General features: G+C 46.0%; 2 protein-coding genes across 2 annotated transcripts; both read left to right on the forward strand.

Annotated features, from left to right (window-relative positions):
• Positions 1–21,737: 21,737 nt before the first annotated feature.
• On the forward strand, positions 21,738–32,793 carry LOC135468889 (alpha-L-fucosidase-like). Its single transcript, XM_064747351.1, has 8 exons — positions 21,738–22,125; positions 23,827–23,933; positions 26,093–26,223; positions 27,035–27,168; positions 27,590–27,687; positions 29,927–30,059; positions 31,279–31,449; positions 32,398–32,793. Exons 1-8 carry the CDS (start codon positions 21,788–21,790, stop codon positions 32,651–32,653), a joined length of 1,368 nt encoding a protein of 455 aa, XP_064603421.1. The 5' UTR covers positions 21,738–21,787; the 3' UTR covers positions 32,654–32,793.
• Positions 32,794–58,320: 25,527 nt separating this feature from the next.
• LOC135466615 (alpha-L-fucosidase-like) lies at positions 58,321–68,441 on the forward strand. The gene is made up of 8 exons (XM_064744194.1): positions 58,321–58,729; positions 60,440–60,546; positions 63,205–63,335; positions 64,146–64,279; positions 64,650–64,747; positions 65,572–65,704; positions 66,923–67,093; positions 68,046–68,441. Exons 1-8 carry the CDS (start codon positions 58,392–58,394, stop codon positions 68,299–68,301), a joined length of 1,368 nt encoding a protein of 455 aa, XP_064600264.1. The 5' UTR covers positions 58,321–58,391; the 3' UTR covers positions 68,302–68,441.
• The last annotated feature ends 3,648 nt before the right edge of the window (positions 68,442–72,089 follow it).

Below are 72,089 nucleotides of genomic sequence, written 5' to 3' on the forward strand. Positions count from 1 at the left end.
GCGTCAAATCAATTACCTATAAGCCGCAATCGGTAGAGCCATCATGAAGGAGAGTATTGTCTTAAATATCCCATAAAAAATGTATATCACAACCCAAAACAGCTTACCCTGATGATTTCAGTGCACATGTTCCCTGTACAATAGATTTTGGACCTTTGAGTTTCCAGAATATCAGGTAAAGAGACAAGCCATAACTGATATAGAATTTGGCTTTTTACTTCATAGACATTTACCGATTCGGCGCCTTAGAATATAGGTGGAAAAAATGTTATTTGTAGTATATTCATCAGAATGCAGTCGAGATTAACCTGAAAAAAGTAAGGAAGTTTATAATAGCATATAATGTGGTAGTATCATTGTGCTATTGGTATAATTTGTAAACAATATAGAGGAAATCATAAGTATAAAGCACTAGAGGTTACTCCCCTATATAATCGGTTCCACATCGAAGGCAGTTCATCGAGGTCCAAGTATATCTGACCACATGGATCAATGCTGCTAAGCTGTAGGTCCCTGCACTTCAAGGCCAACCTTCAGCCTAACCGATTAGTTGGGATTAGTAAATTTCGGGTGCTGTCATGTATATGGGCACCAAAGGCTATTCATTGGCCAGAAAGTTTGTTGTCACGATAACGACGGAACAGTAAGATGAGCGGACATTAGTGGACTGTCGGTGCAGTCATTCGTAACTTAATTATCTTGTTTGGAGTTATACACATTGCATTCCGTTTTGTGATTGAGTGTCTTTAAAATTATACCGAATGTATTTTTTATAAAAATACATAACGTTCATCCTGGGCTTTTCCAGTAAGCTTGCAAAATTGAAAGCAGTAGGTCTCCAACTAGCTTATACCGTTTTAACTTCAAAACTTGCTGTTAGCCATTTTCTCAGGTGCCACCTAACCTAGCTTGTTAATGATGAAATAATGATGTATTCCCGGACATTGATCATAATAGCTCAAATGAGGAACGTTTTTCGAAAATGTGTATACAGCAACCGCGTAAACAAAGATACCTTGACATAATTTGGTTTAGCCGGAGATATTTTTCGAAGGCATCGACGTAAGCCTTTAGACCCTCTCAAAGCCACCTCACAAATGGGCCTTTCAGAGGTCCAAGATGTCGAAGAAGAATTAAGCGGGTTGGAATTAATGTGAGGGAACTGACAGTAAATTTGGTCTCTCCGGGATACAGCTTTATTTGTGTGTCAGTGATGTGCTGTTGTCCCTTGCCTTCACCATAGTGACAGTTAAATTGAAATGACCATTAAGCATTGAACTGAACGGAAAGCCGTTGTACAAAACTCCCATCAACCATCAAGCTTCCTTAATCGGACTGAAAAGGCCTTTATTTGCGCAGAAATTGGTCAGATTCAATGGAGGTTGAAAGGAATGATTGCTGGGTGTTGTGTTTGTCATCCATGGCCAGCCAGTTGCGTCTCGTCTATGGGAATTTGGTATGGAAGGAAACACTGGGTAAGACTGGGTCTGCGTAAGCGCCTCTTAAGTGTGATGACCCGGGTATTAAGCGGAACATTAATTCTCAGAAATACCTCTCCAGTCATTAGTGAGTCGTGTATTTTTAACATCACCTATACTTCCATTAGCTAAGCGCCAAACCGCTTCCGAATCCTTGGACAGCATCCTTTGAGGAATAAGTACGAATTTAACAATGAAAGCAATTTGATCCAACTTTTGGTTTTGTTTTAACGATCGAGAAAAGCAGCTTGAAGGAGATGGAGGAATGAAAAATAATGTTTTCTATTCCTTAAAAATAATGATGTCTGCTTTCATCCAACTGTCTGCTCTCATCCAACACTTTGGTGACCTATAGGTAATCAATGGCGTAGCCTTTTATACACTGTTTACCGTGGGGGGTTATAATATGTACTGTATGCATGTATTTTAATATAAATATGGCAATTCACAGATATTATTGATAATATAAAGGACGAAAACTCCTTTTACGGGCATTTTTGTTACATATTGCGTTATAACAAATTGCATTCCAGACTTTAACTCAAATTTGTAATAAAAAGCATGTTGTAGTGATTATTACAAAAAGTCACTCCGAGAGTGTAATAAACCCTCGCAAAAAAAGCCATAAACCCTTGCAGTAACATCTAAAACCCAAACGGTAAACATCATCAATCCTCTCCGTAATAAACTTAAACCGTGGCAGTAGACATCACAAATCCCCTTTGTTAACATAACATACCCTCGCAGTAACCATCATAAAGTCTTACAGATGCCATCAAAAAACCCCAGGGCATAAGACATCCTCACAATAAACATCACGAATCCGTATCGTAATTGATCGCAATTATAAAATTTTCACAAATTGTGTTGGGCAAAGTCACAAATATGGTCTTAAACAAAATTTTCGTCATGCAGTATTCACATTCATATCTGCCAGGCTGGGCTTGGTCATCTTTAGATGAAATTTTTCAGTGACTTTTTGAATCGAATAATTGATTACAAAAACCCACTCTGGGAGATGCAATTTGTAATAATGTATTACTAAAAGCCACACTGGGAGACTACAAAAGTCTTAAGCCTACATCTGATTGAAATATTTTCAGTCGTACAATTAAACAACATATTGAGCTCAACACTGGGTGTATATCAACCTTTCCATTGCAACAAGCACACTTCACTAGTAAATGAATATATGATGACAAGTATGAAGGTTTATTGCGTTAAGTACACGGTTGTGACAAGTGACAGATGGGGAAGTGGGACAGCGTGTAAACATGGAGAGTGCTTCACCTTGACGATCGGTAAAATCTCCGGTATTTTCTCGCCTAGTTCAACACAGGGCGACAATACAGCATTTTAAGTAATTCTAGACTAGTGAAGTCCCATAAATTGCAAGTTATACCGATGCATTTTCCCCTCATTCTGCTTAACCCATGTTGCTAGGGGTAGTAAATTAACAAGAGGCGGTATTTCATAGGTTAGTACACTCACTCACTCACTCACCCGTTACTTGTCACCATTTACCAACTTTCACATTGTCTTCGCGGATCTGGTTTAACTCTCTATACTTACTCTCAACGTATTTTATCATTATGTATTTTTCACTTTCCTAATCCTTCATTATACGTAGTAAGTTCGGTGCGCCTTTGTACTGACATACTGAAGGCGTCTACTCACCAATAGCAAAGCAAGCTTGCTGATTGTAGGCTATACTGGCACAACGGTACAGAACTCTAGGTATATGAATAGAGATGCTGGTTATAGAGCTTAGCCTACACAGGATGCGTCATGAAGGCAATATCGTAATGGTGCTATTTCACGTTAATTTCTTTCCATGGAGCTTACGCTAGTCATTCGTATTTATTTATTCGTATTCAACCGTTAACGGTTGCAATCAAAATGCTACTGGGACACTAATATTTGTATTCAACCTGAAAACCTATCCACGGTATACGAGTTTAAAATTTGAATTGGTGTCATGCCCAGAAGATCGACTGTCTTCCCTGCAACACTGAAAACTAATGACCGCTTCTCACTTACACGCTAGCAGATTTATATATAATTTCTCCCTTGGGTACCGGTGTTTTAGGTTGTTTTGGAAAAGGGTTTTGTAATTATCAGCTTCAAACGCTCCTTCATGGTCTACGAATAGTAGTATGCAGAGTATACTTGGGGCCCTCCCCATAACAAATAGAGGTTCCCAACCCCCCATTCCCTGAACACCCTCCTCCTGGCAAATAGGGGCTCTCAGCCCCATCTCGAGGCGTATACACACTATAGGTTCTGGCGCACCCTCCCCACAACAAATAGAGGCCCCCAGCTCCCCAGCGGAGGGTCTGGCGGCTATCGAAATTTCATATTAGAGAGACATCGCAACTAGGCATACGGCGATATTGCACAACGGCGCGTACAATGACCAATCACCAAGAAGCACGAGCACTACGGGAGGAGTATGAGACGCTCATAGGCGTGCGGCCCAGGTACCCAAGGTCCCGCATTGCCTTGGAAGAATTGCAGGGGTTCCTCGACAGGTATAAAACGGCTGGGAAGCAAGACAACATGTCTCAATAATTGCCGGTGGCTTCTCATCGGCTCCACGGAGCTCTGTGGTAAGAGTTGTCTGGAGGGGTACTGCGGCTTCCACCTATACCGTCTGCGGAAAGGTCCTGGCACCCAGCCATGTATTCGCTGTGGTCGGGGTGTTAAAAACCAATTTCGGCAAAAAAAAACCGATCCTCGACAGGCATAAAACGGCTGTGGCTGACTGGAAGAGGCTCAAGACTGACTGCAAGACATCAAGAACTAACGAGGAGTTGAAGCAAGACGTCAAGAACCCCCTCAGTAACGAGAAGTTCGATGAATTGCTAAGCGGAATACAGGGTGAAAAGAAACTAGAATTCACTAACAACGGCCGGGCCATAAGGAATCTCCTCCGGGTCTGGCAGATGGGCGTACCCGAAGGCGTTTGGACGGACCCAGTAGCCTTCTTAGAAGAAATTCGAGCCATTATTCGCCAGAAGCTAGAAGAAGAGATCCTGGCACTCAACGGGGTTAAGTTCCAACTAGGCCTCAGGGTTCAGCTGCGAAAGGCCCACGCCGATGGCAGTGAAGAGTATACCAGCCCAGTACTCCGCAGCAATCAGGAGGCCCTCCTAGAGGTCGGTGACATTGACGGGGCTCTAGATAAGGCCTTCCCCACCATCCAGGAGGCGCTAGAAAAATGACACAGCGAGGGTCAGGGTGGGCTGTAAATAGCGTGCAAACACTCTGGCTTGACATTGCAAGGTATCAGACGCTGAGAGGCGGGTCCTACATCCCCCTACCTGCAGCCGTGAGTAACAAGAAAGCAGTCATCAACGTGAAGAACAAAGACGACGACTGCCTCCGATGGGCACTCCGGTCTGCCTTATTTTCAGCCGCAAGAAACCCCCCAGAGACCAACAAAGTATCACCCCAATGATGGTCTTGACTTTGGCGGGATCGACGCCCCTACACCCATCTCTCAGATCCCTAAAGTGGAGGGGAAGAACGACCTCGCCATCAACGTGTTCGGGTGGGACAAGGGCGTGATCGTGCACCGCCTCAGCAAGCAGCCCGGCGGCACGCCCCGAATCAATCTGCTGCTGATTGAGAAGGCAGGCAAATTCTATTATACGTGGATAAAAGACCTCAATCGGCTCCTATACCAAGAAAGTAAGGCGCCAAATTGCAAACACTTCTGCGAGCGCTGCCTACACGGCTACACAAGGGAGGACCTGCTCGAGGCGCATAAGCCGGAATGCCGAGGGATTGGCCAGACGGCGGTGAGGGTGGAAATGCCCCAGGAGGTGGAAAACAAGTTCACCTTCCAGAACCACCACAAACAGCTACCAGCTCCGTTCGTCATATATGCCGACATCGAGGCTCTGACCAAAAGGGTTGAAGGTTCACCGCGAAACCCTACAGAGAGCAGCACTCAAAAGACTCAGCACCACGAGCCCTGCAGTTACTGCTATGTTGTGGTGCGTTGCGACGGCCGCACAAAACCCCCCGTGGAATACAGAGGCTCTGACGCGACGGAACACTTCCTCAGAGCTCTCCGGCAGGAGGAGCGGGAAATACAAAATGTTCTAGCTAACCCTATAGCCATGAGGATGACTCCCCAGGACTGGCAGGCCCACAACAACGCCGCAACCTGTCACGTGTGTGAGAAGCCTCTAGGAGCCGATTTTGTGCGCGATCACTGCCATATCACCGGCAAGTACAGAGGCGCGGCCCATAACGCATGCAAACTAAAGTTGCGGCTGGATCCCAAGACAGCCATACCAGTAGTCTTCCACAACCTACGGGACTACGACGGGCACCTCCTGATGCAAGCCATAAGTAAGGTGGAGGGCCGCATCTCCTGCAACCCCAACAACACGGAAAAGTCCATCTCCTTCTCGCTGGTGCAGCTCCGCTTCATCGACAGCGTTCAATTCTTACCGACTTCCCTTGACAATCTGGTAGAGGCCAACCAACCTGAGGCTTTCTACATCACAGCCCGGTATCAGCCTGCCGAAGAAACACGTAAGTTACTCATACGCAAGGGTGTCTACCCATATGAGTATATGGACTCCCACCTAAAGAGGCTTTCTACACTAAGCTCAAAGTCTCAGGCATTAGCGATGAGGACTACATCCACGCTCAACAGGTATGGAAGGTATTTGACTGCACCAATCTGGGAGACTGCACAGACCTTTACTGCCGCACAGACGTGCTCCTGTTGGCCGATGTGTTTGAGGCCTTCCGGAAGACTTGTTTACGGCAGTATGGATTGGACCCCGCTCACTACTTTACGAGCCCAGGTCTCTCGTGGGTTGCACTGTTCAAGAAGACCGGGGTAGAGCTGGAGCTGTTGACGGACTATGACCAACATCTCTTCATAGAGAAGGGGTTGCCAGGAGTAATCTCCATGGTAAGTAAGCGACACGCCATAGCCAATAATCCGCAGGTGGAGGGATACAACCCCGAATGTCCAAACAGCTACATCCAATACCTAGACGCCAATAATCTATATGGCTGGGCTATGAGTCAGTTTCTTCCAACGGGCGGCTTTCAGTGGGTAGGTGACGCGCAGCGTCTCGGTGAAACGATTGCTACCCACCCCCACGACAGTCCTTCTGGTTACATCCTCGAGGTCGACCTAGAGTATCCGGCCGACCTACATAACGGCTACCCTTTAGCCCCGAAGCATCTGGTGGTCCAGAAGGAGTGGATGTCAGACTATCAGCACGGCCTTCTCGGCAAGAAAGCGCCTACCGAGGTCGAAAAGCTGGTCCCCAACCTCCGCAACAAGGAACGGTACGTCCTGCACTACCGGAACCTACAGCTGCATCTATGTCTGGGAATGCACCTGACAAAGGTTCACCGGGCCCTGAGATTCGCCCAGAGCCCTTGGATGGAACCCTATATCAGGATGAACACCGAGCTCCGAAAAACGGCCGCGAGTAAATTTGAGAAGGGCCTGTATAAGCTAAAGAACAACTCGGTCTTCGGAAAAACCATGGAGAACCTTTGGAAGCGTGTGGACGTCAAGCTGGTACGCTCTAGAGAAGACGACAAGCTCCGACGCTTGATAGCCAGCCCGAGCTTCGCACGGGCAAACATATTTGATGATGACCTCGCAGCGATTCAGATGCACAAGACCCGTCTAGTCCTAAACCGACCTATCTACGTGGGCATGAGCATTCTAGATCTCCCAAAGCACCTGATGCACGACTTCTACTACAACCATATGTAGGCCCAGTACGGAGAGCGCTGCCAGCTCCTCTACACTGACACGGATAGTCTGCTACTCGAGATTCAGACTGATGATGTTCATAGGGATATGGCTGAGAATGCAAACCTGTACGACACCTCAGATTACCCACAAGACCACCCCCTGCAGAGCGTAGCAAATATGAAGGTCTTGGGGAAAATGAAGGACCAGTGCGTGGGGCGGCCGATCACCAAATACATAGGTCTGCGTCCCAAGATGTACTCCATTCTGGAGGCCGGCGGAGCCAACATAAAGAAGGCCAAGGACGTGAAAAAGGGTGTTGTGGAAAAGCACATCCGCCATAAGCAGTACAAAGAGGCCCTCTTCGAGAAGAAGATCTTCCGTCACGGTATGGACGTGCTGCGATCAGAGCACCACCATATCTAAGGACTGCACCTGAATAAGGTCTCACTGTCCCCCCGAAGATGGTGTCCACACCCTGCCTTACGGCCATAGAGATGCGGCGCCCGCAGGATGGGCTGGGATGGACGTCCTCATCGAGGAACTACTAGCGCCGTAGAACCCCATCCGGGGGAAGCTGAGTATCGGGAGGCACTATAAGCAACTCTTCACGAAGGAAGCCCCTTCGCGGGCCATCCGACATATCGTCTAGATAGTACAGCACGGGCTCATTAGGCTTTGTGACAGAGCGCCCCAGCCGATATATCTCTAGAGACCACACAGGATCAGTCGCGCGACGGCGACCGCCCTCCAGCTCTCCAGGCTGATAGAGATAAAAAACGCTAACACCCTCGGGGATCTTCCGCTCATTAAGTCCAACGGGGCGAACTGGAACCGTCGAGGAAGGCTTATGTAGCACCTCTTTTGCCTTGATGGCGTCTTTCGGCGTTTTACCGACCAGTCTCGTTGTCTCGTTATTCAGAGCGTCCACAACAGAGGGCAGCCGAGCCACCCATTCAGTAGACCGATGCTCGGGGGGGGGGGGGGAGGCGCATCTCCTGGGCGTACTGATGTCCAAAGAGCCGCTCAGCCAGAGTACGGTTGAAACGCTCCACTATGCCTTGGTCTCGGTGGATATCCACGCGGCCTCGGTGGACTGTGACATCGTGTTTGGCCAGCAGTAGGCTCACTGCACCCATAAACTCGCGCCCAGGGTCAACTTGGAGAAGCTTCAGCCATCGAAGGGGTCCCCGCTTGTAAATGCGAGAGAGAGCATCAGCGACTTCTTTGGAATCTTTAGTAGCCAGAGGTTCCGCCTCCTAGTAGCGAGAAGCGACATCAACAACTGTCAGCGCGTACTTATACAGCTTCCGGCCTCGCCGATCATGTGGTAGAAATAGAAGATCGGCTTGGTGGATGTCATCCAGCGTGAAAACATCGAAGATAGGCCTCGGTATTTTTCTGGGATGGGGCAAGTATATCTGCCAGATAGCCTGCTTTTCCAGCCAAGCTCGGACCACATCTTCGGAGACTTTAGGCGCAGTGGCAAGTTTCTGGATGGCCGTGCGGCCCTTCCAGTACCCACGAGGGCTGTAGTAGATATTTGCCAGGCAAGCAGACACCTTACTAGCCATGTCATCAAGGTATTCTAGCAGCCCTCTAACAGATTTCCGACGAAAAAGATGTTAATCGCCCCGGCGTATTTGCGTGCGCAGAACCACCTCACTACTAAGATCTTTGCCTGCCATACGGCGACGAGCTCGATGGCGAGTCCGGCACAGTCAGTTCGGATTACTTGGTGAGTTTTGCGATTCCGTAACTCACACCCCCAACCACACACATTCCCAGGATGACGAAGGTCATTTCGCGGTGTTTTTGATCTTCACTAGGCACACAGAAATCGGAGAGCTTTGGCTCTGAGCCCAGCAGCGCTTCGCGTGCATCGTGTGTAAGAGTTTTGCCCGTGACCCTAGAATACTCGCGGATTGCAGCGTCGACATCCCGGAACGTTTGGACAGCGTGGCCCTGGCGGCGGAGTTCATCGTTGATCCAGTCCAAGCGCTCAGTGCGCTTTCGGGCCCATTTTTCCTGGGCGGCTTGCAGCTGCTCTACAGCGCGGTCATGGCGCCTCCGCTCTTCGTCGACACCGGAACTCCTCAGCATCGAAAACATATAGCTGCTCCCGCTAAAGGCCAAAGCGTTTACGAGGGCGCCGCCCATCATCATTGCGATGGAAGCCATTACTACTGGATTATATTGGGAGGAAGGAGCCCTTGTTTAATTAGCAGTTCCTATCGAAAACATTGCCAGGCCTACATCTGCAATGACCATGCCGACGTCACGGGGTGTTAAGTCCAGCTTCGGGAGGGCTCCTTTCAGGAACATCTGGCCGAGACGAGCGTACCCAGTAGCCAGGAGAGAGACCACAGCGGCGTGGTAGGTCGCGTTGACTAGCACTTTTCCGTCACCGGGTGGAGTAGACATGCTGCTCTATATAGAAAGGGTCGCGACGTGTATTCAAATGGAGATTCTTTTCTTGCGGCGTAATATCTGCATCTCGTGCATGTGCTGTATAGCGGCTGCGCCTCACGCGTAGCAACACTAGCACTGCAAGGCTGCCAACGCCTAATAACGCCAGGGGCGTCCCCCAGTGGGTGATTTGGTGTGCCTACGTAAAATCCGGTTCCTTCGCAAAATCTGTGGCTCCCCCCTCCTTCGTAGAATCCGGTTCCTGCGGCTGTTTCTTGGTGGAATCAGCTGCGCCAAGCAAAGCAGCCTTTGTCTCGCGAAGTTCGTCCTTGAGCTTTTTAGCCTTGGCCTTTCTCGCTGCAGCACCCGCTCGACCCGTAGCGACTTTTTTGGGATTCTTCGCAGGGCCGTCATTCGTAGGATCCACTGTCACCCCCTCCGCTTCCTTCGGGCCTTCCAGATTCGTTGTACTCATGTTCCTCTGGATCATACGGATCATTTCTAGGACAGCAGTGGTGTTCAATTGAGCTGTGCCATGAGCATTGGTCGATTCTCGGGTGGGATAGGTAGGAGCCAGCTGGCCGCCCTTACATATGATCTCAAGCACATACCTCCGAGACCGTTAACCATCCGCGCACCGAGCTTAGCCTCGTACCGGTAGTGCAGCCTTTCAACGTCTTCGTCGCTCATGGCGTCGATCTCAGCGGCTGTTACGTCTTTTCCCAGATATCGCTTGGCCTGCGCACCCACCGCAAGTGCCGCCAGCCTATCCCTGAGCTGCCGTGCATCATCTTGTGGGCTGGGGTCGGGCTGTTGGCTTCTGCCGGGCTGTTGGCTTCGGCCGGGCTCCTCCTCTGCGCACAGAATCTCGTCTATTATAAGCTCGTCGGTATCCATGCTTCATTGGAAAGGGGCGCCTACGTCTAATATATAATCTTAGATGCGGCGGGCGTTTCAGTCATTAGCAGGAGCTTAGAATGCGGATTGTTCTTGAGCTTCTGTCGATCCTCTGCCTTTTCGCTCTCGGCCTCGATGATGTGGTTCTACTCCAGGCATTCGTTGAACGAGTGCCGATCTTTGCAGTGGAATAAAGCCACCCACCTTGTCTGCTCGCGAAAGTCTTTGAGGACGGCGTTGTATTTCTGAGTGAGGACAGAGACGCTTTGCTTTGCATGACGGTCCGAGAAAGCTATGAATGACAGCATTTTTTGTTTCTTCTTCATCGTCTCCAACGCTCTACAATCATCGATGATGTATAGGGTGGGCTCCCCCTCGAACAATCTGTAGAAAGCTCTCAGACAGTCATTGAGCCGCTCGCCGGGGTCAAAACAATAGACCTCAGGGTCAGACAGTATCCATCGCCCCCGGTACGCCTCGTTATGCTTAAGAGTGGGGCACAGGATCACAATGTGATGAAAGAAACCGCGGAAAGGGCCCTCAAGCAGGTCCAGCATGAAGACTGTTTTGCCGCAGTTCGTCTGCCCACAGATAATTGCGCAGTGGGCGTCATCAATAAAGCGCGCTAACGAATCTACCATTCTGGATGTACAGCTATATGTCCATGATCACATATAGATATACGTTCAACACGCCGGGATCTTCTCTCTCTTTTGTCACCTGTATCGTAATCCCCTCGCTGGCGTTCAGAACGCGCCTCCCACTGCCATGCAGCTCGTCATCGTCGGTTGGCCGAAAGTCAAGCCAGAAGGCGTGCTTGTGCGTCAAAAACTCTTCCAGGGAGACGTCTGCCAGGCTTAAGTCTTTTACGACCCTGGCCACCTCAGGGTCCCGCTTCCGTAGGGATGAGCTGGCGAAGAACTTCTGGACCACGCCTCATTGCTGGCACGCCCGCATACCCTGGCTGTACAGCTGATTGGGGACACCTTCTATTGTGACTTCTACTTTGGTGATCTTCGGGTTGTAGAAGGATTCCGACCTCCTCCTCCACGGGGTTCCTTTAGTCTCGAACAGCATGAGGATGCCCTTCATTGCTCTCGTGGGCGTGTTCAGGTTTATGTTCCAGAGAGTATCAGACTTGTCCCTCACAAACTTTCGATGGCGGAGGACGCGATCATACAGTATGGAGACGCCCCCGGCAAACTGGGTGCGGATCTGTCTAGAGAGCTCCTCTTCGGTGAACATATCGAACTCTAGGCTGATGTTGTCGATGGTGTAAGTGGCGTCGGCATCGTCTGTTGTCTGGATGACATGGCCGTAATCGTTCAACGTCAGTTCGTACTCCAGTCGGTCGGCCAAGGCACTCTGGTAGAATGGCATGTAGCTATCTAGAAGCTCAAAGTCTAGCGGAATGTGGAACAGGCTGCCAAAGGAGCGAGCGATGGCATTTTCTCCAGCATCGTCGTCACTTACGTCCTCCGCTCCGACTCAAAGTTTAAGCATGTTTTCTCTGCCGATTCCTTGGTAGGTCGCATTCTGCCGTTCATTTTTGGTCAGCCATAAGTCGCCGTAGCAATGAAACACATCAGAGTCGTCGATGGACATTACCTCATTCCCACTGATTTTGATCTTGACTACTGCGCGTCCGAGATTCCCGACCACTGTGGCGTTCGGGTCGGATGAATTGATCGCGATCAAGAAGGCCAAGCGCACGGTACCGGGCACAATGACGTCATTTGTGCCGAGGTTGGGGAAGCGGACCAAGAGTTGTTGATTCTGGTCGATCGTACACGGGTTGTTGGTGACGAGCAAGGACTGCCGTACACCTTGTACCCAACGAGGCTTACGGAGTGTTCTGAAGGGGTTTAACCTGCGTCCCTATGCATCCATTGTTGTATTGAAGGCATACCTTGCATTGTTCAATACGAACATTATGGCAGACATTGACATTGTTGACCAGGCGTTCGACGACGCCCAAGAGGACAACATCATCGACGACGAACAGACCACTCTCCGTGCAGGTGGTGATGTCCAGATCGGGGTGGTTCCCGAGCAACAAACCTTGGATGTGGACCTCAAATCCCAAGATGGAAGGCTGTTAGTGTTCACCGTGAATGAATATTAAGATGTCATGGCGAGGAAGTATCCTAACCTTACCCAACCCAAGCCCTATTACCCGGGTTTTATGATTGACGAAGAAGGGCGTCTGCGACTCAAGAAATACTCCGATCTGAACCTCACCAGCATAAACACAGGTGAACCGCTAGCCCTCTCAACACTCGCCCAGAGAGGAGGGGTTGGTGTTGTTCGGAATAAGCTGGGCTTTTAAAACTGGGGAAAGACAAGCCAGCCATCATTTCCTCCGGCAGCAGTCGCAGCCCTGGGGACTCAGAACTCGGAGTTCAGAACTCGGTGCCGTGGCCGTCGAGGCAGATACCATGGAGCTGAAGGATTTAAACCAACCAGGGAAAAAGGCCGCTGATGCTGTCCACATAATGGAAACAAGCTTGACGGATAGTGAGGTCGAGCGGACTCTTTCAACGATAAACGACCCTCCTCTTCCCATGCGAGAACTTCTGGCGCTTGAGAAGGCACTGCAGACCTCGGAAGGCGAACACGCGAATAACCTCGCCAAGCTGTCAAGTCTCGATAAGGACATCGCAAAACAAAAACAGAAGTTGGAGGAGGCCACTGATGAATTCTCCCGGCGCCGGATCGCAGACCGGATAAGGAATCTCGAGGACGAGAGGGTGGCCCGGCTCGAAGCAGCCTCTTTAACGGGTGAAGCCCTGCGCACGCAAATACGCCGCATCCTACACAAGGATACCACTCTGGCCGAGCGCGTCCGCACCCTCTTCCGGGAGCAGGGAATAACCGTGGTCTCCATTCTCACGGCAATTGGGATGGCGATCTCGACACTGGGGCTAGCGATAAAGTTGGCGCTGACTGGCGGGCCCGGCGGGGGCATCCAGCCAACGCCACCTCCATCCGACGGGCGTGGTCTTAAAGAATGGGTGAAAAAGCATCTTCAGTCCCTGGCGCGCGCCCTTGGCAAGCTGGCTGGGAAGGCTGCCGCTGGGATTTCGGGTATTATTGGCAGTATCGTGTCCTGGCTACTGAACCTTCTCGGAAAGCGGCTGGGTGGCTGGCCGATAATATCTGGGCTCTAGTCATCGCAGTAGGTGGCCTAATGCTCGTGGCTGTTCGCAAGTATTTAACGCATAGTCCACAGCAGCAGTAAGCCGATACCAACCCCAGCGACAACGATGGCTGTTATCTCCGCATCGTGATTCTTTTGGTTTGGAAATAGGGGTTCTTGTTTGCCTCCGGCTGCTGCAACATGCTGAACGCGCGCAGTAGGTGGTGGGACTCTTTCTTGTGGCTCAACGATCCCTTGGAAGGTGCGCGCTTTTGCAGCACTTTAGCGTTCACACCCTCATTGGCGCCAAGCTTCTGGTCCTCTGTGGCCATGACGATTTTGTCGCCACATGGCTGATCTGCAGAAGCATGTCGCTGGGGGCCATATATAGGCCTATGCCATACACAAAGTCTACAGCGCTCCCGGCATACTGTAGCACGTCCTGGTAGCGGTTCGCGGCAAACTGTTTTTGCGCGCCGAAGGCTGTGCCCGTGCCTAGAATACACGCCCTTGTTTGCGCTTGGGCGCCTAAAACAGCCCACACGTATGTCCTGATGGAATCGTTTAGGCCTTCTACGCCCGGCTGCGTGAATCCTTGGCATTTGTCGACAATGAACGACGCCGAAGCCTCCTCGGCGTTCTGCTCGATGTAGTCGACGTGGAGCGCTGTAGGCTTTCCAGAGAACGACATCCTGCTCGGATCGAAGTTCCAATCACCAATGGGGCTGTAGCCCGTTCTCGTGACATAGTAATATGCCACTCCGAGGCCGTGATTCACCCCCCTGCGCCTTTAGTCTGTGTGCTTATCTACGTGGAACTCCCTACAAATCCTCTCATAGGCCCTCTCGTCGTAGGGGTTTTTGAATGTCGCCCACGCTCTGTCTTGCGGCAGGGGGGCCTGGATCTCTTCCAAGATCCGCCTAACTTGGTAATACGCATGGAACGTGTACAGGTCCCTTATTCGTTGGTCGGGGCGAGAAGATGGTCTTTTGCAGAGACGCCACAGCCCGTGGTTGCGCAACAGACCGCGAAGTTCACTTGGTTCTGTCAGAATTGCATAGGATTGGTGTTCCAGGCCCGAACAATTTTATTGTCGGTTATCTTTGGCAGCCGGTACTTGGCCAACACATCTGTGAACTGGACTGGAAAGGCCTTCTTTTTATCGATGTAGATGTCAAATCGCGTGAGCTGCTCTGCGTGGATTTGGATACTATGAAATGCCCCGGCCTTGTAAGTGGCCTCTCTATTGAACCTGCAAGCCTCGCTGTTCATCGTGGCTAAAATGTTCATCACATTGACTGACATTCTAAATGGGGCACAGCACACGCTGCCTCATGCCCTTAACAACCTCGATGGCCGCCTTAAAACCGCCCTTCGCGAGATAACATTCTACCCGGCCTGGGTGAATATCCCCTCCGGAGTGGGCTTCTTGCTTGAGGGCAAACGTGTTGAAGTGCCGACGGGCTACTACAATGTCTGTACGCTGGACAAGGACATATTCCGCCCGCATGGGGTTTCTCTGGGATTGAATGAAGCCACGGGCCGCTTAGTCCTTACCCTCCCTAGAAATGCCTTCATAATACTCCAAGAGCTTGCCCCCATCTTAGGGTTCTCCGACGGGATGACGCCCATAGGGGGGACTGTGGAGGGTGAAAAGCTACCTAACTTGGTCTCACACAAAGAAGTCTTCGTGCATTTAGATGAACTGAGCACCTCAGAAAACGTCAGAATAACCTCAGATTTCGGTGGCGGTTCCACACTACTTAAAGCCATCGCCGTGACTGGTGAAGGGATTAACTGCGGGAAGACGGTTTCATTTCCCAACCCACAGTACAAAACCTTGCGCGCCGACTATATAACGCACTTGACCGTGGCACTTTTAGACAAAGACGGCAAGTATATGAGTATGGTGGACGCAGCTGGTCCCAGGTCTGTGTACTTGTCTTTAAGCGACTTGGCAGATGTGTCGGAGTTCGAACTTCAAGGCCAGGAAGGTAAAATCTACGCCTTCCAGTTTCAGTGGCAAGTACAACCGCTAAAAAGATTACGGGGGGGGGGGGGGGAGGGGCAAGCAGAACCTGCCACGTTTGCTTCCCTTGAAGATGTCTCATCCACTGCAGAGCAAGAGCGCAGGAAGCCGTCTGAGGTGAATGAAGAACAAAATCTCTCATTAATTCGCTTTGAAAACCGCTTTGTTCTTACCAGAGCTCGCGACCCCGATTGGTTGATAGATGTGAAGGTGACCCCGATGTCGGTCCAGGCCACTATGGCCGATGTGAAAAACGTTTTCAACTCCGGAACCTATTTCGTGTCGTACGTACCAGCCGGCAGCTGTTATCTAGATTGGGACAGAAGAGGCCGCTTCGTACTAATGTCGGGGCTGGGAGAGCCCGTGCGTCTTACCGCGCAAACCGATTTTAAGGCCGCACTACCACTAAACCCTGGATCTATGCTTATCTTCGACCTCATACTTGGCGCGGGCAGTCGCCGTTGCACTTTGATTACCGGGTTGAAAATAAGGTGGCCTGCGGAGCACGATGCAAAGGATCTCAGACTTATGATCAAATTACCGGCCCAGGGCGACCCAGTCATCCGGAGCTCTCTCGAGGATATACGAGTCGTTACAGGGGGCGTTTTAAATCTCGATGCAATCTATTTAGAGTTCGGCATATGCCTTCGCCGCTTTCATGTTAGTAGTCCCGATGACAATTTAGAGCTAACCGACGTTATTGATTCGTAGGACGGACAATATGGGGCGACTGTACCCGACGATCACGGATAAAGACTCCTTGGCCCCGACCGCGTCGACGATTATGGTTGAAAACCCCTTGGCCCCGACCGCGCACGCCCATCGCCTGCAGTATATCAGCGAAACACAGAGGCAGCTTGAATCTGAGCGAGATCTCCGCCGGGCCTTGTACAAAAAGTACCGGCGTGGTGTCTTGGCCACCGAGGCCCTTGATTCAGCCATGCTCACGGCCGGTTTGGGCCTAGGGGTTGCAGGCGTGGGGCTACTCACAACGATAATTGCAACCCCTGCTGTCTTGGCCATGGAAGCTGCGGCCCTAGCTTGCGGTGTCTTAAATGTCGCCAAAATTCGTTAGCCGCCGGCTTCACGCAAAGGCCAAGAAACATAACGATATACGGCTGTTGGCCGAGGCCAAACTTAACAGCATCCGTGCGCAGGTATCTAAGGCATTATCTGATGGTGTTATTTCAGACGTAGAGTTCAAGCAAATCGTTCAGGAGCTCAAGAACTACTCTGATCTGAAGCAGGAGATACGCGCCAAGTCTCGTGAGGTATTCAACACTGTAGAGATCGATGAAAGCACGAAAAAACACCTTATAGATCGCGGCCGAAAACTAGTTCGGCAAGAGCTGAAAAACGCTCTTTCCGAATGATGTTCTGGGGGGGTGCCCAGGGGGAACTTGTTTGGAACCAGGGCCACCCCCATGCTATGTCTCGAGAGCCCCGCGGTAAAAAAAATCTGCCCGGTGTGGGGCTCGAACCCATGGTCCAAAAAAGCAAAAGGCCTGGTTTATAGCTCAACCTGTTACCAATTAATCACCACCCTAACGGCGGGCTCCGGATTTTTTTGCGCTAGCGACCCACCGTTAGGGGGGGTAATTGGCGCTGACACATCCCACCACCATTGGGCCATCTACAACACCCCTTGGTAAGGTCTCTCTGCCTCCGAAACTGTCGAAAGTTACAGAGACTCCTTAGAAGTGCATAGAGCCCGGCGCTATATGCAGGTAATGTATTCATATACTACATATACAGGAGACCAAATCCGGATTTGAGCTAACAAACATCCTGCATAAACACAATGTCTCCAATCCTCCTAAAAATACTGGCTCTGATCAAACAAGACACGCTGAAAAAGACTGTCGGATTTATTTTTCATAAAAACCCGTAGTTTAAGCCCTATCCTGGGGAGAAAATCAGCTGAATCATCCTGTTGTGCAACACATCTGGCCTACATATAGGCTATACGCCTTATCTGTTAAATGCCAACTAGGTCGCCTCATATCAATGTGTGTATGTAGGCTAGACTTATAAATAAGCGTGTACGCCTTGGCTGGGGAGGCGCCCAAGGGGGGGGCCTCTATTTGTTCTGGGGAGGGCCCCAAGAGGAGGGTGCGCCAGAACCTATAGTGTGTATACGCCTCGAGATGGGGCTGGGAGCCCCTATTTGCCAGGGGGAGGGTGTTTAGGGAATGGGGGGTTGGGAGCCTCTATTTGTTATGGGGAGGGCCCCAAGGGGGGGGGGGGGGGGGGGGTGCCAGAACCTATACTCTGCATACTACTCGAATCGTATATGCATGTTGGACGAAGCTATATGTGTAACTGATGATAGTAAGCTGATAATCTGTAACGAAGACAACTTCATAACAAGTGCTTTCTATGTTCACAGGTCACCTTGTATATAAAATGAGAGATTGCCAAGGTCACTAAAAAACAATCATGGAGGTTCCGACGAGAAGCACAATTGAAAGACTATGTGGATAGGCCTATAAACAGACTGGATCAGTTTTTTGGCCGCAACTGTGAGCTTAGCATGAATTAATAATACGGATGAGAATGAAGCTGAAATGCCTTAGACTGTTTCCCATGACAATACTGTTGTCCATAAGAGGTTTTCAAACGGAGTAATCCTCCCTTCCATACTCTAACTGTTCATGGCGGAGACAATAAGAGAAAACATAGTCTAATGTTTTTGAAGACCTCGGTGGTACTTGCCTTTCACTAATATGGCGCCGGAAATTTCGCCAATAACACGTCAGAATCGTTTGTTTACGCGGGGCACGCTAGTTTCATCCACCTATAAAGCTGACAAATACCAATCGACGTTGAACACTAAGCAAAAATCAAATGTAATCAGAGCTTATTTAATATTTAAAGTAATACAGTAGTCTTTTGTGCTTTTTAGAATGATATCGCATGTAGGTAAGACTCACATTCGAAAAGCTCTAGTTTTACAGCATCTGTAAGGCAGTGTATATTGATTTCTACTGCTCAGTTCTGGCCGGAACCTATTGATAAAATATTGGCGCGACGGCGGACGGGCGAATTGTGTCGTTCTCTGAGGAGAGACTGCGTCAGATGGGGGTCTGGTTAAAGAGAGGCGATCTACAGGTTACACCAGTGCACTCCTTACTATTTATGTATTAAATTTGTCAACTTCAACATCAAAAATATATATGCCCTAACGTTCGCGTGGTACAATGCCATACCACCAGCTGCAGCTTGCAATTTTCTTTACAATGGAGGGGCCTCCGTGGCTCAGTTGGTTAGCGCGCTAGCGCAGCGTAATGACCCAGGAGTCTCTCACCAATGCGGTCGCTGTGAGTTCAAGTCCAGCTCATGCTGGCTTCCTCTCCGGCCGTACGTGGGAAGGTCCGCCGGCAACCTGCGGATGGTCGTGGGTTTCCCTCGGGCTCTGCCCGGTTTCCACCCACCATAATGCTGGCCGCCGTCGTATAAGTGAAATATTCTTGAGTACGGCGTAAAACACCAATCAAATCAAATCAAATCTCTACAATAGACTAAAATATCAACCTGACCACCATTTTTTGAGCTGTGGTTCCTGGAAATGAATACATAGCATTGTTAGCTCGGTAACCTCCAGGGAGGGTAGGAAGTAACACTGGCCAAAATGATTGCAGTTTTATCCAAAACAGACAAAATCCTGATATATTTTAACCACGTGCAAACTAGCAGTTCAGGAATTTATAGTGTATCAACAACCTAAAACGTCTGTGTGCCAGTATTACCCATTTAGTTTACTTTATAGTGCGAAGGCAAATCTTAGACCCAACTGCTTGAATTGCGCATATGTAACCTACAGCAGTCCGGAATAGAATGACACGGTAACGCCAGGCGTATGGTACGGGTTAAATAACGCATTCAGTGGATTTTGTAGAGAAGAAAATCCATTGCATGCCTTGCAGCCATATATGTAATTTTCGCTCCAAATTTGTATACATTGCAGTAAAAATGGTTTAAAATCTGCTGGGTTTTAAAAACGCTTGCATATTTTTGAAATTCAAGTACAATGCTCTAATCCACATGTATACCCCCAGTAAGGGCCTCACCGAGACTTACGTGTATGCAGATTTCTAAGACTGTCCTGAGACTCGTTACATCCGGGGGCTATCAGCCTATCCGGGAACATCGTCCTGTAAGAAGTCTGGATCTGGAGGAATTGAAATCATAACCAATATACCATTATATAGATTTCCGTGTGTGTTAGCATGGGCTTTGAAATTCGAAAATCTTGCCTAAGGCCGCAGAATTGCAGAAGTATCGAGACTGGAAATTCGCTTATGACCCAGGATTATATCAGGATTATGACACTGTATTTAATCGTTTTCTTATAACTTAATCAGCGCCATTCACTTAAATACTCTTTCAACCCACGTTTCTGCGGAAGTGTAGAGAGGTATATTATATCGGGCCTGTCCGTTTCTGTATGTCACGCTTTGGATTCCCTGCAGTAACAGTACCAACGTTTGTCTGATTTTGATAAAATACAGGTTCCTTTCGTTGAACATCAGATCTGTGTATTCTGAATTAGTTTGCTTTGTATAATGTGTATTGTCAGACTCCTTTAGGTTCACCAGAATAAAAATTAAGATGATTTTGTGACAGTGTTGGTTTCAGTGATTAGGGCGACCGCTTCTTATCGGTTGGAAGGATCAAGTGGTGTTACGGTTTCTGCCATTGTTTGCCAAATTTTATGTACAGCAGAGGTACTTCGGCATCATGTCTTTGTACTTCGGCATCATGTCTTTGTACTTCCGCATCATGTCTTTGTCCAGATCTACCTACAGGGAGGCCATATGACATCTATGCATGTGTCACATCTCGTTTTTCGTTAGCACGTATTAGGTGAAATAAGTGCCGCTGTATGACTGCTCTTGTTAAATGTTTCCCATGTTGTCTCTTCAGAGAAAGGGAAATTGAAAATTGTTTGGTGTCCCCGGAGTTTTACGCTCGCAGCATTTAGTGTACGAGAGTACATGTATAGGCTGATGCGTCATCTGTTAACTGTAACATATAAACCTGTGAAAAATAATTTGTGTAAAATATAGTGAAGTCTGTCTAAGCAATGAACAGCATTTGTTTATATGGCCAAAGAAATGACAGTGGTGTACATACTCATTTAATAATCACAGGGTTTTGCTTCGTATTTGGCGAGGTGTGCATGATTTTCTCTGATATACATGTACATCTCTTGTCTTAGATGTCATAGCTAAATGTTTATCTATAGAAAACAAATAATCAGTATTTCACGTACATGTATGTATATACATTGTGTGAAAAGCTTATCTTCATGATCTTCATCTTCCACTCTGAGGCACAACTGTTTTTTGTGGCCTACATGTAATTTTCTCAACAAGGTATAGCGGTGTAAAATGTTCAAAGTCAAGTGAAAACTACGTGCAAATAAGGGCTGAATAAAATATAACTGAAATGTTAACAATAGATGTTTTGTAACTTTAAAATTATAATATTTCAAAGTGAAAGAGTTTGGAACTGAAGGATAATTGGAGCTAACAATTCACATTTTGGAATATATTTCCGCATTTCTTTGTTCACATCTTTATATTTATACTTATATTTTCTTGCTTGTGTGAGTTTACTAGTCATAGCACATGGGAACACCTGCCTGGAATTGATGGCTGAAACGAATGTGGCTACGCGCCGACAAATTATTTGATGCCAAGCTGTACGTAGTATACTGAGGCCAGCAAGGGAAGTACAGAGGTGTTCAAGGTAAGCTTATGGAACAAGACAGGGCTGTGAGAAACCTACAGAGCTAATCATTACCTTACCTTACCTTACCATAGCAGGCCTACCATAAGTACACACAAGTAGGCTATAATAGCATGTCCTGACTCCAAATGGTCAGGACTGCACATTCTTACTCTACTTGCAGACATTCAGGTATCGGCGTAATTAAAATGTCCGTAACTTGATACAAAATGTTGGTATTACATGGTGGTCCCTGTCCCTCATCACGTGCTGTCAAGTCACATGACCACCTACTTGCCGGGACAAGGAAGAAATTTTTTATTTTATTTTTGTTTGATCAGTACGTATATCGGAAATCAAGAATGAATATATTGTTTGTGGTGGAGGTATTTCTCCTCGTGGCTGTGGTAAAGTGTCAGTACAAACCAACGTGGGAATCTCTAGATGCTCGGCCGCTGCCGGCCTGGTACGACGAGGCCAAGTTCGGAATATTTATACACTGGGGAGTCTTTTCGGTGCCCAGTTTTCGATCTGAATGGTTCTGGTGGGACTGGCAGGGAGTAAACGATTCTGACGTTGTAGCGTTTATGAAAAGTAATTATCCTCCTACATTCACGTATCCTGATTTTGCTCCGACATTTAAGGCTGAGTTTTTCAACCCGGAACAGTGGGCAGATGTAATACAGGCGTCCGGAGCAAGGTAAACTTAGTTCATTTGATCAAAAGTGTTGTAAGAGTTCTGTCCCTTGTTAGCTACTGCGTTGTACTTGGGAGTATTATATACAGTATAGTCCAAGGTTGTACTCATGATGTCCTTGTGCACGTCCTCATGGCACCAAGATTGGACTGATTTTCCCAACACGAGCGTTCAGTACCTCAAATAACATTAACTATTTTGTAAACTAACTTCCGTTAAAATCATTTACTAATAGGAAATAGGCAAGGCGTAAGGCCGAACGTAGTGTGTCGGTATAGGCCTATTTTTTCAATTAAATTAAACGTTGAGGCCAACAGTTTATGATATTTACCTGCCTCAAGTAGTCATTGAATTCAAAAACCTGGTATGTCAATTCCGCAAAGCACTTTACAGAAACTAAATGAGCTGTTGAACGGCAGCACAGGCCGATTTCTGGTGTGGACTGAAGAGAGATGATTCTTTTCGACCATTTCTGAAATTAAGTTTCAATGAATTTCAGGAGTTATATGCAGAAAACGCTATAAAGTGTATATCATGAGATAATGAAAATCAAAAGGGGGGCCTCCATGGCCGAGGAGGTTAGCACGCCACAACAGCGCAATGACCCAGGAGACTCCCATCAACGCGGTCACTGTGAGTTCAAGTTCAGCTTATGCTGGCTTCCTCTCCTGAAGGAGACCCTGACAAGTTGCCAAGTCTCCAACATTCTTCAACCACTGTTTGATGTTATTTTCAATGACTGTAAAGTTTATGGAAGATTTTAAATAAGATCTCCACATCCAAAGTTCAGAACTTTACCAATTGAGCTGAGGTAAATTCCCTCAGAGTGTGTAAACTATGATCATTCGTACACACCTCCAGCTCTTAATAGATCAGACTTTGGGCGTATAAACTATCCTTACTACACAACTGAAGTCCAAATTGATCAGACTGGACACTGGATATTGAAAATATTGAAAAATGGGCTCTGCCTTCAACCTCACCTTGCTACGTTCGGTAATATGCCAAGTTCTAAACATACACTGAGGAGGTGGAATATTTTTTTTTAACCCTAGTTCAGTTAAATAAACGTTGATGTCTATTTTCAACAATTTCTGATATTTTCTGGCATCAGTGTTTAATTATTGAACTGAAAAATACCGTCTGCCCTTTCTGCAAAGTGTTTGCGGAATGAAGTGGGCCTTTAAATGCACTCTATAGCTGCAACACAGTTCCCCATTATGAACATAGGCCTATACCAGTCAGTTTTTTAATTTTTTGCCAATGCCATATCTACAGTCCAATAACAGATGATCTGAGGCATGTAGTATTTTTAAACTCATGACTGAACTGTCTGATCCATTGAGCTTGCTGAATCATTTGATTATACGGCAAAGAACTCACAGTTGTTCGAATCAGGAGTTTTGTAGTTTTGTCGGTACCAAATCCACTGGCGAGTTCCAGGAAATTCTACGCTCTTTAGCCTTGTGTTGTAAATTTTGTAACCTCAGCAAATAAGAGTGACAACTTTTGTAAGTCAACTTACCATACTCTCTGGTTAAACTCCTTTTTGATGTACTTCATTTATTGTACCGGTACTTGAATACATTATCTTATAAATGGGAGTTTGGTTGATCAAGGGATCTGGAAAGCACATTTTGGACCACAAAATAAACACTAATTATGATCCCAAAGTAAATAAATTGTTCCTGTATATACACGTAGGTATGTAGTGCTGACCAGCAAACACCACGAAGGGTTTACGAACTGGCCATCCAAAGTATCCTGGAATTGGAACTCGATGGATACAGGACCTCACCGAGACTTGGTTGGTAAGTGTGCCCTGTGTCGGAAGAGTTGGCAAGTCTGCCCCGTGTCTGTAAGTCTGTGTCATGTGGGAAGAGTGGGTATGTATCTGGATGGTAAATCTGCACTGTGTGGGAAGAGCTTGTGTATATGTGGAGGGTAAGTCTGCCCCGTGTCTGTAAGTCTGTGTCATGTTGGAAGAGTGGTTATGAATCCGGAGGGTAAGTCTGCCCCGTGTTGGAAGAGTTGGCAAGTCTGCCCCGTGTCTGTAAGTCTGTGTCATGTGGGAAGAGTGGGTATGTATCTGGATGGTAAGTTTGCACTTTGTGGGAAGAGCTTGTGTATATATGGAGAGTAAGTCTGCCCCGTGTCTGAAAGTCTGTGTCATGTTGAAAGAGTTGGTATGTATCAGGAGGGTAAATCTGCACTGTGTGGGAAGAGCTTGTGTATATGTGGAGAGTAAGTCTGCCCCGTGTCTTTAAGTCTGTGTCATGTTGGAAGAGTGGGTATGTATCAGGAGGGTAAATCTGCACTGTGTGGGAAGAGCTTGTGTATATGTGGAGAGTAAGTCTGCCCCGCATCTGTAAGTCTGTGTCATTTTGGAAGAGTGGGTATGTATCCGGAGGGTAAGTCTGCCCGAGTCAGAAGAGTTGGCAAGTCTGCCCCGTGTCTGTAAGCCTGTGTCATGTGGGAAGAGTGGGTATGTATCTGGATGGTAAGTCTGCCCTGTGTGGGAAGAACTCGTGTATATGTGGAGGGTAAGTCTGCCCTGTGTCTGCAGGTCTGTGTCATATGGGAAGAGGTGGTTTGTGTGTGGTGAATAAGTCTGCTTTGTGTGGGAAGTATTGGTATGTGTTTGGTGGGTAAGTCTACTTTGTGTGGGAACTATTGGTATGTGTTTGGTGGGCAAGTCATCTTTGTGTGGAAAGTATTGTTTTGTGTGTGGTGGGTAAGTCTGCTTTGTGTGGGAAGTATTGGTATGTGTTTGGCGGGTAAGTCTGCTTTGTGTGGGAAGTATTGGTATGTGTTTGGCGGGTAAGTCTGCTTTGTGTGAGAAGTGTTGGTATGAGTATGATGTGTAAGTCTGCTTTGTGTGGGAAGTATTGGTATGTGTGTGGTGGGTAAGTCTGCTTTGTGTGGGAAGTATTGGTATGTGTGTGGTGGGTAAGTCTGCTTTGTGTGGGAAGTATTGGTAAGTGTATGACAGGTAAGTCTGCTTTGTGTGGGAAGTATTGGTAAGTGTATGACAGGTAAGTCTGCTTTTTGTGGGAAGTATTGGTATGTGTGTGGTGGGTAAGTCTGCTTTGTGTGGGAAGTATTGGTATGTGTATGGTGGGTAAGTCTGCTTTGTGTTAGAAGTATTGGTATGTGTGTGGTGGGTAAGTCTGCTTTGTGTGTGAAGTATTGGTATGTGTATGACAGGTAAGTCTGCTTTGTGTGGGAAGTATTGGTATGTGTATGGTGGGTAAGTCTGCTTTGTGTGGGAAGTATTGGTATGTGTATGATGTGTAAGTCTGCCCTGTGTGAGAAGTATTGGTAGGTGTATGGTGGATAAGTCTGCTTTGTGTTAGAAGTATTGGTATGTGTGTGGTGGGTAAGTCTGCTTTGTGTGGGAAGTATTGGTATGTGTATGATGTGTAAGTCTGCTTTGTGTGGGAAGTATTGGTATGTGTATGATGTGTAAGTCTGCTTTTTGTGGGAAGTATTGGTAGGTGTATGGTGGGTAAGTCTGCCTTGTGTGGGAAGTATTGGTATGTGTATGATGGTAAATCTTTCATGTGGAACAAGTTCGCATGTTTGGTACGGTATGTAGTCTTTCATGTGGAATAAGTTGGCATGTTTGGTATGGTATATTGGTATGTAAAAACTTCTAAATACAGCAAGTTCATCATGTACCAGAAGAATTAATGTGTTTTACTGTCCTTATCTTGGAGATGCTATATGTATCTGTGTTTTAAAAATAGAGCCCACGAAAATCCACTTATGGAAACCTTAATTTGAATCATTATTATAAAGAAGCTTACAGTGTGCATTACTGTCTATTCAGTTTCTTACACAGAAAATATGGCAAATGCCATTTCAACGCTTGAGAAATTCTAATTCTAATATTTCATGTAATACAACCTTGTTGGTGACCATTGTGGTAATGTTTCTGTTTTTAACTGATTTTGACCAATCATAACAGGTGACCTTGCAGCTGCCATACGTAATCAAACAAGTGTGATATTCGGCCTTTACCATTCCTTGTTTGAATGGTTCAACCCACTCTACCTGCAGGATAAGCAAAACAACTGGACTACCCAAGATTTTGTTAAGGTTTGTGTTATCTCAGATGGGAAGCAGAAGTATTTTAAATCATCATTTTAAATGTGTGTCTTCAAGATAATGTTTATAAAAGCTACATCAGTTGAATTTTATAAACTTTTGGAAAATGTTGTCCAGGCGTGATGATTACAAACTACAAAGGTGATATTTACACTAAAGAGTTAACCCTCATTGTCCAATCTTCAACTTTGTGTTCGATGTCGATCATTCAGTCGGAATAGTCAGGTTTAGTTTTTTAATAGCTTCTAAAAAACTGAAGCAGAAAGTGGAAAAAGAAGTAAAACATTAAAACATTTCAAGATCACATTTCACATTTTGCCATGGAGGTATTCTATTACCCAGTTGCTGCCTTAGGCACCAGATCAGAATAATCAAAGGCATTAGAGGAGGGTGGTGTATATCCCAGGTCAGTGAGAAAAGTGCACTTCTCCTAATCTTGAGGTACATAATGTCTGCCTTTGTTGCAGAGAATTTGTAAATTGCACTTGTCACACTATGCATTGGGGGTATTGGTGACGTTGACGACCGTCTGTGCAGTCTGGCATCTGCTGAAAACCACTTGTCTTACTTGTGCATATTTGTACCTCATACGTATATAAGTTTATCAGCTGCTTGCCAAAGGTTGGTGGTTTACCCTTGAAATCTTGACCCTTGAGTTCCTCTTCTCACCATACTGACACCCATAGTATAAGTGATTCTTGGCGTTAAACAATGCAACAAAGCGTCAATGAGTGAATCTGAAGTATTATGAATCTGTCTGACCGTCCAACAGTTGAAGCATTTTATGAATGTTTATCTACAGGAAAAGACTGAAGTTGAATTATTTGATTTAATAAACACTTACAAGCCCGATCTCCTCTGGTCAGATGGGGAATGGGAAGCTCCAGCCTCGTACTGGAACTCACAGCAGTTTCTGGCCTGGCTGTACAATGATAGGTAAACCTATAGAAACGTTGAAACTCATGATATTTTAGTTATAACGTATTACATCCAACCTGCCTCTTGGGAACTACGTGCAGTTTGACTTGAAGCTGCAGGTGGAATATCTGTTAAGCTTGTACGCAATATTAGTAGTGATAATGAGAACGGCATAATGGAAAACCAGGCTCAGTAAAACACTTTATGAAGCGAATTAATTGCAGTTAAACAAATCTTTGCAGTGAATATGTTTTATTCTTTTTTCCTCACGGTAATACCACGTATTGGCGTAATGTTTTGTTGTTTTTTAACTCACAGCCTTTGTCTTTCTTTTGTACTTCGTAAAATGTTAGACCCTATTCTATTGAGGACCCTACTCAAACAGAATTACACTTAATGTCTCTACAACGACTTTTTGTTGGTTTTCACCTGTTTGAAGCCCTGTAAAGGACACTATTGTGACTAATGACAGATGGGGAGCGAGGACCCTCTGTAAACATGGCGGCTATTATACCTGCAGTGATCGATTTAATCCAGGTAAGGAATACTTTCACCTGAAGTAATCTTAGAAGTGAGCTCATTTAATGGCATAAGTTGATAACGGTTAAAGTCTATGTCTTTTAACTTTTTGCCTATACCATACTTTCCTGTAAAATGAGTGGACTCATTTTGAAAACAAATGGTATGCTGTACACTGGGCGTTGATCCAGACATGAATTTACAATAGCAGCCCTACAAGCGTTTAGAACAAACTCAGCGCAGTAACAATACAAAACAAGCGGTTGAGTTACACTATAATTTCAAAACAATTCCACATATGGCAGCCTCCATGGGGGATAGTTTAGGTAACTCGTGCTGTTCTCCGTCGAAACGCATGCCCTCGTTTTTGAATACTTATGATGGCACCCGAGGCAATGGATTCTTGGTGTCGAGGGGACCTCCGTGGCTCAGTCGGTTAGCGCGCTAGCGCAGCGTGATGACCCAGAAGCCTCTCACCAATGCGGTCGCTGTGAGTTCAAGACCAGCTCATGCTGCCTTCCTCTCCGGCCGTACGTGGGAAGGTCAGCCAGCAACCTGCGGATGGTCGTGGGTTTCCCCCGGGCTTGCCCGGTTTCCACCCACCATAATGCTGGCCGCCGTCGTATAAGTGAAATATTCTTGAGTACGGCGTAAAACACCAATCAAAAAAAAAAAAAAAAAAACCTTGGTGTCGAAAACAAGCTTTTGAGTGTTTAACATTATGAAAGAAGTATTCTACTTGAATTTCCGTGCAATGTTATGGACGTCCATCATATCCCTGTGACTGAGCTTGTGTTGTTACATGTCTCTGGCTAAAGGCAATTTTGATAGTGAATATGAGTGATTTTACAGAGAGCTCATCATAGTCAAAACAGCTGAAAGAAAGAGACTACATCTGCGTGGGCTTTAAGAATATAAGCCTACTTTTAGGGGATTCCTAGGACGTGTATGGTGGGAGTTTTGGGACAAAAAATCCACACTTGGTAACCAGATTAAATCCTCAGTATGTACGAAGAATAGCTCAAATTAGTAACCTTCAGTAAACATTTAGGAACATTTTTCAGATTTTGAACGGTAACACAAGAACAGACTTTGTTGATATTTTTTTGAAAGGTAATCATTTTGGCTGCTCTAAAATAACAGCAAAACTGCGAATGGATTTGTGCTGATCGATATTTTGCCACACAACTGCCGTATATGACCTTAATCCACCAGCTGCGGATGGTCATGGGTTCCCCCTGGCTATATGGTGTCTTCCACTTATGACTACGATTCGAAATTATTTCATTCCACTTAAGCCTACGTAAAGGATTAGGACACCCTAATACCCAATACTATAATCCGATTTTCGCCCAGTTATCTAGTTATCTAGTCACTTGTCAGCATTCGGTATAGTCTGAAAAGTGTTCACTTTTGGCAGGCTCTTGTATATAAACAGAACGAATTCCTGTGATTCCACCATAACTTGGTTAACACTTACGATGGCCGCTCCTATGACCTAAGTAGAATTTGGAGGACGCAACCTACTTCGTAACGGCTTTATGGATAGAAGGAATAGGAAACTTGATACCAGGTGCTGGTGGATATGTGATTTTATCGGGCGTCGAGCTGGGCTTTGCACTGATAATAATATTATAAATGATAATCACAACCACGGACCAAACCCTGCAGATCCAAATGTTTTCAACTTTCTTGCAACCTTGAAGAAAGGTCCCGTGATGGAGTATGCCGACTCGGTGTCTGGATGTTGTCCTTCTGATTTTTTCATAACATAATGATATTAAAGTCTGATCTGTTCGATATTCGATATATATCTAAGAATAGACAGTTTTTATCAATATCTGAGTTTTGTCATGCTTGACTGATCGCACCTGACCTGCCACCTGAGGCGTTAATCCTAATCCCTTGCCCCTCCATTCCTCTTATGCCTTCATTCTCTTTCGACTTTTCTACTCAAGTTTTTCAAATCGTAGACATAAGTGGAATAAACCGGCTATATGCTCTGTTTCCTCACACCACAATGCTGGCCGCCGTCGTATAAATGAAATAGTCTTGAGTGCAGGGTAAAACACCAATAAGATAAGCAAATTAATCCATCGGTTTTATAGTTTCAGTATTATTATAGGCATATACATGTACATCCACTCGGCGATGGAAACCTGTGTGTGAGTATCGCATTAATATGGGCTGCAAATCGCTGCCGTTACAAACATGGACAGAGTCATTCCCAACATTTTTATCTTGTTGTTTTATGTAGGCGTTCTCCAGAAACACAAATGGGAGAACGCGATGACGCTAGATACCAAATCTTGGGGTTTCAGACGCAATGCTCCACTGACGGATTACCTAGACATGGAAAACCTGACGCAAATTTTAGCAGAAACAATTAGGTAAGTGACAGTTTGCTATGCTGAATCCTTTTAAAAGCAAAAACAACACCAGACGAAATGTGTACATGCGACAAAATAGTATCCCACATAAAGTTTAAAAAGCGTACCTTTTTCTTTTTTTTTTAACGGAGATATCAAAGTTCAGTGAGCTAAAACTTTCACAACCAATTTTAATCAATTCAGACGCGAGGTATTTATGTACCCCGGTAGCGTCCCCTGAACCCTTTTTTGCCTGTTGACCATATGTGCGTAGTGTACGGATGACTCGACGTCGTGTTTTACGGTTTTTCTAACATCGCCAGATTAAAAATTGACTAATAGCATAACGACTCACGTCAGAAGAAAATGTCTGTGTCTTGTTTCAGGCCTCGTCCGAAATAACCTACTGCTGTAGTATTTGTTGCCTTTTCTCTTAATAGGTTAAGACCCACGATTATCTCTTGTAAATATGAGTAATCTGATTTGCGAAATCACAATTGCAAGGAGGAACGGCTTACCGCAAACACAATGAAATTAAACAACCGTCGCATCAAAATTCAGTATAACTGGGCGTTTGAAAACTCATTTTGGTAGGCCAGTTTGTGTTGTGCTTACTGCTTATATAGTGTCACATGTTGGCATACATCATGTACGTGGCTGCAGAAACTAGCTGCATTATACATTCCAAATAAGCTTTAGTAACAGGTTTGTAGAATGCATAGTGAAAGTTAAGGCTTAAATATCAATACCAATTATACTGCGTTATTGAAACTGTTTAATTGATTAAATAACGTGCCACTGATACCATGATTTCCAGACTAAATAACTACCACTTATACCATGATTTCCAGACCAAATAACGTACCACTGATACCATGATTTCCAGACTAAATAACGTACCACTGATACCATGATTTCCGGACTAAATAACGTACCACTGATTCCATGATTTCCAGACTAAATAATGTACCACTGATACCATGATTTCCAGACTAAATAACTACCACTTATACCATGATTTCCAGACTAAATAACGTACCACTGATACCATGATTTCCAGACTAAATAACGTGCCACTGATGCCATGATTTCCAGACTAAATAGCGCATCTATGGTATACATAATACATACCATGTTACACTTGGGAGTATCTGAGCTGAAGTGCTTAAAAAAGGTTTCTAACGCATCAATACCCGATCTCCATGCCTTGGTGTTTATGCACTTCATTGTCATTCTCCAGTTGTGGCGGGAACCTGTTAATGAACATCGGTCCGACCGCGGACGGGCGAATTGTACCGATCTTTGAGGAGAGGCTGCGTCAGATGGGAGCCTGGTTAAAGGTTAACGGAGAGGCGATCTACGGCAGTCAGCCATGGACCTTCCAGAATGACACGGTCACACCAGGCGTATGGTAGGAATTCCCTTTTTTGTGCGAAGGGGAAACAGAGAAGGCAGGTCTGAGAATCGGAGAGTTCAAAAACACTTAGTTACAAAAAGATCTGCAAATTTTCACATCTGTTTTTACTCCTTCGTGTAAATGTTTCTTAAACAAGTTCATTCGAAGACTGTATATGATGATTTTGTTAACATCTAAAGCAAAATGTCCCATTCGGCTGGGGTATCATTATCACTGCAACAAATCGACTGCATTGAGGTAGGAAGTTCGAGTCCAGCCTTTGCTCTTTCGTCTGGAGCTTTCCATCAAGAGGTGTGTCAGGTAACCGGAAATAATTTTGAAACTTAAAACTTAAAGCCACTACAGGCAGTTAGGAAGTCTTGGAGGCAGATTATTTGTTTGTGTGATGGCCGGTTATATAAGTTTCCCCTCATTGTATCGGATACAGTTCATCTGAACTATCGTCTGGAAGTTTGAAAACCGACACATTTTCTTTCAAGCATATGTAACATGAGCCATCAAAGACATCTACGTTGAACTCTATGCCTTTCATGTGTGTGTTTTTTTGTTTTTTGTTTTTTTTTGTTTGTTTTTTTTGTTTGTTTGTTTTTTTTGTTTGTGTAATGTTTGTGTTGTATATTCTGCCCCATGAGCAGTCCATGAGTTTTTTTCCCATTTTCATGTCACACGTTTGAAACCATGACACACAAAAAATTCAACTCTGTCTCATTAAAATCAGATCTAACTGAAGTCGAAATCTGATATAAATTTTAGAGATTATTTTTGAGCTCTAGACATTTTTACCACCTCATAACTGATAATTTATGACAAATGCTTAAGGATTCCAACTTCCAGTACTAAAACACAAAGCACCATAACGAGGTTTTAAATTTGGAGTTAAGTCAGAAATTGCTTTGTGAAATCGGCCCCAGTGTCTTAGACTCCTTCTCCTTTCTGTTTCAGGTACACCATGGCTAAACGTGTTGCAAGCACCGCGGTATACGCCATTGTCCTTGATTGGCCAGACGGAGACATTCTGTATCTGGCATCTGTCAGCCCTAGTTTACAAACTAATGTTACCCTGTTGGGTTATCTAGGAACATTTGATTGGAGAAGGCCTGAATCAGGTGGAATTGAGATTATCATACCACCGATTCCAGCCAGTCACATGCCTTGTAAATGGGCGTGGGTATTCAGATTTGAAGGTTTAGAAACCTAGCCCCTCTTGAAAAAGGCGGTTGCCTCCCCTTGATTATTTTGTAAATAGGCACACGTGTATACCTGAGTAAGTAGGCCTACATATATATTTGTATGAATAATTTTGTCTTTTCTCCATATACTACTATTGAATAAAAGTTAGAGACGTAAATATCGATTATATAGGCGTAGTGAATGTGTTGTGTTGGTACGGTTGGATTATCATTGGCCCCGTGTGGTAGGCCCATGTATTAAACCTCATGCTGTGGTTGTATCAAAAACACTTGAGCTGTTCATTATAAGGTTGAAAATAACCCCATAAAGCGTCGAAGGCAGCTTTAGGTCAGGTGCTATGTACCTGCCGAGGTTTGCGTGCCTCTGTCATGCTCTGAACAGCGAAGCGAGGTTTTTCTCGTGAAACTATATTATTTATTTATTTGTTTGATTGGTGTTTTACGCCATACTCAAGAATATTTCACTTATACGACGGCGACCAGCATTATGGTTGGAGGAATCCGGACAGAGCTCGGGGGAAACCCACGACCATCCACAGGTTGCTGGGACCTTCCCACGCACGGAGAGAAAGCCATGAGCTGGACTTGAACTCACATCGACCGCATTGGTGGGAGGCTCCTGGGTCATTACGCTGCGCTAGCGTGCTAACCAACTGAGCCCCGGAGGCCCAACCCCTAATTTAAGTATAAAAGGTATTATGTTACATACTTATGGGGTAGTATGGCGTATATATATACATGTGCTGTATGACAAAGAAATGGATATTGACAGGTGACCGGTGACAGGTGTCGACATAAATAGACAATTGGCTCACCCTAACGGTGCCATATACATACTGTATACAGTAGTTACGTCAGGGATAATACCTCCCACTCTTAATGATCAAACAAGAGAACTTTATGTCGATTACACACATCAGTTGGCTAATTAAACGTAGAGTACATTCAAGCTTCCCTACTTTTAGGGTCCCAACAGCGAGGCTCGTTCACTGTAATATTAAATTCCCGATGAATTCCAGGAAGCTTCGATATATCTCCGAATATGTCGGTGCGTTGGCTAGCCAGTACCCCAGCCATAATGCTGGCCGCCGCCGTATAAGTGAAATAATCAAAATGAAACACCAATCAAATAAATAAATAAATACATTGGAAATGGTTTGTACAAGGCAGTTAATATGGGCGAATACTATAATTGGCAAGTCTAACCACGTGCGGTGCATAAAACACGTTCTTTTGTGAAAACGCGACTGCACTTGTGCGAGGTCATGTGACCACACTTTCATGTGGCTGAGTATCAAGACGCGTGCAGAATAGAGTGAGTGAGTGAGTGCTTGGGGTTTAACGTCGTACTCAACAATTTTTCAGTCATATGACGACGAAGGAATCATTAGGGTGCATGTACATGTAATGTGCCTCCTTGTTGCAGGACGGATTTCCACCGCTCTTTTATTTAGTGCTGCTTCACTGAGACGACTTACCGAAGGCAAGTAAGCTGCCCCGCCCGAGCCATTATACTGATACGGGTCAACCAGTCGTTGCACTATTCCCTTCGTGCTGAACGCCAAGCGAGGAAGTTACAACTTCCTCTTTTTTTAAAGTCTTAGGTGTGACTCGATCAAGGATTGATCCTGGATCTACCGGTCCCGAAGCGGACGCTCTACCAACTGTGCTATCCGGGCCGGTCGTGCAGAATAGAAAAAATACGCTAACAATTTTTGAGAAACAATTCTCATGCCACGCCTCACAAATGTTGAACATGCCAATGTATAGTAGCTGGCGTGCTCCCGGCTGGCGAATTTACTCTGCATGTTGCACGTGCCATTAGACGGGCAATTCACAACCTGCCCACTCTTGCATCTTGCATCACAACCCGCATCTCAAACGTGTCCGACATCTGGGCGTCCCATGTCAGGACGGCCGCATGTGAAGACACATGCCGAGGGCACTCAAACTCGGTTTCGCCTTTGACGACTGCAACGTCAATCAGTAACACGCTGTTTAAGTTTCGCGTAACTGTCCAGACCATATCAAACCGCTTGCGCGCTTTCCGTCTTCGTTCCCGAGATCCATATGTTGGACCGATTCTGTCATAGGGCAAAACCGGTAATGAACGTCTACGCTGGGCAAGATTTCACCTGCTAGAACCAGAGATAATAGAATAGGGTGACGAATCATATTTAACGCAACGAATTGCCCACGGAATGCGAGCGTGGCGTCGGAGCGATGAACGTCACGCCCTGTGCTCCATACAGGGATTTGATCGATTTGACCATATCGATCCGCTTTCTACGGGAACGGGCGCTCACGTCTTCTCGTAATTCGTGGGAACCTTCACGCAGCAGGATATTCGTGACCAAGTCCTTGTCCCGGATTTGATGAAGTTCATGGCTGCTCATCGTCCAGGCCTGCATTTCCATCATGGCAATGCGACACCACACACAACTTTGACACGAAATACCCTGCAAAATTCGGGCATTGACGTTATGGAGCGACGATCGAAATCACCTGACCCCGATCCCATCGAACACGTAGGGGGTTTTCGTGGAAGAAGATCCATGAGACATCAACCTCAGGATGTTCAAGAGCTGGACGCCATGTTTGTGGTTCAGGTTGCTTAATACTGTGTTTACAGGTGTCAGGCAGTCAATTAGATGACGTTGCCTTACTGAACTCATTACACATCAATGAAGTCGCTGTGAGTTCAAGTCCAGCTCATGCTGACTTCCTCTCTGGTCGTACATGGGAAGGTCTTCCAGCGACTTACGGATGGTCGTGGGTTCCCCTGGGTTCCCGGGGTTCTACCAGGTTTCCTCCCTCCCACATTCTACGCGGTCGTATATGTGAAATATTCTTGATTACGGCTTAAAACACCAATCAATCAGTAAATCCCCTTGAAATAAAAAAGTAACCCCGCCATGCTACTTTTGACTGTGAAGGGTGCACCAAGCATACCTTAACGCCTAATCCTGTTTTACTGTACAGTCATAACATTCATAATCCAGATTTATCCACTAGCAAAACACTTTGTTCTATATGGGTAAGTTTGGAACATAGAGTAGCTTTTCCTGTGCGGCATATATCCACCTGACTCGAAAGCTGATGATTTTTGATCAATTCATTATAGATACAATCATGTAGTATAGTTTACCTAATGATGAACAGCAGATACAGGAGCGAAACAACAACAACAGGCTTACACAATCACGGTCGATGGCAGGTAGAACTGGATAACACAATTAATTTCAATTCTCTTTACGAAAGAGAACAAAAAACGTTAGAAACAGTTATAGTTGCTGTTTTACTGTAATGAACCGGATATCAAAATATTTTTTGGAGCGTTCGACCGTCTAGAAAAGTTGGATGTTTTATAGTGCTTCACTATATAGGTTGCATTTTACTGGCTTGTCAAAAATTTCTGTTTTCATACTGAATCCTTTTCAAAGTTGTGCGGGAAATTAGTATCTGATCGGGTAGAGATGACGGTCTGTTCAATTTGAGTTGGAAGACGATAGTGTTGGATACAAAAGCGTAGCGATGTCGGTTGTGTCTGGCTTGATGAAGATCTAGAACGCACAGTCCGGTGATACAGCCTAGTACTGCGTTCCTCAACATCCCCCAGGGGAGGCAGGGATGTAAAGTAATGGAATGGTGTATTAGTGTATCTATAAGTATGTGTGTGGTTTTGGGGACAATAGTTAACCAGCGTCAAATCAATTACTTATAAGCCGCAATCGGTAGAGCCATCATGAAGGAGAGTATTGTCTTAAATATCCCATAAAAAATGTATATCACAACCCAAAACAGCTTACCCTGATGATTTCAGTGCACATGTTCCCTGTACAATAGATTTTGGACCTTTGAGTTTCCAGAATATCAGGTAAAGAGACAAGCCATAACTGATATAGAATTTGGCTTTTTACTTCATAGACATTTACCGATTCGGCGCCTTAGAATATAGGTGGAAAAAATGTTATTTGTAGTATATTCATCAGAATGCAGTCGAGATTAATCTGAAAAAAGTAAGTTTATAATAACATATAATGTGGTAGTATCATTGTGCTATTGGTATAATTTGTAAACAATATAGAGGAAATCATAAGTATAAAGCACTAGAGGTTACTCCCCTATATAATCGGTTCCACATCGAAGGCAGTTCAACGAGGTCCAAGTATATCTGACCACATGGATCAATGCTGCTAAGCTGTAGGTCCCTGCACTTCAAGGCCAACCTTCAGCCTAACCGATTAGTTGGGATTAGTAAATTTCGGGTGCTGTCATGTATATGGGCACCAAAGGCTATTCATTGGCCAGAAAGTTTGTTGTCACGATAACGACGGAACAGTAAGATGAGCGGACATTAGTGGATTGTCGGTGCAGTCATTCGTAACTTAATTATCTTGTTTGGAGTTATACACTGCATTCCGTTTTGTGATTGGGTGTCTTTAAAATTATACCGAATTTATTTTTTATAAAAATACATAACGTTCATCCTGGGCTTTTCCAGTAAGCTTGCAAAATTGAAAGCAGTAGGTCTCCAACTAGCTTTTCCCGTTTTAACTTCAAAACTTGCTGTTAGCCATTTTCTCAGGTGCCACCTAACCTAGCTTGTTAATTATGAAATAATGATGTATTCCCGGACATTGATCATAATAGCTCAAATGAGGAACGTTTTTCGAAAATGTCTATACAGCAACCGCGTAAACAAAGATACCTTGACATAATTTGGTTTAGCCGGAGATATTTTTCGAAGGCATCGACATAAGCCTTTGGACCCTCTCAAAGCCGCCTCACAAATGGGCCTTTCAGAGGTCCAAGATGTCGAAGAAGAATTAAGCGGGTTGGAATTGATGTGAGGGAACTGACAGTAAATTTGGTCTCTCCGGGATACAGCTTTATTTGTGTGTCAGTGATGTGCTGTTGTCCCTTGCCTTCACCATAGTGACAGTTAAATTGAAATGACCGTTAAGCATTGAACTGAACGGAAAGCCGTTGTACAAAACTCCCATCAACCATCAAGCTTCCTTAATCGGACTGAAAAGGCCTTTATTTGCGCAGAAATTGGTCAGATTCAATGGAGGTTGAAAGGAATGATTGCTGGGTGTTGTGTTTGTCATCCATGGCCAGCTAGTTGCGTCTCGTCTATGGGAATTTGGTATGGAAGGAAACACTGGGTAAGACTGGGTCTGCGTAAGCGCCTCTTAAGTGTGATGACCCGGGTATTAAGCGGAACATTAATTCTCAGAAATACCTCTCCAGTCATTAGTGAGTCGTGTATTTTTAACATCACCTATACTTCCATTAGCTAAGCGCCAAACCGCTTCCGAATCCTTGGACAGCATCCTTTGAGGAATAAGTACGAATTTAACAATGAAAGCAATTTGATCCAACTTTTGGTTTTGTTTTAACGATCGAGAAAAGCAGCTTGATGGAGATGGAGGAATGAAAAATTTTGTTTTCTATTCCTTAAAAATAATGATGTCTGCTTTCATCCAACTGTCTGCTCTCATCCAACACTTTGGTGACCTATAGGTAATCAATGGCGTAGCCTTTTATACACTGTTTACCGTGGGGGGTTATAATCTGTACTGTATGCATGTATTTTAATATAAATATGGCAATTCACAGATATTATTGATAATATAAAGGACGAAAACTCCTTTTACGGGCATTTTTGTTACATATTGCGTTATAACAAATTGCATTCCAGACTTTAACTCAAATTTGTAATAAAAAGCATGTTGTAGTGATTGTTACAAAAAGTCACTCCGAGAGTGTAATAAACCCTCGCAAAAAAGCCATAAACCCTTCCAGTAAAACCTAAAACCCAAACGGTAAACATCATCAATCCTCTCCGTAATAAACTTAAACTGTGGCAGTAGACATCACAAATCCCCTTTGTTAACATAACATACCCTCGCAGTAACCATCATAAAGTCTTACAGACGCCATCAAAAACCCCCAGGGCATAAGACATCCTCACAATAAACATCACGAATCCGTATCGTAATTGATCGCAATTATATTTTCACAAATTGTGTTGGGCAAAGTCACAAATATGGTCTTAAACAAACATTTTCGTCATGCAGTATTCACACTCATATCTGCCAGGCTAGGTTTGGTCATCTTTAGATGAAATTTTTCAGTGACTTTTTGAATCGAATATGCAATTTGTAATAATGTATTACTAAAAGCCACACTGGGATACTACAAAAGTCTTAAGCCTACATTTGATTGAAATATTTTCAGTCGTACAATTAAACAACATATTGAGCTCAACACTGGGTGTATATCAACCTTTCCATTGCAACAAGCACACTTCACTAGTAAATGAATATATGATGACAAGTATGAAGGTTTATTGCGTTAAGTACACGGTTGTGACAAGTGACAGATGGGGAAGTGGGACAGCGTGTAAACATGGAGAGTGCTTCACCTTGACGATCGGTAAAATCTCCGGTATTTTCTCGCCTAGTTCAACACAGGGCGACAATACAGCATTTTAAGTAATTCTAGACTAGTGAAGTCCCATAAATTGCAAGTTATACCGATGCATTTTCCCCTCATTCTGCTTAACCCATGTTGCTAGGGGTAGTAAATTAACAAGAGGCGGTATTTCATAGGTTAGTACACTCACTCACTCACTCACCCGTTACTTGTCACCATTTACCAACTTTCACATTGTCTTCGCGGATCTGGTTTAACTCTCTATACTTACTCTCAACGTATTTTATCATTATGTATTTTTCACTTTCCTAATCCTTCATTATACGTAGTAAGTTCGGTGCGCCTTTGTACTGACATACTGAAGGCGTCTACTCACCAATAGCAAAGCAAGCTTGCTGATTGTAGGCTATACTGGCACAACGGTACAGAACTCTAGGTATATGAATAGAGATGCTGGTTATAGAGCTTAGCCTACACAGGATGCGTCATGAAGGCAATATCGTAATGGTGCTATTTCACGTTAATTTCTTTCCATGGAGCTTACGCTAGTCATTCGTATTTATTTATTCGTATTCAACCGTTAACGGTTGCAATCAAAATGCTACTGGGACACTAATATTTGTATTCAACCTGAAAACCTATCCACGGTATACGAGTTTAAAATTTGAATTGGTGTCATGCCCAGAAGATCGACTGTCTTCCCTGCAACACTGAAAACTAATGACCGCTTCTCACTTACACGCTAGCAGATTTATATATAATTTCTTCCTTGGGTACCGGTGTTTTAGGTTGTTTTGGAAAAGGGTTTTGTAATTATCAGCTTCAAACGCTCCTTCATGGTCTACGAATAGTAGTATGCAGAGTATAGGTTCTGGCACCCCCTCCCCCTCCCCCCTTGGGGCCCTCCCCATAACAAATAGAGGTTCCCAACCCCCCCATTCCCTGAACACCCTCCTCCTGGCAAATAGGGGCTCTCAGCCCCATCTCGAGGCGTATACACACTATAGGTTCTGGCGCACCCTCCCCACAACAAATAGAGGCCCCCAGCTCCCCAGCGGAGGGTCTGGCGGCTATCGAAATTTCATATTAGAGAGACATCGCAACTAGGCATACGGCGATATTGCACAACGGCGCGTACAATGACCAATCACCAAGAAGCACGAGCACTACGGGAGGAGTATGAGACGCTCATAGGCGTGCGGCCCAGGTACCCAAGGTCCCGCATTGCCTTGGAAGAATTGCAGGGGTTCCTCGACAGGTATAAAACGGCTGGGAAGCAAGACAACATGTCTCAATAATTGCCGGTGGCTTCTCATCGGCTCCACGGAGCTCTGTGGTAAGAGTTGTCTGGAGGGGTACTGCGGCTTCCACCTATACCGTCTGCGGAAAGGTCCTGGCACCCAGCCATGTATTCGCTGTGGTCGGGGTGTTAAAAACCAATTTCGGCTTTGCGGGGCCTGTGGATATCATAATGTCCAGACGCGTGAAAGGCAGCGGAGGCGGAAGGCTTTCTTGGACGAGTTCAAACGGCTGGCGGCTATCGAAATTTCATATTAAAGAGACACCACTAGGCATACGACGATATTGCACAACGGCGAGTACAAACAGCTGGCGGCTATCGAAATTTCATATTAGAGAGGCATCGCCACTAGGCACACGGCGCATACAGTGAGGCACCATCAGAAAGCGCGAGCACTAAGGGAGGAGTTTGAGACGCTCCTAGGTGTGCGGCCCAAGTACCCAAGGTCCCGCAATGCCTTGGAAGAGTTGCAGGGGATCCTCGACAGGCATAAAACGGCTGTGGCTGACTGGAAGAGGCTCAACACTGACTGCAAGACATCAAGAACTAACGAGGAGTTGAAGCAAGACGTCAAGAACCCCCTCAGTAACGAGAAGTTCGATGAATTGCTAAGCGGAATACAGGGTGAAAAGAAACTAGAATTCACTAACAACGGCCGGGCCATAAGGAATCTCCTCCGGGTCTGGCAAATGGGCGTACCCGAAGGCGTTTGGACGGACCCAGTAGCCTTCTTAGAAGAAATTCGAGCCATTATTCGCCAGAAGCTAGAAGAAGAGATCCTGGCACTCAACGGGGTTAAGTTCCAACTAGGCCTCAGGGTTCAGCTGCGAAAGGCCCACGCCGATGGCAGTGAAGAGTATACCAGCCCAGTACTCCGCAGCAATCAGGAGGCCCTCCTAGAGGTCGGTGACATTGACGGGGCTCTAGATAAGGCCTTCCCCACCATCCAGGAGGCGCTAGAAAAATGACACAGCGAGGGTCAGGGTGGGCTGTAAATAGCGTGCAAACACTCTGGCTTGACATTGCAAGGTATCAGACGCTGAGAGGCGGGTCCTACATCCCCCTACCTGCAGCCGTGAGTAACAAGAAAGCAGTCATCAACGTGAAGAACAAAGACGACGACTGCCTCCGATGGGCACTCCGGTCTGCCTTATTTTCAGCCGCAAGAAACCCCCCAGAGACCAACAAAGTATCACCCCAATGATGGTCTTGACTTTGGCGGGATCGACGCCCCCACACCCATCTCTCAGATCCCTAAAGTGGAGGGGAAGAACGACCTCGCCATCAACGTGTTCGGGTGGGACAAGGGCGTGATCGTGCACCGCCTCAGCAAGCAGCCCGGCGGCACGCCCCGAATCAATCTGCTGCTGATTGAGAAGGCAGGCAAATTCCATTATACGTGGATAAAAAACCTCAATCGGCTCCTATACCAAGAAAGTAAGGCGCCAAATTGCAAACACTTCTGCGAGCGCTGCCTACACGGCTACACAAGGGAGGACCTGCTCGAGGCGCATAAGCCGGAATGCCGAGGGATTGGCCAGACGGCGGTGAGGGTGGAAATGCCCCAGGAGGTGGAAAACAAGTTCACCTTCCAGAACCACCACAAACAGCTACCAGCTCCGTTCGTCATATATGCCGACATCGAGGCTCTGACCAAAAGGGTTGAAGGTTCACCGCGAAACCCTACAGAGAGCAGCACTCAAAAGACTCAGCACCACGAGCCCTGCAGTTACTGCTATGTTGTGGTGCGTTGCGACGGCCGCACAAAACCCCCCGTGGAATACAGAGGCTCTGACGCGACGGAACACTTCCTCAGAGCTCTCCGGCAGGAGGAGCGGGAAACACAAAATGTTCTAGCTAACCCTATAGCCATGAGGATGACTCCCCAGGACTGGCAGGCCCACAACAACGCCGCAACCTGTCACGTGTGTGAGAAGCCTCTAGGAGCCGATTTTGTGCGCGATCACTGCCATATCACCGGCAAGTACAGAGGCGCGGCCCATAACGCATGCAAACTAAAGTTGCGGCTGGATCCCAAGACAGCCATACCAGTAGTCTTCCACAACCTACGGGACTACGACGGGCACCTCCTGATGCAAGCCATAAGTAAGGTGGAGGGCCGCATCTCCTGCAACCCCAACACGGAAAAGTCCATCTCCTTCTCGCTGGTGCAGCTCCGCTTCAACGACAGCGTTCAATTCTTACCGACTTCCCTTGACAATCTGGTAGAGGCCAACCAACCTGAGGCTTTCTACATCACAGCCCGGTATCAGCCTGCCGAAGAAAAACGTAAGTTACTCATACGCAAGGGTGTCTACCCATATGAGTATATGGACTCCCACCTAAAGAGGCTTTCTACACTAAGCTCAAAGTCTCAGGCATTAGCGATGAGGACTACATCCACGCTCAACAGGTATGGAAGGTATTTGACTGCACCAATCTGGGAGACTGCACAGACCTTTACTGCCGCACAGACGTGCTCCTGTTGGCCGATGTGTTTGAGGCCTTCCGGAAGACTTGTTTACGGCAGTATGGATTGGACCCCGCTCACTACTTTACGAGCCCAGGTCTCTCGTGGGATGCGCTGTTCAAGAAGACCGGGGTAGAGCTGGAGCTGTTGACGGACTATGACCAACATCTCTTCATAGAGAAGGGGTTGCCAGGAGTAATCTCCATGGTAAGTAAGCGACACGCCATAGCCAATAATCCGCAGGTGGAGGGATACAACCCCGAATGTCCAAACAGCTACATCCAATACCTAAACGCCAATAATCTATATGGCTGGGCTATGAGTCAGTTTCTTCCAACGGGCGGCTTTCAGTGGGTAGGTGACGCGCAGCGTCTCGGTGAAACGATTGCTACCCACCCCCACGACAGTCCTTCTGGTTACATCCTCGAAGTCGACCTAGAGTATCCGGCCGACCTACATAACGGCTACCCTTTAGCCCCGGAGCATCTGGTGGTCCAGAAGGAGTGGATGTCAGACTATCAGCACGGCCTTCTCGGCAAGAAAGCGCCTACCGAGGTCGAAAAGCTGGTCCCCAACCTCCGCAACAAGGAACGGTACGTCCTGCACTACCGGAACCTACAGCTGCATCTATGTCTGGGAATGCGCCTGACAAAGGTTCACCGGGCCCTGAGATTCGCCCAGAGCCCTTGGATGGAACCCTATATCAGGATGAACACCGAGCTCCGAAAAACGGCCGCGAGTAAATTCGAGAAGGGCCTGTATAAGCTAAAGAACAACTCGGTCTTCGGAAAAACCATGGAGAGCCTTTGGAAGCGTGTGGACGTCAAGCTGGTACGCTCTAGAGAAGACGACAAGCTCCGACGCTTGATAGCCAGCCCGAGCTTCGCACGGGCAAACATATTTAATGATGACCTCGCAGCGATTCAGATGCACAAGACCCGTCTAGTCCTAAACCGACCTATCTACGTGGGCATGAGCATTCTAGATCTCTCAAAGCACCTGATGCACGACTTCTACTACAACCATATGTAGGCCCAGTACGGAGAGCGCTGCCAGCTCCTCTACACTGACACGGATAGTCTGCTACTCGAGATTCAGACTGATGATGTTCATAGGGATATGGCTGAGAATGCAAACCTGTACGACACCTCAGATTACCCACAAGACCACCCCCTGCACAGCGTAGCAAATGTGAAGGTCTTGGGGAAAATGAAGGACCAGTGCGTGGGGCGGCCGATCACCGAATACATAGGTCTGCGTCCCAAGATGTACTCCATTCTGGAGGCCGGCGGAGCCAACATAAAGAAGGCCAAGGACGTGAAAAAGGGTGTTGTGGAAAAGCACATCCGCCATAAGCAGTACAAAGAGGCCCTCTTCGAGAAGAAGATCTTCCGTCACGGTATGGACGTGCTGCGATCAGAGCACCACCATATCTAAGGACTGCACCTGAATAAGGTCTCACTGTCCCCCCGAAGATGGTGTCCACACCCTGGCTTACGGCCATAGAGATGCGGCGCCCGCAGGATGGGCTGGGATGGACGTCCTCATCGAGGAACTACTAGCGCCGTAGAACCCCATCCGGGGGAAGCTGAGTATCGGGAGGCACTATAAGCAACTCTTCACGAAGGAAGCCCCTTCGCGGGCCATCCGACGTATCGTCTAGATAGTACAGCACGGGCTCATTAGGCTTTGTGACAGAGAACCCCAGCCGATATATCTCTAGAGACCACACAGGATCAGTCGCGCGACGGCGACCGCCCTCCAGCTCTCCAGGCTGATAGAGATAAAAAACGCTAACACTCTCGGGGATCTTCCGCTCATTAAGTCCAACGGGGCGACCTGGAACCGTCGAGGAAGGCCTATGTGGCACCTCTTGTGCCTTGATGGCGTCTTTCGGCTTTTTACCGACCAGTCTCGTTGTCTCGTTATTCAGAGCGTCCACAACAGAGGGCAGCCGAGCCACCCATTCAGTAGACCGATGCTCGGGGGGGAGGCGCATCTCCTGGGCGTACTGATGTCCAAAGAGCCGCTCAGCCAGAGTACGGTTGAAACGCTCCACTATGCCTTGGTCTCGGTGGATATCCACGCGGCCTCGGTGGACTGTGACATCGTGTTTGGCCAGCAGTAGGCTCACTGCACCCATAAACTCGCGCCCAGGGTCAACTTGGAGAAGCTTCAGCCATCGAAGGGGTCCCCGCTTGTAAATACGAGAGAGAGCATCAGCGACTTCTTTGCATTCTTTAGTAGCCAGAGGTTCCGCCTTCTTGTAGCGAGAAGCGACATCAACAACTGTCAGCGCGTACTTATACAGCTTCCGGCCTCGCCGATCATGTGGTAGAAATAGAAGATCGGCTTGGTGGATGTCATCCAGCGTGGAAACATCGAAGATAGGCCTCGGTATTTTTCTGGGATGGGGCAAGTATATCTGCCAGATAGCCTGCTTTTCCAGCCAAGCTCGGACCACATCTTCGGAGACTTTAGGCGCAGTGGCAAGTTTCTGGATGGCCGTGCGGCCCTTCCAGTACCCACGAGGGCTGTAGTAGATATTTGCCAGGCAAGCAGACACCTTACTAGCCATGTCATCAAGGTATTCTAGCAGCCCTCTAACAGATTTCCGACGAAAAAGATGTTAATCGCCCCGGCGTATTTGCGTGCGCAGAACCACCTCACTATTAAGATCTTTGCCTGCCATACGGCGACGAGCTCGATGGCGAGTCCGGCACAGTCAGTTGGGATTACTTGGTGAGTTTTGCGATTCCGTAACTCACACCCCCAACCACACACATTCCCAGGATGACGAAGGTCATTTCGCGGTGTTTTTGATCTTCACTAGGCACACAGAAATCGGAGAGCTTTGGCTCTGAGCCCAGCAGCGCGTCGCGTGCATCGTGTGTAAGAGTTTTGCCCGTGACCCTAGAATACTCGCGGATTGCAGCGTCGACATCCCGGAACGTTTGGACAGCGTGGCCCTGGCGGCGGAGTTCATCATTGATCCAGTTCAAGCGCTCAGTGCGCTTTCGGGCCCATTTTTCCTGGGCGGCTTGTAGCTGCTCTACAGCGCGGTCATGGCGCCTCCGCTCTTCGTCGACACCGGAACTCCTCAGCATCGAAAACATATAGCTGCTCCCGCTGAAGGCCAAAGCGTTTACGAGGGCGCCGCCCATCATCATTGCGATGGAAGCCATTACTACTGGATTATATTGGGAAGAAGGAGCCCTTGTTTAATTAGCAGTTCCTCTCGAAAACATTGCCAGGCCTACATCTGCAATGACCATGCCGACGTCACGGGGTGTTAAGTCCAGCTTCGGGAGGGCTCCTTTCAGGAACATCTGGCCGAGACGAGCGTACCCAGTAGCCAGGAGAGAGACCACAGCGGCGTGGTAGGCCGCGTTGACTAGCACTTTTCCGTCACCGGGTGGAGTAGACATGCTGCTCTATATAGAAAGTGTCGCGACGTGTATTCAAATGGAGATTCTTTTCTTGCGGCGGAATATCTGCATCTCGTGCATGTGCTGTATAGCGGCTGCGCCACACGCGTAGCAACACTAGCACTGCAAGGCTGCCAACGCCTAATAACGCCAGGGGCGTCCTCCAGTGGGTGATTTGGTGTGCCTACGTAAAATCCGGTTCCTTCGCAAAATCTGTGGCTCCCCCCTCCTTCGTAGAATCCGGTTCCTTCGGCTGTTTCTTGGTGGAATCAGCTGCGCCAAGCAAAGCAGCCTTTGTCTCGCGAAGTTCGTCCTTGAGCTTTTTAGCCTTGGCCTTTCTCGCTGCAGCGCCCGCTCGACCCGTAGCGACTTTTTTGGGATTCTTCGCAGGGCCGTCATTCGTAGGATCCACTGTCACCCCCTCAGCTTCCTTCGGGCCTTCCAGATTCGTTGTACTCATGTTCCTCTGGATCATACGGCTCATTTCTAGGACAGCAGTGGTGTTCAACTGAGCTGTGCCATGAGCATTGGTCGATTCTCGGGTGGGATAGGTAGGAGCCAGCTTACATATGATCTCAAGAACATACCTCCGAGACCGTTAACCATCCGCGCACCGAGCTTAGCCTCGTACCGGTAGTGCAGCCTTTCAACGTCTTCGTCGCTCATGGCGTCGATCTCAGCGGCTGTTACGTCTTTTCCCAGATATCGCTTGGCCTGCGCACCCACCGCAAGTGCCGCCGGCCTATCCCTGAGCTGCCGTGCATCATCTTGTTGGCTGGGGTCGGGCTGTTGGCTTCTGCCGGGCTGTTGGCTTCGGCCGGGCTCCTCCTCTGCGCACAGAATCTCGTCTATTATAAGCTCGTCGGTATCCATGCTTCATTGGAAAGGGGCGCCTACGTCTAATATATAATCTTAGATGCGGCGGGCGTTTCAGTCATTAGCAGGAGCTTAGAATGCGGATTGTTCTTGAGGTTCTGTCGAACCTCTGCCTTTTCGCTCTCGGCCTCGATGATGTGGTTCTCCTCCAGGCATTCGTTGAACGAGTGCCGATCTTTGCAGTGGAATAAAGCCACCCACCTTGTCTGCTCGCGAAAGTCTTTGAGGACGGCGTTGTATTTCTGAGTGAGGACAGAGACGCTTTGCTTTGCATGACGGTCCGAGAAAGCTATGAATGACAGCATTTTTTCTTTCTTCTTCATCGCCTCCAACGCTCTACAATCATCGATGATATAGGGTGGGCTCCCCCTCGAACAATCTGTAGAAAGCTCTCAGACAGTCGTTGAGCCGCTTGCCGGGTTCAAAACAATAGACCTCAGGGTCAGACAGTATCCATCGCCCCCGGTACGCCTCGTTATGCTTAAGAGTGGGGCACAGGATCACAATGTGATGAAAGAAACCGCGGAAAGGGCCCTCAAGCAGGTCCACCATGAGGACTGTTTTGCCGCAGTTCGTCTGCCTACAGATAATTGCGCAGTGGGCGTCATCAATAAAGCGCGCTAACGAATCTACCATTCTGGATGTACAGCTATATGTTCATGATCACATATAGATATACGTTCAACACGCCGGGATCTTCTCTCTCTTTTGTCACCTGTATCGTAATCCCCTCGCTGGCGTTCAGAACGCGCCTCCCACTGCCATGCAGCTCGTCATCGTCGGTTGGCCGAAGGTCAAGCCAGAAGGCGTGCTTGTGCGTCAAGAACTCTTCCAGGGAGACGTCTTCCAGGCTTAAGTCTTTTACGACCCTGGCCACCTCAGGGTCCCGCTTCCGTAGGGATGAGCTGGCGAAGAACTTCTGGACCACGCCTCATTGCTGGCACGCCCGCATGCCCTGGCTGTACAGCTGATTGGGTACACCTTCTATTGTGACTTCTACTTTGGTGATCTTCGGGTTGTAGAAGGATTCCGACCTCGTCCTCCACGGGGTTCCTTTAGTCTCGAACAGCATGAGGATGCCCTTCATTGCTCTCGTGGGCGTGTTCAGGTTTATGTTCCAGAGAGTATCAGACTTGTCCCTCACAAACTTTCGGTGGCGGAGGACGCGATCATACAGTATGGAGACGCCCCCGGCAAACTGGGTGCGGATCTGTCTAGCGAGCTCCTCTTCGGTGAACATATCGAACTCTAGGCTGATGTTGTCGATGGTGTAAGTGGCGTCGGCATCGTCTGTTGTCTGGATGACCCGGCCGTAATCGTTCAACGTCAGTTCGTACTCCAGTCGGTCGGCCAAGGCACTCTGGTAGAATGGCATGTAGCTATCTAGAAGCTCAAAGTCTAGCGGAATGTGGAACAGGCTGCCAAAGGCGCGAGCGATGGCATTTTCTCCAGCATCGTCGTCACTTACGTCCTCCGCTCCGACTCGAAGTTTAAGCATGTTTTCTCTGCCGATTCCTTGGTAGGCCGCATTCTGCCGTTCATTTTTGGTCAGCCATAAGTCGCCATAGCAATGAAACACATCAGAGTCGTCGATGGACATTACCTCATTCCCACTGATTTTGATCTTGACTACTGCGCGTCCGAGATTCCCGACCACTGTGGCGTTCGGATCGGATGAATTGATCGCGATCAAGAAGGCCAAGCGCACGGTACCGGGCACAATGACGTCATTTGTGCCGAGGTTGGGGAAGCGGACCAAGAGTTGTTGATTCTGGTCGATCGTACACGGGTTGTTGGTGACGACCAAGGACTGCCGTACACCTTGTACCCAACGAGGTTTACGGAGTGTTCTGAAGGGGTTTAACCTGCGTCCCTATGCATCCATTGTTGTATTGAAGGCATACCTTGCATTGTTCAATACGAACATTATGGCAGACATTGACATTGGTGACCAGGCGTTCGAAGACGCCCAAGAGGACAACATCATCGACGACGAACAGACCACTCTCCGTGCAGGTGGTGATGTCCAGATCGGGGTGGTTCCCGAGCAACAAACCTTGGATGTGGACCTCAAATCCCAAGATGGAAGGCTGTTAGTGTTCACCGTGAATGAATATTAAGATGTCATGGCGAGGAAATATCCTAACCTTACCCAACCCAAGCCCTATTACCCGGGTTTTATGATTGACGAAGAAGGGCGTCTGCGACTCAAGAAATACTCCGATCTGAATCTCACCAGCATAAACACAGGTGAACCGCTAGCCCTCTCAACACTCGCCCAGAGAGGAGGGGTTGGTGTTGTTCGGAATAAGCTGGGCTTTTAAAACTGGGGAAAGACAAGCCAGCCATCATTTCCTCCGGCAGCAGTAGCAGCCCTGGGGACTCAGAACTCGGAGTTCAGAACTCGGTGCCGTGGCCGTCGAGGCAGATACCATGGAGCTGAAGGATTTAAACCAACCAGGGAAAAAGGCCGCTGATGCTGTCCACATAATGGAAACAAGCTTGACGGATAGTGAGGTCGAGCGGACTCTTTCAACGATAAACGACCCTCCTCTTCCCATGCGAGAACTTCTGGCGCTTGAGAAGGCACTGCAGACCTCGGAAGGCGAACACGCGAATAACCTCGCCAAGCTGTCAAGTCTCGATAAGGACATCGCAAAACAAAAACAGAAGTTGGAGGAGGCCACTGATGAATTCTCCCGGCGCCGGATCGCAGACCGGATAAGGAATCTCGAGGACGAGAGGGTGGCCCGGCTCGAAGCAGCCTCTTTAACGGGTGAAGCCCTGCGCACGCAAATACGCCGCATCCTACACAAGGATACCACTCTGGCCGAGCGCGTCCGCACCCTCTTCCGGGAGCAGGGAATAACCGTGGTCTCCATTCTCACGGCAATTGGGATGGCGATCTCGACACTGGGGCTAGCGATAAAGTTGGCGCTGACTGGCGGGCCCGGCGGGGGCATCCAGCCAACGCCACCTCCATCCGACGGGCGTGGTCTTAAAGAATGGGTGAAAAAGCATCTTCAGTCCCTGGCGCGCGCCCTTGGCAAGCTGGCTGGGAAGGCTGCCGCTGGGATTTCGGGTATTATTGGCAGTATCGTGTCCTGGCTACTGAACCTTCTCGGAAAGCGGCTGGGTGGCTGGCCGATAATATCTGGGCTCTAGTCGTCGCAGTAGGTGGCCTAATGCTCGTGGCTGTTCGCAAGTATTTAACGCATAGTCCACAGCAGCAGTAAGCCGATACCAACCCCAGCGACAACGATGGCTGTTATCTCCGCATCGTGATTTTTTTGGTTTGGAAATAGGGGTTCTTGTTTGCCTCCGGCGGCTGCAACATGCTGAACGCGCGCAGTAGGTGGTGGGACTCTTTCTTGTGGCTCAACGATCCCGTGGGAAGGTGCGCGCTTTTGCAGCACTTTAGCGTTCACACCCTCATTGGCGCCAAGCTTCTGGTCCTCTGTGGCCATGACGATTTTGTCGCCACATGGCTGATCTGCAGAAGCATGTCGCTGGGGGCCATATATAGGCCTATGCCATACACAAAGTCTACAGCGCTCCCGGCATACTGTAGCACGTCCTGGTAGCGGTTCGCGGCAAACTGTTTTTGCGCGCCGAAGGCTGTGCCCGTGCCTAGAATACACGCCCTTGTTTGCGCTTGGGCGCCTAAAACAGCCCACACGTATGTCCTGATGGAATCGTTTAGGCCTTCTACGCCCGGCTGCGTGAATCCTTGGCATTTGTCGACAATGAACGACGCCGAAGCCTCCTCGGCGTTCTGCTCGATGTAGTCGACGTGGAGCGCTGTAGGCTTTCTAGAGAACGACATCCTGCTCGGATCGAAGTTCCAATCACCAATGGGGCTGTAGCCCGTTCTCGTGACATAGTAATATGCCACTCCGAGGCCGTGATTCACCCCCCTGCGCCTCTAGTCTGTGTGCTTATCTACGTGGAACTCCCTACAAATCCTCTCATAGGCTCTCTCGTCGTAGGGGTTTTTGAATGTCGCCCACGCTCTGTCTTGCGGCAGAGGGGGCCTGGATCTCTTCCAAGATCCGCCTAACTTGGTAATACGCATGGAACGTGTACAGGTCCCTTATTCGTTGGTCGGGGGCGAGAAGATGTTCTTTTGCAGAGACGCCACAGCCCGTGGTTGCGCAACAGACCGCGAAGTTCACTTGGTTCTCCCAGAATTGCATAGGATTGGTGTTCCAGGCCCGAACAATTTTATTGTCGGTTATCTTTGGCAGCTGGTACTTGGCCAACAGATCTGTGAACTGGACTGGAAAGGCCTTCTTTTCATCGATGTAGATGTCAAATCGCGTGAGCTGCTCTGCGTGGATTTGGATACTATGAAATGCCCCGGCCTTGTAAGTGGCCTCTCTATTGAACCTGTAAGCCTCGCTGTTCATCGTGGCTAAAATGTTCATCACATTGACTGACATTCTAAATGGGGCACAGCACACGCTGCCTCATGCCCTTAACAACCTCGATGGCCGCCTTAAAACCGCCCTTCGCGAGATAACATTCTACCCGGCCTGGGTGAATATCCCCTCCGGAGTGGGCTTCTTGCTTGAGGGCAAAGGTGTTGAAGTGCCGACGGGCTACTACAATGTCTGTACGCTGGACAAGGACATATTCCGCCCGCATGGGGTTTCTCTGGGATTGAATGAAGCCACGGCCGCTTAGTCCTTACCTTCCCTAGAAATGCCTTCATAATACTCCAAGAGCTTGCCCCCATCTTAGGGTTCTCCGACGGGATGACGCCCATAGGGGGGACTGTGGAGGGTGAAAAGCTACCTAACTTGGTCTCACACAAAGAAGTCTTCGTGCATATAGATGAACTGAGCACCTCAGAAAACGTCAGAATAACCTCAGATTTCTGTGGCGGTTCCACACTACTTAAAGCCATCGCCGTGACTGGTGAAGGGATAAACTGCGGGAAGACGGTTTCATTTCCCAACCCACAGTACAAAACCTTGCGCGCCGACTATATAACGCTCTTGACCTTGGCACTTTTAGACAAAGACGGCAAGTATATGAGTATGGTGGACGCAGCTGGTCCCAGGTCTGTGTGCTTGTCTTTAAGCGACTTGGCAGATGTGTCGGAGTTCGAACTTCAAGGCCAGGAAGGTAAAATCTACGCCTTCCAGTTTCAAAGTGGCAAGTACAACCGCTAAAAAGATTACGGGGGGGGGGGGGGGGGGCAAACAGAACCTGCCACGTTTGCTTCCCTTGAAGATGTCTCATCCACTGCAGAGCAAGAGCGCAGGAAGCCGTATGAGGTGAATGAAGAACAAAATCTCTCATTAATTCGCTTTGAAAACCGCTTTGTTCTTACCAGAGCTCGCGACCCCGATTGGTTGATAGATGTGAAGGTGACCCCGATGTCGGTCCAGGCCACTATGGCCGATGTGAAAAACGTTTTCAACTCCGGAACCTATTTCGTGTCGTACGTACTAATGTCGGGGCTGGGAGAGCCCGTGCGTCTTACCGCGCAAACCGATTTTAAGGCCGCACTACCACTAAACCCTGGATCTATGCTTATCTTCGACCTCATACTTGGCGCTGGCCGTCGCCGTTGCACTTTGATTACCGGGTTGAAAATAAGGTGGCCTGCGGAGCACGATGCAAAGGATCTCAGACTTATGATCAAATTACCGGCCCAGGGCGACCCAGTCATCCGGAGCTCTCTCGAGGATTTACGAGTCGTCACAGGGGTCGTTTTAAATCTTGATGCAATCTATTTAGAGTTCGGCATATGCCTTCGCCGCTTTCATGTTAGTAGTCCCGATGACAATTTAGAGCTAACCGACGTTATTGATTCGTAGGACGGACAATATGGGGCGACTGTACCCGACGATCACGGATAAAGACTCCTTGGCCCCGACCGCGTCGACGATTATGGTTGAAAACCCCTTGGCCCCGACCGCGCACGCCCATCGCCTGCAGTATATCAGCGAAACACAGAGGCAGCTTGAATCTGAGCAAGATCTCCGCCGGGCCTTGTACAAAAAGTACCGGCGTGGTGTCTTGGCCACCGAGGCCCTTGATTCAGCCATGCTCACGGCCGGTGTGGGCCTAGGGGTTGCAGGCGTGGGGCTACTCACAACGATAATTGCAACCCCTGCTGTCTTGGCCATGGAAGCTGCGGCCCTAGCTTGCGGTGTCTTAAATGTCGCCAAAATTCGTTAGCCGCCGGCTTCACGCAAAGGCCAAGAAACATAACGATATACGGCTGTTGGCCGAGGCCAAACTTAACAGCATCCGTGCGCAGGTATCTAAGGCATTATCTGATGGTGTTATTTCAGACGTAGAGTTCAAGCAAATCGTTCAGGAGCTCAAGAACTACTCTGATCTGAAGCAGGAGATACGCGCCAAGTCTCGTGAGGTATTCAACACTGTAGAGATCGATGAAAGCACGAAAAAACACCTTATAGATCGCGGCCGAAAACTAGCTCGGCAAGAGCTGAAAAACGCTCTTTCCGAATGATGTTCTGGGGGGGGGGTGCCCAGGGGGAACTTGTTTCGAACCAGGGCCACCCCCATGCTATGTCTCGAGAGCCCAGCGGTAAAAAAAATCTGCCCGGTGTGGGGCTCGAACCCATGGTCCAAAAAAGCAAAAGGCCTGGTTTATAGCTCAACCTGTTACCAATTAATCACCACCCTAACGGCGGGCTCCGGATTTTTTTGCGCTAGCGACCCACCGTTAGCGGGGGTAATTGGCGCTGACACATCCCACCACCATTGGGCCATCTACAACACCCCTTGGTAAGGTCTCTCTGCCTCCGAAACTGTCGAAAGTTACAGAGATTCCTTAGAAGTGCATAGAGCCCGGCGCTATATGCAGGTAATGTATTCATATACTACATATACTGGAGACCAAATCCGGATTTGAGCTAACAAACATCCTGCATAAACACAATGTCTCCAATCCTCCTAAAAATACTGGCTCTGATCAAACAAGACACGCTGAAAAAGACTGTCGGATTTATTTTTCATAAAAACCCGTAGTTTAAGCCCTATCCTGGGGAGAAAATCAGCTGAATCATCCTGTTGTGCAACACATCTGGCCTACATATAGGCTATACGCCTTATCTGTTAAATGCCAACTAGGTCGCCTCATATCAATGTGTGTATGTAGGCTAGACTTATAAATAAGCGTGTACGCCTTGGCTGGGGAGGCGCCCAAGGGGGGGGCCTCTATTTGTTCTGGGGAGGGCCCCAAGGGGAGGGTGCGCCAGAACCTATAGTGTGTATACGCCTCGAGATGGGGCTGGGAGCCCCTATTTGCCAGGGGGAGGGTGTTCAGGGAATGGGGGGTTGGGAGCCTCAATTTGTTATGGGGAGGGCCCCAAGGGGGGGGGGGGGGGTGCCAGAACCTATACTCTGCATACTACTCGAATCGTATATGCATGTCGGACGAAGCTATATGTGTAACTGATGATAGTAAGCTGATAATCTGTAACGAAGACAACTTCATAACAAGTGCTTTCTATGCTCACAGGTCACCTTGTATATAAAATGAGAGATTGCCAAGGTCACTAAAAACAATCATGGAGGTTCCGACGAGAAGCACAATTGAAAGACTATGTGGATAGGCCTATAGACAGACTGGATCAGTTTTTTGGCCGCAACTGTGAGCTTAGCATGAATTAATAATACGGATGAGAATGAAGCTGAAATGCCTTAGACTGTTTCCCATGACAATACTGTTGTCCATAAGAGGTTTTCAAACGGAGTAATCCTTCCTTCCATACTCTAACTGTTCATGGCGGAGACAATAAGAGAAAACAGTCTAATGTTTTTGAAGACCTCGGTGGTACTTGCCTTTCACTAATATGGCGCCGGAAATTTCACCAATAACACGTCAGAATCGTTTGTTTACGCGGGGCACGCTAGTTTCATCCACCTATAAAGCTGACAAATACCAATCGACGTTGAACACTAAGCAAAAATCAAATGTAATCAGAGCTTATTTAATATTTAAAGTAATACAGTAGTCTTTTGTGCTTTTTAGAATGATATCGCATGTAGGTGAGACTCACATTCGAAAAGCTCTAGTTTTACAGCATCTGTAAGGCAGTGTATATTGATTTCTACTGCTCAGTTCTGGCCGGAACCTATTGATAAAATATTGGCGCGACGGCGGACGGGCGAATTGTGTCGTTCTCTGAGGAGAGACTGCGTCAGATGGGGGTCTGGTTAAAGAGAGGCGATCTACAGGTTACACCAGTGCACTCCTTACTATTTATGTATTAAATTTGTCAACTTCAACATCAAAAATATATATGCCCTAACGTTCGCGTGGTACAATGTCATACCACCAGCTGCAGCTTGCAATTTTCTTTACAATGGAGGGGCCTCCGTGGCTCAGTTGGTTAGCGCGCTAGCGCAGCGTAATGACCCAGGAGTCTCTCACCAATGCGGTCGCTGTGAGTTCAAGTCCAGCTCATGCTGGCTTCCTCTCCGGCCGTACGTGGGAAGGTCCGCCGGCAACCTGCGGATGGTCGTGGGTTTCCCTCGGGCTCTGCCCGGTTTCCACCCACCATAATGCTGGCCGCCGTCGTATAAGTGAAATATTCTTGAGTACGGCGTAAAACACCAATCAAATCAAATCAAATCTCTACAATAGACTAAAATATCAACCTGACCACCATTTTTTGAGCTGTGGTTCCTGGAAATGAATACATAGCATTGTTAGCTCGGTAACCTCCAGGGAGGGTAGGAAGTAACACTGGCCAAAATGATTGCAGTTTTATCCAAAACAGACAAAATCCTGATATATTTTAACCACGTGCAAACTAGCAGTTCAGGAATTTATAGTGTATCAACAACCTAAAACGTCTGTGTGCCAGTATTACCCATTTAGTTTACTTTATAGTGCGAAGGCAAATCTTAGACCCAACTGCTTGAATTGCGCATATGTAACCTACAGCAGTCCGGAATAGAATGACACGGTAACGCCAGGCGTATGGTACGGGTTAAATAACGCATTCAGTGGATTTTGTAGAGAAGAAAATCCATTGCATGCCTTGCAGCCATATATGTAATTTTCGCTCCAAATTTGTATACATTGCAGTAAAAATGGTTTAAAATCTGCTGGGTTTTAAAAACGCTTGCATATTTTTGAAATTCAAGTACAATGCTCTAATCCACATGTATACCCCCAGTAAGGGCCTCACCGAGACTTACGTGTATGCAGATTTCTAAGACTGCCCTGAGACTTGTTACATCTGGGGGCTATCAGCCTATCCGGGAACATCGTCCTGTAAGAAGTCTGGATCTGGAGGAATTGAAATCATAACCAATATACCATTATATAGATTTCCGTGTGTGTTAGCATGGGCTTTGAAATTCGAAAATCTTGCCTAAGGCCGCAGAATTGCAGAAGTATCGAGACTGGAAATTCGCTTATGACCCAGGATTATATCAGGATTATGACACTGTATTTAATCGTTTTCTTATAACTTAATCAGCGCCATTCACTTAAATACTCTTTCAACCCACGTCTCTGCGGAAGTGTAGAGAGGTATATTATATCGGGCCTGTCCGTTTCTGTATGTCACGCTTTGGATTCCCTGCAGTAACAGTACCAACGTTTGTCTGATTTTGATAAAATACAGGTTCCTTTCGTTGAACATCAGATCTGTGTATTCTGAATTAGTTTGCTTTGTATAATGTGTATTGTCAGACTCCTTTAGGTTCACCAGAATAAAAATTAAGATGATTTTGTGGCAGTGTTGGTTTCAGTGATTAGGGCGACCGCTTCTTATCGGTTGGAAGGATCAAGTGGTGTTACGGTTTCTGCCATTGTTTGCCAAATTTTATGTACAGCAGAGGTACTTCGGCATCATGTCTTTGTACTTCGGCATCATGTCTTTGTACTTCCGCATCATGTCTTTGTACTTCCGCATCATGTCTTTGTCCAGATCTACCTACAGGGAGGCCATATGACATCTATGCATGTGTCACATCTCGTTTTTCGTTAGCACGTATTAGGTGAAATAAGTGCCGCTGTATGACTGCTCTTGTTAAATGTTTCCCATGTTGTCTCTTCAGAGAAAGGGAAATTGAAAATTGTTTGGTGTCCCCGGAGTTTTACGCTCGCAGCATTTAGTGTACGAGAGTACATGTATAGGCTGATGCGTCATCTGTTAACTGTAACATATAAACCTGTGAAAAATAATTTGTGTAAAATATAGTGAAGTCTGTCTAAGCAATGAACAGCATTTGTTTATATGGCCAAAGAAATGACAGTGGTGTACATACTCATTTAATAATCACAGGGTTTTGCTTCGTATTTGGCGAGGTGTGCATGATTTTCTCTGATATACATGTACATCTCTTGTCTTAGATGTCATAGCTAAATGTTTATCTATAGAAAACAAATAATCAGTATTTCACGTACATGTATGTATATACATTGTGTGAAAAGCTTATCTTCATGATCTTCATCTTCCACTCTGAGGCACAACTGTTTTTTGTGGCCTACATGTAATTTTCTCAACAAGGTATAGGGGTGTAAAATGTTCAAAGTCAAGTGAAAACTACGTGCAAATAAGGGCTGAATAAAATATAACTGAAATGTTAACAATAGATGTTTTATAACTTTAAAATTATAATATTTCAAAGTGAAAGAGTTTGGAACTGAAGGATAATTGGAGCTAACAATTCACATTTTGGAATATATTTCCGCATTTCTTTGTTCACATCTTTATATTTATACTTATATTTTCTTGCTTGTGTGAGTTTACTAGTCATAGCACATGGGAACACCTGCCTGGAATTGATGGCTGAAACGAATGTGACTACGCGCCGACAAATTATTTGATGCCAAGCTGTACGTAGTATACTGAGGCCAGCAAGGGAAGTACCGAGGTGTTCAAGGTAAGCTTATGGAACAAGACAGGGCTGTGAGAAACCTACAGAGCTAATCATTACCTTACCTTACCTTACCATAGCAGGCCTACCATAAGTACACACAAGTAGGCTATAGTAGCATGTCCTGACTCCAAATGGTCAGGACTGCACATTCTTACTCTGCTTGCAGACATTCAGGTATCGGCGTAATTAAAATGTCCATAACTTGATACAAAATGTTGGTATTACATGGTGGTCCCTGTCCCTCATCACGTGCTGTCAAGTCACATGACCACCCACTTGCCGGGACAAACAAGAAATTTTTTATTTTATTTTTGTTTGATCAGTACGTATATCGGAAATCAAGTATGAATATATTGTTTGTGGTGGAGGTATTTCTCCTCGTGGCTGTGGTAAAGTGTCAGTACAAACCAACGTGGGAATCTCTAGATGCTCGGCCGCTGCCGGCCTGGTACGACGAGTCCAAGTTCGGAATATTTATACACTGGGGAGTCTTTTCGGTGCCCAGTTTTCGATCTGAATGGTTCTGGTGGGACTGGCAGGGAGTAAACGATTCTGACGTTGTAGCGTTTATGAAAAGTAACTATCCTCCTACATTCACGTATCCTGATTTTGCTCCGACATTTAAGGCTGAATTTTTCAACCCGGAACAGTGGGCAGATGTAATACAGGCGTCCGGAGCAAGGTAAACTTAGTTCATTTGATCAAAAGTGTTGTAAGAGTTCTGTCCCTTGTTAGCTACTGCGTTGTACTTGGGAGTATTATATACAGTATAGTCCTAGGTTGTACTCATGATGTCCTGTGCACGTCCTCATGGCATCCAAGATTGGACTGATTTTCCCAACACGAGCGTTCAGTACCTCAAATAACATTAACTATTTTGTAAACTAATTTCCGTTAAAATCATTTACTAATAGGAAATAGGCAAGGCGTAAGGCCGAACGTAGTGTGTCGGTATAGGCCTATTTTTTCAATTAAATTAAACGTTGAGGCCAACAGTTTATGATATTTACCTGCCTCAAGTAGTCTTTGAATTCAAAAACCTGGTATGTCAATTCCGCAAAGCACTTTACAGAAACTAAATGAGCTGTTGAACGGCAGCACAGGCCGATTTCTGGTGTGGACTGAAGAGAGATGATTCTTTTCGACCATTTCTGCAATTAAGTTTCAATGAATTTCAGGAGTTATATGCAGAAAACGCTATAAAGTGTATATCATGAGATAATGAAAATCAAAAGGGGGGCCTCCACGGCCGAGGAGGTTAGCACGCCACAACAGCGCAATGACCCAGGAGCCTCCCATCAACGCGGTCACTGTGAGTTCAAGTTCAGCTTATGCTGGCTTCCTCTCCTGAAGGAGACCCTGACAAGTTGCCAAGTCTCCAACATTCTTCAACCACTGTTTGATGTTATTTTCAATGACTGTAAAGTTTATGGAAGATTTTAAATAAGATCTCCACATCCAAAGTTTAGAACTTTACCAATTGAGCTGAGGTAAATTCCCTCAGAGTGTGTAAACTATGATCATACTATGATACACACCTCCAGGTCTTAATAGATCAGACTTTGGGCGTATAAACTATCCTTACCACACAACTGAAGTCCGAATTGATCAGACTGGACACTGGATATTGAAAATATTGAAAAATGGGCTCTGCCTTCAACCTCACCTTGCTATGTTCGGTAATATGCCAAATTCTAAACATACACTGAGGAGGTGGAATATTTTTTTTTAACCCTAGTTCAGTTAAATAAACGTTGATGTCTATTTTCAACAATTTCTGATATTTTCTGACATCGGTGTTTAATTATTGAACTGAAAAATACCGTCTGCCCTTTCTGCGAAGTGTTTGCGGAATGAAGTGGGCCTTTAAATGCACTCTATAGCTGCAACACAGTTCCCCATTATGAACATAGGCCTATACCAGTCAGTTTTTTAATTTTTTGCCAATGCCATATCTACAGTCCAATAACAGATGATCTGAAGCATGTAGTGTTTTTAAACTCATGACTGAACTGTCTGATCCATTGAGCTTGCTGAATCATTTGATTATACGGCAAAGAACTCACAGTTGTTCGAATCAGGAGTTTTGTAGTTTTGTCAGTACCAAATCCACTGGCGAGTTCCAGGAAATTCTACACTCTTTAGCCTTGTCTTGTAAATTTTGTAACCTCAGCAAATAAGAATGACAACTTTTGTAAGTCAACTTACCGTACCATATTCTCTGGTTAAACTGCTTTTTAATGTACTTCATTTATTGTACCGGTACTTGAATACATTATCTTATAAATGGGAGTTTGGTTGATCAAGGGATCTGGAAAGCACATTTTGGACCACAAAATAAACACTAATTATGATCCCAAAGTAAATGAATTGTTCCTGTATATACACGTAGGTATGTAGTGCTGACCAGCAAACACCACGAAGGGTTTACGAACTGGCCGTCCAAAGTATCCTGGAATTGGAACTCGATGGATACAGGACCTCACCGAGACTTGGTTGGTAAGTGTGCCCTGTGTCAGAAGAGTTGGTAAGTCTGTCCCATGTCTGTAAGTATGTGTCATGTGGGAAGAGTTGGTATGTATCAGGAGGGTAAATCTGCACTGTGTGGGAAGAGCTCGTGTATATGTGGAGGGTAAGTCTGCCCCGTGTCTGTAAGCCTGTGTCATGTTGGAAGAGTGGGTATGTATCCGGAGGGTAAGTCTGCCCCATGTCAGAAGAGTTGGCAAGTCTGCCCCGTGTCTGTAAGTCTGTGTCATGTCGGAAGAGTGGGTATGTATCAGGAGCGTAAATCTGCACTGTGTGGGAAGAGCTTGTGTATGTGTGGAGAGTAAGTCTGCCCCGTGTCTGTAAGTCTGTGTCATGTTGGAAGAGTGGGTATGTATCCGGAGGGTAAGTCTGCCCTGTGTCGGAAGAGTTGGCAAGTCTGCCCCGTGTCTGTAAGTCTGTGTCATGTGGGAAGAGTGGGTATGTATCTGGATGGTAAGTCTGCACTGTGTGGGAAGAGCTTGTGTATATGTGGAGAGTAAGTCTGCCCCATGTCTGTAAGTTTGTGTCATGTGGGAAGAGTTGGTATGTCTCTGGAGGGTAAGTCTGCCCTGTGTGGGAAGAGCTCGTGTATATGTGGAGGGTAAGTCTGCCCTGTGTCTGCAGGTCTGTGTCATATGGGAAGAGGTGGTTTGTGTGTGGTGAATAAGTCTGCTTTGTGTGGGAAGTATTGGTATGTGTTTGGTGGGTAAAACTGCTTTGTGTGGGAAGTATTGGTAGGTGTATGATGTGTAAGTCTGCTTTGTGTGGGAAGTATTGGTAGGTGTATGGTGGGTAAGTCTGCTTTGTGTGAGAAGTATTGGTATGTGTATGATGTGTAAGTCTTCTTTGTGTGGGAAGTATTGGTATGTGTATGATGTGTAAGTCTGCTTTGTGTGGGAAGTATTGGTATGTGTATGGTGGGTAAGTCTGCTTTGTGTGGGAAGTATTGGTATGTGTATGATGTGTAAGTCTGCTTTGTGTGGGAAGTATTGGTATGTGTATGATGTGTAAGTCTGCTTTGTGTGGGAAGTATTGGTAGGTGTATGGTGGGTAAGTCTGCTTTGTGTGGGAAGTACTGGTATGTGTATGATGTGTAAGTCTGCTTTGTGTGGGAAGTATTGGTATGTGTATGATGTGTAAGTCTGCTTTGTGTGGGAAGTATTGGTATGTGTATGATGTGTAAGTCTGCTTTGTGTGGGAAGTATTGGTAGGTGTATGGTGGGTAAGTCTGCTTTGTGTGGGAAGTATTGGTAGGTGTATGGTGGGTAAGTCTGCCTTGTGTGAGAAGTATTGGTAGGTGTATGTTGGGTAAGTCTGCTTTGTGTGGGAAGTATTGGTAGGTGTGTGGTGGGTAAGTCTGCTTTGTGTGGGAAGTATTGGTAGGTGTATGATGTGTAAGTCTGCTTTGTGTGGGAAGTATTGGTATGTGTATGATGTGTAAGTCTGCTTTGTGTGGGAAGTATTGGTAGGTGTATGGTGGGTAAGTGTGCTTTGTGTGGTAAGTATTGGTAGGTGTATGATGTGTAAGTCTGCCTTGTGTGGGAAGTATTGGTAGGTGTATGATGTGTAAGTCTGCTTTGTGTGGGAAGTATTGGTATGTGTTTGGTGGGTAAAACTGCTTTGTGTGGGAAGTATTGGTATGTGTATGATGTGTAAGTCTGCCTTGTGTGGGAAGTATTGGTAGGTGTGTGGTGGGTAAGTCTGCTTTGTGTGAGAAGTATTGGTATGTGTATGATGTGTAAGTCTGCCCTGTGTGAGAAGTATGGGTGTGTGTATGATGTGTAAGTCTGCTTTGTGTGGTAAGTATTGGTAGGTGTATGGTGGGTAAGTCTGCCCTGTGTGGGAAGTATTGGTAATTGTATGATGTGTAAGTCTGCTTTGTGTGGGAAGTATTGGTAGGTGTATGGTGGGTAAGTCTGCCCTGTGTGGGAAGTATTGGTAGGTGTATGATGGGTAAGTCTGCTTTGTGTGGGAAGTATTGGTATGTGTATGATGTGTAAGTCTGCTTTGTGTGGGAAGTATTGGTAGGTGTATGATGTGTAAGTCTGCTTTGTGTGGGAAGTATTGGTAGGTGTATGGTGGGTAAGTCTGCTTTGTGTGGGAAGTATTGGTAGGTGTATGGTGGGTAAGTCTGCTTTGTGTGGGAAGTATTGGTAGGTGTATGGTGGGTAAGTCTGCCTTGTGTGGGAAGTATTGGTGTGTGTATGATGGGTAAATCTTTCGTGTGGAATAAGTTCGCATGTTTGGTATGGTATGTAGTCTTTCGTGTGGAATAAGTTGGCATGTTTGGTATGGTATATTGGTATGTAAAAACTTCTAAATACAGCAAGTTCATCATGTACCAGAAGAATTGATGTGTTTTACTGTCCTTGTCTTGGAGATGCTATATGTATCTGTGTTTTAAAAATAGAGCCCACGAAAATCCACTTATGGAAACCTTAATTTGAATCACTATTATAAAGAAGCTTACAGTGTCCATTACTGTCTATTGAGTTTCTCACACAGAAAATATGGCAAATGCCATTTCAACGCTTGAGAAATTCTAATTCTAATATTTCATTTAATACAACCTTGTTGGTGACCATTGTGGTAATGTTTCTGTTTTTAACTGATTTTGACCAATCATAACAGGTGACCTTGCAGCTGCCATACGTAATCAAACAAGTGTGATATTCGGCCTTTACCATTCCTTGTTTGAATGGTTCAACCCACTCTACCTGCAGGATAAGCAAAACAACTGGACTACCCAAGATTTTGTTAAGGTTTGTGTTATCTCAGATGGGAAGCAGATGTATTTTAAATCATCATTTTAAATGTGTGTCTTCAAGATAATGTTTATAAAAGCTACATCAGTTGAATTTTATAAACTTTTGGAAAATGTTGTCCAGGCGTGATGATTACAAACTACAAAGGTGATATTTACACTAAAGAGTTAACCGTCATTGTCCAATCTTTAACTTTGTGTTTGATGTCGATCATTCAGTCGGAATAGTCAGGTTTAGTTTTTTAATAGCTTCTAAAAAACTGAAGCAGAAAGTGGAAAAAGAAGTAAAACATTAAAACATTTCAAGATCACATTTCACATTTTGCCATGGAGGTATTCTATTTCCCAGTTGCTGCCTTAGGCACCAGATCAGAATAATCAAAGGCATTAGAGGAGGGTGGTGTATATCCCAGGTCAGTGAGAAAAGTGCACTTCTCCTAATCTTGAGGTACATAATGTCTGCCTTTGTTGCAGAGAATTTGTAAATTGCACTTGTCACACTATGCATTGGGGTATTGGTGACGTTGACGACCGTCTGTGCAGTCTGGCATCTGCTGAAAACCACTTGTCTTACTTGTGCATATTTGTACCTCATACGTATATAAGTTTATCAGCTGCTTGCCAAAGGTTGGTGGTTTACCCTTGAAATCTTGACCCTTGAGTTCCTCTTCTCACCATACTGACACCCATAGTATAAGTGATTTTTGGCGTTAAACAATGCAACAAAGCGTCAATGAGTGAATCTGAAGTATTATGAATCTGTCTGACCGTCCAACAGTTGAAGCATTTTATGAATGTTTATCTACAGGAAAAGACTGAAGTTGAATTATTTGATTTAATAAACACTTACAAGCCCGATCTCCTCTGGTCAGATGGGGAATGGGAAGCTCCAGCCTCGTACTGGAACTCACAGCAGTTTCTGGCCTGGCTGTACAATGATAGGTAAACCTATAGAAACGTTGAAACTCATGATATTTTAGTTAGAACGTATTACATCCAACCTGCCTCTTGGGAACTACGTGCAGTTTGACTTGAAGCTGCAGGTGGAATATCTGTTAAGCTTGTACGCAATATTAGTAGTGATAATGAGAACGGCATAATGGAAAACCAGGCTCAGTAAAACACTTTATGAAGCGAATTAATTGCAGTTGAACAAATCTTTGTAGTGAATATGTTTTATTCTTTTTTCCTCCCGGGAATACCACGTATACTTCGTAAAATGTTAGACCCTATTCTATTGAGGACCCTACTCAAACAGAATTACACTTAATGTCTCTACAACGACTTTTTGTTGGTTTTCACCTGTTTGAAGCCCTGTAAAGGACACTATTGTGACTAATGACAGATGGGGAGCGAGGACCCTCTGTAAACATGGCGGCTATTATACCTGCAGTGATCGATTTAATCCAGGTAAGGAATACTTTCACCTGAAGTAATCTTAGAAGTGAGCTCATTTAATGGCATAAGTTGATAACGGTTAAAGTCTATGTCTTTTAACTTTTTGCCTATACCATACTTTCCTGTAAAATGAGTGGACTCATGTTGAAAACAAATGGTATGCTGTACACTGGGCGTTGATCCAGACATGAATTTACAATAGCAGCCCTACAAGCGTTTAGAACAAACTCAGCGCAGTAACAATACAAAACAAGCGGTTGAGTTACACTATAATTTCAAAACAATTCCACATATGGCAGTCTCTGTGGGGGATAGTGTCTGGATGCTGTCCTTCTGATTTTTTCATAACATAATGATATTAAAGTCTGATCTGTTCGATATTCGATATATATCTAAGAATAGACAATTTTTATGAATATCTGAGTTTTGTCATGCTTGACTGATCCCACCTGACTTGCCACCTGAGGCGTTAATCCTAATCCCTTGCCCCTCCATTCCTCTTATGCCTACATTCTCTTTCGACTTTTCTACTCAAGTTTTTCAAATCGTAGACATAAGTGGAATAAACCGGCTATGTGCTCTGTTTCCTCACACCACAATGCTGGCCGCCGTCGTATAAATGAAATAGTCTTGAGTGCAGGGTAAAACACCAATAAGATAAGTAAATTAATCCATCGGTTTTTATAGTTTCAGTATTATTATAGGCATATACATGTACATCCACTCGGCGATGGAAACCTGTGTGTGAGTATCGCATTAATATGGGCTGCAAATCGCTGCCGTTACAAACATGGACAGAGGCATTCCCAACATTTTTATCTTGTTGTTTTATGTAGGCGTTCTCCAGAAACACAAATGGGAGAACGCGATGACGCTAGATACCAAATCTTGGGGTTTCAGACGCAATGCTCCGCTGACGGATTACCTAGACATGGAAAACCTGACGCAAATTTTAGCAGAAACAATTAGGTAAGTGAGAGTTTGCTATGCTGAATCCTTTTAAAAGCAAAAACAACACCAGACGAAATGTGTACATGCGACAAAATAGTATCCCACATAAAGTTTAAAAAGCGTACCTTTTTCTTTTTTTTAACGGAGATATCAAAGTTCAGTGAGCTAAAACTTTCACAACCAATTTTAATCAGTTCAGACGCGAGGTATATATGTACCCCGGTGGCGTCCCCTGAACCCTTTTTTTGCCTGTTGACCATATGTGCGTAGTGTACGGATGACTCGACGTCGTGTTTTACGGTTTTTCTAACATCGCCAGATTAAAAATTGACTAATAGCATAACGACTCACGTCAGAAGAAAATGTCTGTGTCTTGTTTCAGGCCTCGTCCGAAATAACCTACTGCTGTAGTATTTGTTGCCTTTTCTCTTAATAGGTTAAGACCCACGATTATCTCTTGTAAATATGAGTAATCTGATTTGCGAAATCACAATTGCAAGGAGGAACGGCTTACCGCAAACACAATGAAATTAAACAACCGTCGCATCAAAATTCAGTATAACTGGGCGTTTGAAAACTCATTTTGGTAGGCCAGTTTGTGTTGTGCTTACTGCTTATATAGTGTCACATGTTGGCATACATCATGTACGTGGCTGCAGAAACTAGCTGCATTATACATTCCAAATAAGCTTTAGTAACAGGTTTGTAGAATGCATAGTGAAAGTTAAGGCTTAAATATCAATACCAATTATACTGCGTTATTGAAACTGTTTAATTGATTAAATAACGTGCCACTGATACCATGATTTCCAGACTAAATAACTACCACTTATACCATGATTTCCAGACCAAATAACGTACCACTGATACCATGATTTCCAGACTAAATAACGTACCACTGATACCATGATTTCCGGACTAAATAACGTACCACTGATTCCATGATTTCCAGACTAAATAATGTACCACTGATACCATGATTTCCAGACTAAATAACTACCACTTATACCATGATTTCCAGACTAAATAACGTACCACTGATACCATGATTTCCAGACTAAATAACGTGCCACTGATGCCATGATTTCCAGACTAAATAGCGCATCTATGGTATACATAATACATACCATGTTACACTTGGGAGTATCTGAGCTGAAGTGCTTAAAAAAGGTTTCTAACGCATCAATACCCGATCTCCATGCCTTGGTGTTTATGCACTTCATTGTCATTCTCCAGTTGTGGCGGGAACCTGTTAATGAACATCGGTCCGACCGCGGACGGGCGAATTGTACCGATCTTTGAGGAGAGGCTGCGTCAGATGGGAGCCTGGTTAAAGGTTAACGGAGAGGCGATCTACGGCAGTCAGCCATGGATCTTCCAGAATGACACGGTCACACCAGGCGTATGGTAGGAATTCCCTTTTTTTGTGCGAAGGGGAAACAGAGAAGGCAGGTCTGAGAATCGGAGAGTTCAAAAACACTTAGTTACAAAAAGATCTGCAAATTTTCAGTTTTCTGTTTTTACTCCTTCGTGTAAATGTTTCTTAAACAAGTTCATTCGAAGACTGTATATGATGATTTTGTTAACATCTAAAGCAAAATGTCCCATTCGGCTGAGGTATCATTATCACTGCAACAAATCGACTGCATTGAGGTAGGAAGTTCGAATCCAGCCTTTGCTCTTTCGTCTGGAGCTTTCCATCAAGAGGTGTGTCAGGTAACCGGAAATAATTTTGAAACTTAAAACTTAAAGCCACTACAGGCAGTTAGGAAGTCTTGGAGGCAGATTATTTGTTTGTGTGATGGCCGGTTATATAAGTTTCCCCTCATTGTATCGGATACAGTTCATCTGAACTATCGTCTGGAAGTTTGAAAACTGACACATTTTCTTTCAAGCATATGTAACATGAGCCATCAAAGACATCTACGTTGAACTCTATGCCTTTCATGTGTGTGTGTTTTTGTTTTTTGTTTTTTTTTTGTTTGTTTTTTTTGTTTGTTTGTTTTTTTTGTTTGTGTAATGTTTGTGTTGTATATTCTGCCCCATGAGCAGTCCATGAGTTTTTTTCCCATTTTCATGTCACACGTTTGAAACCATGACACACAAAAAATTCAACTCTGTCTCATTAAAATCAGATCTAACTGAAGTCGAAATCTGATATAAATTTTAGAGATTATTTTTGAGCTCTAGACATTTTTACCACCTCATAACTGATAATTTATGACAAATGCTTAAGGATTCCAACTTCCAGTACTAAAACACAAAGCACCATAACGAGGTTTTAAATTTGGAGTTAAGTCAGAAATTGCTTTGTGAAATCGGCCTCAGTGTCTTAGACTCCTTCTCCTTTCTGTTTCAGGTACACCATGGCTAAACGTGTTGCAAGCACCGCGGTATACGCCATTGTCCTTGATTGGCCAGACGGAGACATTCTGTATCTGGCATCTGTCAGCCCTAGTTTACAAACTAATGTTACCCTGTTGGGTTATCTAGGAACATTTGATTGGAGAAGGCCTGAATCAGGTGGAATTGAGATTATCATACCACCGATTCCAGCCAGTCACATGCCTTGTAAATGGGCGTGGGTATTCAGATTTGAAGGTTTAGAAACCTAGCCCCTCTTGAAAAAGGCGGTTGCCTCCCCTTGATTATTTTGTAAATAGGCACACGTGTATACCTGAGTAAGTAGGCCTACATATATATTTGTATGAATAATTTTGTCTTTTCTCCATATACTACTATTGAATAAAAGTTAGAGACGTAAATATCGATTATATAGGCGTAGTGAATGTGTTGTGTTGGTACGGTTGGATTATCATTGGCCCCGTGTGGAAGGCCCATGTATTAAACCTCATGCTGTGGTTGTATCAATAACACTTGAGCTGTTCATTATAAGGTTGAAAATAACCCCATAAAGCGTCGAAGGCAGCTTTAGGTCAGGTGCTATGTACCTGCCGAGGTTTGGGTGCCTCTGTCATGCTCTGAACAGCGAAGCGAGGTTTTTCTCGTGAAACTATATTATTTATTTATTTGTTTGATTGATGTTTTACGCCATACTCAAGAATATTTTACTTATACGAGGGCGGCCAGCATTATGGTTGCGGGAAAACGGGCAGAGCCCGTGTGTCGAATTATGTTAATACTTAAAGATAACTGATGATCGTACACTGTACATCAAGAATACACTTGTCACCCAGTGGGCACTATGAAACCGTAATGCCACACCCGGAATGAAGTATAAACACTCAGCGGGCCATAATCCCGTGTGATTTTTAACAAATATGCATGAAAAACGTACAATAATTGCTCGCAGGCCGTTTTGAAATCCCGAAACATTGATCTGTGATATTTCTTGTTATCAACATAATTAGCATTATTTCACGCCTGTTAATGAGATCATCCGTTTAAGACGCGCGCAAGTCTGGAATATGTGGCATTTTCTGTGAACCATCCTATAATTAGACTTGTCGAGTTCAGAAGTGCACCTATGATGTGCAATGTACATTCTCGGGATAATGAACACAATGAAGTGATCATATTTAATCCCGGAGCTAGCAATACCACGTCAGTGAAATTGAATGAACGGGCAGATGAGAAACATGATCTAACCAAACTATTTACCCCGGACCTAATGAGCACTGGGGCGCGTATAAAGGGCGGGTCATTTAGAGAACTCCGATTGATAAATGAAAGATAGCGGGGCCTCCATGGCTCAGTTGGTTAGCGCGCTAGCGTAGCGTAATAACCCAGGAGCCTCTCGCCAATGCGGTCGCTGTGAGTTCAAGTCCAGCTCATGCTGGCTTCCTCTCCGGCCGTAAGTGGGAAGGTCTTTCAGCAACCTGCGGATGGTCGTGGATTTCCAGCCACCATGATGCTGGCCGCCGTTGTATAAGTGAAATATTCTTGAGTACGGCGTAAAACACCAATCAAATATATAAATGAAATATCAAGATAGCTTTGTGAATATTGCCGATGTGTAATAATGAAAAAAAAATGGCTAGATAAAGTCATTATTTTTGTTCTATTATGCCAACTTTAAACTCTAACGCATTTATTCGGCAAAACTAAGACAACCAAGTACAAATCAAATGTTTTACTCCACATTCGGGTAAACCATACTGAGGTAGAAATGGCTTTAAATATTTCTTTAAGTTGTTCTTTTAATTTCACTTATAGGTGACCAGCATTATGTTGGGGCCACCGTGATAGGAGTGAAATATTCTTGAGTAAGGCGTAAAACAGCAATCTGTCGATGGTCGTGGGTTTCCCTCGGGCTCTGCCCGGTTTCCACCCACCATAATGCTGACCGCCATCGTATAAGTGAAATATTCTTGAGTACGGCGTAAAACACCAATCGAATAAAAATAAAATAAATAATAAATAGTAAGGCGTAAAACATAAATAAATAATTATATTGGGAGGAATCTGGGTAAACACGGGGGAAACCCACAGCCATCAGAAGGTTGCTGTCAGACACGCTCACGTACGACAGGAGAGGCAGAAACTCCGAAATTATCTGTCAAAATGGAAACCCACCTCCAACTGACTAGAATCCGTGATTGACATGGTTTTAATCTTCATAACGGTGTGTGAAAACAAACACGCAAAAACTTGCTGGCGAACGTCCGTTGGTTGGCTGAGAATGTCGGGCTCCTGTAGCCTGGCGAAGGGCGGTGGTTAGCGCTAACTGTTGGGCTCCTGTCATCTGGCGAGCCTCCGTTGGTTAGCTGAGACTGTCTGGCACCTGAAACCTGGCGAAGAGCGGTGGTTAGCTGAGACTGTCGGGGTCCTGTAGCCTAGCAAAGAGCAGTGGTTAGCTGAGACTTTCGGGCTCTTGTAACTTGACGAGCGACCGTTGGTTAGCTGAGAGTGTCGGACTCCTGTAGCCTGGCGAAGGGCAGTGGATAACACAGACCATAGGGCTCCTGTCATCTGGCGAGCGTCGGTTGGTTAGCTGAGACTTTCGGGCCCCTGAAACCTGCCGATGAGTGGTGGTTAGCTGAGATTGTCGGGCTCCAATAACCTGGCGAAGAGTGGTGATTAGCTGAGACTTTCGGGCCCCTAAAACCTGGCGAAGGGCGATGGTTAGCTGAGACTGTCGGGCTGCTGTAAGTTGGCGAGCGTCGGTTGGTTAGCTGAGACTTTCGGGCCCCTGAAACCTGCCGATGAGTGGTGGTTAGCTGAGATTGTCGGGCTCCAATAACCTGGCGAAGAGTGGTGATTAGCTGAGACTTTCGGGCCCCTAAAACCTGACGAACAGCGCTGGTTATCTGAGACCTTCGGGCTCCTGTAGCCTGGTTAAGGGCGGTGGTTAGCTGAGATTGTCGGGCCATTTTAAGTTGTCGAGCGTCCGTTGGTTAGCTGAGACTGTCGGGTTCATATAACCTGGCGAAGGGCGGTGGTTAGCTGAGACTGTCGGGTTCATATAACCTGGCGAAGGGTGGTGGTCAGCTGAGACTGTCGGGCGAAGAGCGGTGGTTAGCTGAGACTGTCGGGCGAAGAGCGGTGGTTAGCTGACTGTCGGGCTCCTACAACCTGGCGAAGGGCGGTGGTTAGCTGGCTGTTGGGCTCCTGTAACGTGGAGAAGGGCGGTGGTTAGCTGAGACTGTCGGGCTCCTGTAACCTGACGAAGGGCGATGGTCAGCTAAGAGTGTTGGGCTCTTGTAACCTAGCGAAGGGAGGTGGTTTACTCCAGACACTCGGTTGTAGTGGATCTGAGTTCTCCGGGAGCTAGAAAGACTACCGTCAACATTTTTTGATGTTATGCTGGCCTGATTTACGACGCAGACCATTTTAAAGTAGTAGGATTTTTCAGTCCAAACAAAAAATCCCCAACACAAAAATCCTTATGTAAAGCTAAACGCTATTTTCCAACAGCTATGACAGTTGAAAGCTTAACTGTCGTCCGCTAGGAGGCACTGGAGTGTAACGAGGTGAATTTAAGGATTTCATCAGCTTAAAACACACAACTGGCCATTGATGCAATGGTTGTGAGAATTGTGGAGGGGGCGGGATTTCTTGTGACTGAATGACAGGGATTCTTCGAAAAATTAGAATATTCTGCGTCGTCATTTGATCATCAGAAAATTTTGACGGCGCGCTGTATTTACCCGGAAGACACACACAAAAAAACACTTCTGTTGTTTGAACGCAAACTTGTGCTCTTTCCAACAATACTCTTGGGTCATATATGAACAACTCTATGCCGTGCTGAATTAACACGAGGTCTTGTTTGTGATGTATCATTTTGTAACGTAAACATGTGTACATTACATTTATACAACACATGTATGTGTTGGGGTGACACATTTCTGTGCTGAATGAAACAACACAAGGTGTTGTGTTAGATTTCAACACAAGTAGAGCCGTGAATGAGGCTCTATTAATGGTGGCTGGATGGAAT

This window comes from Liolophura sinensis, chromosome 6 (assembly GCF_032854445.1).
Source record: "Liolophura sinensis isolate JHLJ2023 chromosome 6, CUHK_Ljap_v2, whole genome shotgun sequence".
NCBI classification, from domain to species: Eukaryota; Metazoa; Mollusca; class Polyplacophora; order Chitonida; family Chitonidae; genus Liolophura; species Liolophura sinensis.

Coding starts and splice junctions, on each gene's coding strand:
- LOC135468889 (XM_064747351.1), top strand. CDS start 21,788: ATGAATATATTGTTTGTGGTGGAGGTATTTCTCCTCGTGGCTGTGGTA. Junction 23,934..26,092: donor ACCTCACCGAGACTTGGTTG/GTAAGTGTGCCC, acceptor CAATCATAACAG/GTGACCTTGCAGCTGCCATA. Junction 27,169..27,589: donor GCCTGGCTGTACAATGATAG/GTAAACCTATAG, acceptor ACCTGTTTGAAG/CCCTGTAAAGGACACTATTG.
- LOC135466615 (XM_064744194.1), top strand. CDS start 58,392: ATGAATATATTGTTTGTGGTGGAGGTATTTCTCCTCGTGGCTGTGGTA. Junction 60,547..63,204: donor ACCTCACCGAGACTTGGTTG/GTAAGTGTGCCC, acceptor CAATCATAACAG/GTGACCTTGCAGCTGCCATA. Junction 65,705..66,922: donor ATTTTAGCAGAAACAATTAG/GTAAGTGAGAGT, acceptor GTCATTCTCCAG/TTGTGGCGGGAACCTGTTAA.